The sequence below is a fragment of the Rattus norvegicus genome, chromosome X (assembly GCF_021556685.1).
Source record: "Rattus norvegicus strain SHRSP/BbbUtx chromosome X, alternate assembly SHRSP_T2T, whole genome shotgun sequence".
Classification (NCBI taxonomy): Eukaryota; Metazoa; Chordata; class Mammalia; order Rodentia; family Muridae; genus Rattus; species Rattus norvegicus.
Window position 1 is genome coordinate 13491848 of NC_141554.1, and position 72089 is coordinate 13563936.

A 72089-nucleotide genomic window follows, 5' to 3' on the forward strand; every position below is an offset into this window, starting at 1 on the left:
GGTTAGGGACGGAAATAAAAGAACAAATAAAAGACTTTTTAGAATGTGATGAAAATTTTAACTTCCATAACATACCCAAATTCATGGGACACAGCGAAATAAGTATTAAAGGGAAAACTCATAGTTCTGCCCCCAGATTGAAACTGGAGAGAACAACCTCTACCAGCTTAATAGCTCAGCTAATAGTTGAAGGCAGGACATAATCAAACTCAGGGCTGAAATCAACCAAGTTGAAACACAAAGAACTGTGCAAAGAATCAACAAAACCAGGAGCTGGTTCTTTGAGAAAATCCACAAGATAGATAAACCCTTAGCCAGAGGGTACAGAGACAGTATCCAAATCAACAAAATCAGAAATGAAAAGGGAGACATAACAACAAAAATTGAGGAAATTCAAAAAATCATCACATCCTACACAAAGGCCTCAACAATACTGGAAAATCTGGATGAAATGGACAATGTTCTAGACAGATACCAGGTACTTAAGTTAAATCAGGATCAGCTTCACTATCTAAACATTCCTAAAAGTCCTAAAGGAATAGAAGCAGTCATTAAGATTCTCCTAACCAAAAAAAGTACAAGACCAGATGTGTTAATGTAAAATTATATCAGCCTTTCAAAGACTTAATAACAATAATCTTCAAACTATTCGAAAAAGGAGAAACAGAAGGAATAGTAATAAATTTGTTCATCGATGCACAATTATGCTTATACCTAAATCACACAAAGACCCAAGAAAGAGAATTTCAGACCAATTTCCCTTATGAATATGTATGCAAAAATACCCAATAAAATTCTCATAAACTAAACCCCAGTATACATCAAAAAGTCATTCAGTTTTACCAAGTAGGCATCATACCAGTGATGTAGGGATGGTTCAATGTATGGAAATGCATAAAGGTAATACACTATAAAAACAAAATTAAACACACACACACACAAACACATCATCATCATCCTCATCATCATCATCATCATCATCTCATTAGATGCTGAGAAAGCACTTGACAAAATTCAATACCCTTCATGATAAATGTCTTGGAAAGATCAGGAATTCAGTGCCCATACATAAACATAGTAGAATACAGCAAACTTGAAAGAAATATATTCTAATGTCATCAGGACACTGGTCCGGGAAAAAAATAGATAGAATGTGGATGAAGATCCATGAGAAATGACAGAGGTAGATGAGAAATTTATAGCAGCCTTGAGAGAGTCTTAGAGAAATGTATGACTGCAGAAGAAAGGAAATGAAGTTAGCGTCAAACCTCTCACCTTACTAGCATTTCTGCAACCAGGAGAACGAGTCATTTTAGGACATTTGGACTTCTCTTGGCAAGAAACTTTATGCTTCTTCAGGCTGGATTTGGTGGCTACTCCTGCTGATGCCTCAGCACGAGGCTTGGGGACTTTATTAACCATCTGTGCCATAGCAAAGCTCTCCCATGGACTGGCCCCAGAGCTCATAGCACCCTGCTTATCTACCTGCCACACCCCTCAGTCTTTATTGGTCCTAAAAGTCCTCCCTAGTCAATGGCAGCTAAGGAGTGGCTGAGACTTCAAAAAGACCTATGTCTGACCCTTCTGAGGATATCTAACCTCTGCCAGTTTGGTTTAAGAGTTGAAATACAGAGGTTGTGTAATGTATGTCTGTTGACATGGTCCCTGAATCTATGCCCATCGATCCTCTAGTTCTTTCAAAACATAATCTTTCAATTAAATCTTATTCTTTATAAGTTGCAGTTGTCCTGGTATCTTTTGACAGCAAAGAAAATAACTAAGACACTATCAATGGGAAGTTGATATGATAGAAATATCTTATATGTGTATGCATGAAATTATCTCAGAGTGAATTTTTAGAGAAAAAGAACACTGCTAAATGATATTACACAAGATGAAAATGACAAAGAAAGAACAAGTGAACTTTGTGCACACAATAGAATTTTCCTACTTAATCTAAGAAACGATATTTTAAGTTTTATGTTATGTGTCTAGGAATAATGACATCATGCATGTCTATGCACCTCTTCATGCAGAGCTCCATGAGAGTCAAATAGGGCGATAGATCCTATGAAACTGGAATTGTAGACATCTGGGAGCTTTCAAGTCTGCTCTGCAAATCCAACCTGGTTTCAAATAGTATATTATTCATTCTAAATGTAAGCATGGAAAAGTATCAGATTACAATGAAAAAAACAAATTTTAATATTATCCCTATCTTTAGATGCAGATGAAAAAAACTATACTTCTTCAAACCTAAGAGAAAAATATAAATTGGATGATATATATATAAAGTTTATGTATGCAAATACAGAGTAAAGTTTTGTAAGTGACAGAGATCAGGTAATTTGCTGTATGATTGCATCTCTTTTTTTATATTTAATGCTAAAGCCATAAACTCTCATAAATATCAGGGCAAAACATGAGCTGAACAAGGATGGAAAAAAACAGGCCTTTGAAAGTGGAAAAACATGGCATCAATTCTACACAAAGAAATATAGGGAACTGAGAAATGCTGAGAAGAGAAATAATATTCCACAGTGAAGAACAATATTGATATGTGTAGGTATCATTATAAGAACCAATTAGGTTATGTATCAAAACCTGTATGCAATAATAATTAATAAAAAAGGCAATGATTTGAAAGACATCAAGTAGGGTTTTATTGGTATTTTTGAGGGTGGGGGAATAAAAAGAAATGTTGTATTTATATTATAATCTCAAAATATTCAAAAATAAAACAAGTAAAACAGTATTATATCCTGAAACTTTGTCTCAGAGAAATGACAATTGATAGCCTCAAAATATTTAACACATTTGTTGTACATATGGGACACACCTACAGCCTCCTCTAGACTGGAGGGTAATCACAAGATTCATGGCTATGTGGATGGACAAAAATGACCCTTTCTCAACAGTAAAATGTTTTCATCTCTTGGGAATATAGGTGAGTAGTAGAGATCTTACTCTGTAACACCAAAAGATAGTACCAAACAATGTGAAAAAATAACTTGCTGAGCAATGTTGAGTTTTACTAGATTGGACTAGATAAACCACCAAAAAGAAAACTGTGGGAGCAGATTTTTGTTTAATGTTGACTCTTCTCAATGCCTACATGGCAGAAAATTGTTTTGTATCTGTCTCCATGTTGAAACATTTCAGCTACCAAAATTACAACAGATAATAGTTTGATTCAACATCTATTCCAGTGTCCCTCTATCACATCACTTCCATGCAAATTTCTATGAAAGTTTTGGTACTTCTATTTATTTCTATCATCTCTGTCCATCTGTCCTTCTTTCCTTTTTTTCAACATTATTGATCAATTTATCTGTCTATTTTATATATATATATATATATATATATGTGTGTGTGTGTGTGTGTGTATGTATTACATGTGTATATGACATATATAGCTCCTGATCATATTTATGTATATACATATATATATATTTCTGTCTCTCACTCAATACACACACACACACACACACACACACACACACACACACACCATACACATTGCAGAACTGTGTTTCTGTGTCTTTGTACAAATGGTGTGAATGTATTTTTACATGTTGTAATCCTATCTTAAGGGGAAAGGTGGAAGATTGTGATTCTTGATTGGCATAGGATCACTAATGATTCCTGTCTCAAAGATAAAGGAGACAGCTGTATGCTCTTTCCACTTTGCAAGATTCAAGGACCATTGAGAAAGTGGTGGAGGAACAAATGTGAGATGATAGGAAGATGCACATCCAAAGCACATCTTTTTCAAGTATAGGCCACTCATTGTTGCACACTCTATAGCTATTGGTACTAGATATTCAGAACTAATTGAACTTTCAATACTATAGAGGATCAGAGAGAGGCCAATGAAACCCCAGCCCTCTACCTTGGGGACCTATTGACAGTTATAACAGTTATATTGATGGAAATCCACTGAGTCTCCAATGCTCCCTGAGGCAATTCACTGATTTAACTGTTTGAAGTGAAGAGGATGTCCTTTCTTCAATGGGGTAGCTAGAGAATTGCCCTTGCTCCCTACCCCCAAACATAAATCAACATGAAATTCTAATTAAACTCAGTGTCTCACACAAAACTAGAAAGCCCAAAACAAAGAGGGGAGGAAACTTTTTAGGAAAAGGATTTCAGCACGAAAATGGTAGATAGTGAGAAAAACAGAGTGCCTAAAGACTATATAAATATACAAACATTAAAAACAAGAGAAAAACTAGAGAAATAAATGTGTGAACAATCAAATGGTTTTACCCAAGTAAAGAGGAATACTATACATAAAGCATAAAGAAAAGCTTAATAAGCAGCTACTTTTATATAAAACTTGAATAAATCTCAGCAGTGTTTTCTTAGGAGAAGCATGTAGAGTCCTATGTGCATATGATAAAGAGTGTTTTATAGTTATCTCTCAGCAATTTTTTTCTTTTTATAACATTCTGTTCACAGCCCAGGTTATAGGGTGTATTTTTTTTGACTGTGGGATTTCTGTGTCAGGCACAAATTCCTTTCTGTGAACAGGTCATAAGACCACATTGGCTGCTAGTGTATACTTCTAAGTCAAGTGCTGCTATTACATCCTTGAGCATATCTCAACATTGTTTTAATTGATGTGGTTCATTGGGTTACACCTGGATATGACTGTTGATTACTTTTCTCACTTGAAAGCTTACAAAACATTTGTTAGAACTGAGACGGAGCTAATCTTTATAGATTAGGATTCCAGAATAGTTCCAGAACACAGTCTCCAAGTCCTATGTATATCATGTATATTGTCATCAGAAATAGTGCCTTCCCTCTACTTCTGGGAGGAAAGCAAGAGTAATGTCTTCCCTCTACTTCCCTCTATTTCTGAGAGGCTTCCCTCTAGTTCTGAGAGAAAAGCAGAGCAAGACTCACTTGTTTCTGAACACTCTTGGATCAATAAACAAAAGGTTGGGGGTAGGTTTCCAGTGCCAGGTACTGGGGGTTTTACTTGTTAGTCTATGTCTCTTAGGGAGGCATCTTTGTATATGCCAAGATACTTTAAAGATCAGAATGAATAACAACAACTTGGTGCAATGGATGCAGTGGAGATCAAGAGGACACAGTGCAATGCCCAAACATAAGTGCATGGAAGTATAAACTTCTGATATATGACAAACACCCTTTGGAGAAGAAATGTCATCTTTAACAAATGATGGTGAGAATATCAAATTGCTGCTGTTCTGGAGCTCTCTGTGTAGACCAGCCTGGTCTGAGATCAGAGATCTTCTTCTTTCTGACTTTCCAGTGCTGAGGTTAAGGGGATGTGCCTGTGCTTTTTATGATCATTTCTGTATTTCTTTGTTGAAAACTAAATATTTAGAGACAAATGAACCTCAAAAAAGTGTTTGAAATGACTCAATTCTACCCAACCAAATAATTCATAGACTAACAGTTTGGATATGGAAACAGGACCCAGCACTTTACTGCATACAGGAAATACACCTCTGTGACAAAGACAGACACTACCTCAGAGTAAAAAGCTGGAAAAAAATTTCTAAGCAAATGGTCCCAAGAACCAAACTGGAGTAGTTATTCTAATATGGGATCAAAACAACTTCCAACCAAAAGTTATGAAAAATATAAGAGAGGATAATTCATACTCATCAAAGGAAAACTCTACCAAGATGAACTCTTAATTCTGAACATGTATGCTTCAAATGCCAGAGCCATCATATTCAAAAAGAGTAGCTTTACTAGAGCTGAAAGCACACATTGCATCTCACAAAATTATAGTGTGAGACTTCAAAACCCTACCCTGTTCAATATACAGATCATGGAAACAGAAAATGAACAGAGACACAGTGAAACTAACAGAAGTTTTGAACCAAATAGATTTAACAGATATCTATATAGCATTTCATACTAAAAACTAAAGAATGTACTGGCCACATAGCACTTCATGGTACAAACTCCAAAATTGAAAATAAAATGGGTCGTAAAACAGGTCTCAGCAGATAACAGAAGATAGATATAATCTCTTGCATCATATCAGATCACTATGGACAATGCTGGTCTTTAGTAAGAATAAAACAACTGAAAGTCCACATATACCTCTAAGGAGAACAACACATTATTCAATGATAACTTGGTCAAGGATGAAATAAGGACAGAAATAAAAAGACATTTTAGAATTTGAGGAAAATGAAGGCACAACATACCCAAACGTATGGTACACAATGAGAGCAGTACTAAGAGGAAAACTCATAGCTCTGAGTGCCACAAAAAGAAACTGGAGAGAGCATACTCTAACAACTTTACAGCACAGCTAAAGTCTCTAGAACAAAAAGAAGGAAATACACCCAAGAAGAATAGTTGGCAGGACATAATAAAATTCAAAGCTGTAATCAACCAAGTAGAAACAAAAGAACTATGCAAAGAATCAACAAAACCAGGATCTGGTTCTTTGTGAAAATTAACAATATAGATAAGCCCTAAGCCAGAATAACCAGAGGGCAAACAGGGAGCATTCAAATTAACAAAATCAGAGATGAAAAGGGACACATAATAACAGAAATTGAGGAAATTGAAAAAAATCTTAGCATCCTTCTATAAAAGCCTATACTCAACAAAAGTGGAAAATCTGGAGAAAATGAATTTTTTTAAGACAGATAACAAAAGTTAATAAGGATCAAGTATTATATAAAACAAACATTATTAAGTTAATAATGTTTACATGTTTCCACCATGTAAACATTCATGTAACCCCTCAAGAAATAGAAGAATTCATTAAAAGTCTCCTACCATCAAAATCACAAGACCGGATGGGTTAATGCAGAACTGTATTATACCATCAAAGAAGACCTAATACCAACTCTTCAAACTATTCCACAAAATAGAAACAGAAGGAACACTATGCAATTCATTCTTTTTTTTCTTTTTTTTTCTTTTTTTTATTAACTTGAGTATATGCAATTCATTCTTTGAAGCCACAACTACACATATAACTATACTACACAAAGACCCCATAAATAAAGAGGAATTCAGACCAATTTCCTTCATGAATAGCAATGAGAAAATACACAATATTCCTTGAAAAAATGAATACAAGAACACATCAAAATAATCATTCAAAATGGTCAATCAAGTAAGCTTCAGCCCTGCGATGCAGAGATGGTTCAATATAAGAAAATCCAGCATCATTATCCAGTTTATAACAAACAAACAAACAAAAACCCATGCCATCATTTGATTATGTGCTGAGAAAGCATTTGACAAAATTCAATATCCCTTCATGATACCAGTCTTAGAAAAATCAGGGATACAATGCTAATAAGTAAACATACTGGAAGCAATATACAGCAAACCGGTAGCCAATATCATACTAAATGGAGAGAAACTTGAAAGTATCTCAATAAATCCGGGCCTAGACAAGGCTGATCACTCTTTCCCTATCTATTCAATATAGTTCTTGAAGTACTAGCCAAAGCGATTAGATAACAAAAAGAAGTCAAAGGGATACAAATTGGAAAGGAAAGAGTCAAAATATCACTATTTGAAGATTATATGATAGTATATTTAGGTGACCCTAGAAATTACCTGATAAATAACATCAACAATGTGGCTGGGTATAAAATTAACTCAAACAAATCAGTAGTGGACCTCTACTCAAGGGATAAAAAGGCTGAGAATGAAATGAGGGAAATGATACCATTCACAATTATCACAAATAATATAAAGTACCTTGGTGTGACTCTAACTGAGCATATGAAAGCTCTGTATGACAAGAACTTCTAGTCTCTGAAGAAAGAAATTGAAGATTTCAGAAGTTGGGAAGATCTCCCATGCTCATGGATTGGCAAGATTAATAATGATTGAAAATGGCCATCTTGTTGAAAGCAATCTACAGATTCAATACAATGCCCAATAGAATTCCCAGTCAATTCTAATATTGTTAGAGAGGGCAATTTGCAAATTCATTTGGATTAACAAAAAAACATGGATCGTGAAAACTCTCCTCAGCAATAAAAGTACTTCTGGTGGAATCAATTCGCTGACCTCAACCTGTATTACAGAGCACTAGTGAAAAAAGCTGCATGACACTGGTACCGAAAGAGGCAGCTAGATCAAAGGAATAGAATTGAAGACCCAGAAATTAACCCACACACTTAATATGTGAGAAATGCACTAAAACTATCCATTAAAAAAAAGACAGCATTTTCAACAAATATGCTGGTTCAAGTAGCGGTCAGCATGGAGAAGAAAGCAAGTTGATCAATACTTATCCCCTTCTACTAAGTTCAAGTCCAAGTGGATCAAGGGCTACACATAAACACCGATACACTGAAACTTATGGAAGATAAAGTAGGGAAGAGTCTCAAGCACATAGGCATAAGGAAAAATTTCCTGAACAGATCATTAATGGTTTATGCTCTAAGATCTAGAATCAACAAATGTGAACTCATAAAACTGTAAAGCTTCTGTGAGGCAAAGGCTAATCCAATAACACAAAATATGTTATATAACACAACATATTGAAAAATGAACTTTACCAATTAAACATCTGATAGAGAACTAATATATAACATATAAAAAGAACCCAAAAAGATAGGCCAGAAGACCAATAACCACATTAAAAATGGGGTACACAGCTAAACAAAGTATTCTCAGCTGATGAATATCAAATAGTTTAGAAGTACCATAAGAAATGTTCATCATCTTTTGTCATCAGGAAATGCAAATCCAAACAACCTTGAGATACCAACTTACACAAGTAAGAATGGATAAGATAATAACCCGGAACTGAAGGGACATGGTCAAAAACTCCCTGCACCCAAATCCCATGGGAGGGAGAACTAAACCTTCAGAGGGGCAGACACACCTGGGAAGCCAGAAGAGACTACACTCTGCCCACAATTCTGACTCCAGAGGAAAACACCTAATGCTATCTGGGAACCTAGTTCGGAGGGGGGGGAGGAGGTGCAGGCCACCCTGGTTCCCTCCCTCATGGAGAGCTCAAAAGCAGCCGCCAAGGAGCCACTTCAGCCATCGGACCACAGGTAAGACCAAGTTTTCTGCTCCAAGCAACCTGCCTGGCAGATTCAGGACACAGGCCCACAGGAACAGCTAGAGACTAATAGACAGGAAAGACTACACACCAAAAGCAGAACGCTCTGTTCCCATAACTGGCTGAAGGAAAACAGGAAAACAGGACTACAGCACTCCTGACACACAGACCTATACCATGATATAGCCACTATCAGAAATAGCAGAACAAGGTAACACCAGAGACAACCTGATGGCCAAAGGCAAGCTCAGGAACACAAACAACAGAAACCAAGATTACATGGCATCATCTGAGCCCAATTCTCCCACCAAAGCAAACACTGAATATCCAAACACACCAGAAAAGCAAGATCAGGTTTTAAAATTACATTTGATCATGATGATGGAGGATGTCAACAAGGACATAAAAAAATCCCTTAGAGAAACAGAGGAAAACATAAACAAGTAGAAGCCTATAGAAAGGAATCACAAAATCCCCGAAAGAATTCCAGGAAAACACAAACAAACAAGTGAAGGAATTATAGAAGGAAATAGAAGCAATAAAGAAAGCACAAAGGGAGAAATCCCTGGATATAGACAACCAAAGGAAGAGAAAAGGAGCCGTAGATACAAGCATCACCAACAGAATACAAGACATAGAAGAGAGAATCTCAGAAGCAGAAGATTCCATAGAAATCATTGACACAACTGTCAAAGATAATATAAAATGGTCCGAAACAAACAGGTAATCCAGGACTCAATGAGAAGATCAAACCTAAGGGTACTAGGTGTAGAAGAGAGTGAAGACTCCCAACTCAAAGGACCAGTAAATATCTTCAACAAAATCATAGAAGAAAACTTCCCTAACCTTAAGAAAGAGATGCCCATAAATATACAGGAAGCCTACAGAACTCCAAATAGATTGGACCAGAAAAAGAACTCCACCTGTCACATAATAGTCAAAAACACCAAATGCACAAAATAAAGAAAGAATATTAAAAGCAGTAAGGGAAAAAGGTCAAGTAACATATAAAGGCAGACCTATCAGAATCACACCAGACTTCTTGCCACATATTCTTACAAAAAGCATGTAGAGACCTTTGGGCATATGCTAAGGAGTGTTGCAGAGATATCTATCAGCCATTTTATTTTCTTTTAATGACATTCTGTTCTTGGCCCAGATCATACGATGTATCTATTTTTTTCCACTATGGTTTTTCTGAGACAGACACACATTCGTTCTATGAACAGGCCTTAAGACCATATTGACTGCTGGTGGATTCTTCTAAGAAAAGTGCTGCTATAATATCCTTGAGCATATCTCAACATGCTCATCATGGCAGTGGTTCATTGTGTTACAACTGGGTACAACTGATGATTGCTGTTCTCCCTTGACAGGTTACAAAGCATTTGCTAGAACTATGAGAGAATGCTAATCATCATAGGTAAGGTTTGAAGAAGAGTTCCAGATCACAGTTTCCAAATCCTATGCCTACCATGTATATTGTCATCAGGAACAGTTGTTTTCCTTTACTTTTGGGAGGCACACTGGAACAATGGAATAACCTACCTTGTTTCTGAACTGTCTTGCTTCAATAAGCAAAAGATTGAGGGTAGGCCTCCTCTGCCAGGTACTGGGGTATTTGCCTTATAGTCTATGACTCTTGAGGAGGCATATTTGCATATGACAAGCTACTTTAAAAATAAGTATGAGTAACAGGAACTTAGTGATAGCAGAAAATTATACAGGTTAGATCAATAGGACAATGTATAATACCTAAATATAAGTGCATGGATCTATAAACATCTGATATTTGACAAAGTCTCATTGAAGAAGAAACATCGTCTTAAACAAATGATGGTAACCAATCTAAATTTCTGCTGCTCTAGAGCTCATTGTACAGACCAGGCTGGCTATGAACTCAGAGATCTACCTGCTTTTGTCTTTCTAGTGCTGAGATTAAGGACATGTGGATGGACTTTGAGTGATCATTTCTGTTTCTCATTACTAAGAACTATACACCTGGAGAAAAATGAACCTCAAAAAAGGTGTTTTTATGGATTCAATCCCCCCACACCCAAGACATAGACTAACAAACAAGATACATATACAGAACCCAGCATTTTGCTGCACACAGGAAACATACATCTGTGACAATGACAGAGAGTAGCACAGAGTAAAAGGCTGAAAAACAATTTTCCAAGCAAATGGTCCCAAGAGGAAAGCTGGAGTCATCATTCTAATATCAAATAAAATCGACATTTAACCAAGAGTTAAGAGAAAATATGAGGAAGGACCCTTCATACTAACGAAAGGAAAAATCTACTAAGATGAACTCTCAACTCTGAACATCTATCTATGCTCCAAATGCATGGTTACCCACATTCATAAAAGAAACTTTACTAAAGCTCAAAGTACACATTGCACCTCACACAACTATAGTGGGAGACTTCAACACTCCACCTTAATCAATGGACAGATCATAGATACAGAAATTAACAGAGAGACTCAGAAACTCACCAAAGTTTTAAATCAGATGAATTTAACAGATATCTATAGAACACTTCATCCTAAAACAAAATCTCTACCTTCTTTTCAGTATTTCATGCTACCTTATCCAAAAATTAAACATAAAATTGGACACAAAAGAAGACTCTACAGACACAAGGACATAGAAATATTCCCATTTATCCTATTAGATCAACAAAAACTAAGGCACTAAGACATGACTAAGGACTCTTAAAAACAAAACAACAGAAAGCCCACATACACAAGGCAGCTAAACAACACTCTGCTCAATGAAAATAGGGTCAGGGAAGAAATAAAGAAAGAAATGAATAACTTTTTAGAATGTGATAAAAATCTTAATTTTCTCAACATACCCAAATTTATAGGACACAGTAAAAGAAGTGTTAAGAGGAAAAGTCATAGCTCTGAGCGTCTCTAGATTGAAACTAGAGAGAACATCCTCTAACAGCTTGATAGCAGAGCTAAAAGTAGAAGGCAGGGCATAGTCAATCTCAGGGTTGAAATCAACCAAGTTGAAACAAAAAGAACTATGCAAAAATCAACAAAACCAGAAGCTGTTTCTTTAAGGAAATCAATGAAATAGATAAACCCTCAGCCAGATTTAACCATAGGGTACTGAGACAGTATCCAAATCAATAAAATCAGAAAGGACAAGTGAGAAATAACAACAAAAACCAAGGAAATTAAAAGAAATCATCGTACTGCAAAAGCCTCAACAAAACTGGAAAATCTGGATGAAATGGACAATGTTCTAGACAGATACCAGGTACCTAAGTTAAATCAGAATCAGCTACACTATCTAAACATTCCTATAACCCCTAAAGAAATAGACACAGTCACTAAGTCTCCCAACCAAAAAGAGCCCAACACTAGATATGTTATTGCAGAATTCTATGAGGCTTTCAAAGAAGACCTAATAACAATATTCTTTAAATTATTCCAAAAAATAGAAACAGAAGGAACACTACCCAATTTAGTCATTGACACACAGTTATGCTTATATCTAAACCACACAAAGACCCAAGAAAGAAAATTTCAGACCAATTTCCCATATGAATATGTATGCAAAAATACTCAATGAAAATCTCACAAACCGAATCCAGGCATACATTAAAAAATATCATTCACTTTGATCAAGTAGGCTTCATCCTAGAGATACAGCGATGGTTCAATGTATGGAAATCAATAAATACAATACCCTATTAAAAAAAACACATGATCATCTCATTAGCTGCTGAGAAAGCATTTGACAAAATTCAATTCCCCGTTATGATAAAATCTTGGAAAAGATCAGGAATCCAATACTCATACCTAATCATAGTAGAATCAATATACAGGAAACCTGAAAGAAATATATACTAATGCCATCAGGGCAGTGGTCTGGGACAAATATTAATAGAATGTGATGGAGATTGATGAGAAAGGACAGAGATAGATGAGAAATTTCAGCAGGCCTGAGACAGACTTAGGCGAAAGTATGACTGCAGAAGGGAGGGAATGAGCTTAGCTCCAGATCTTTCACCTCACTAGCATTTCTGATACCAGAAGAAAGATTCCTCTTTGAACATTTGGACCTCGATTAGCCACAAAATCTATGCTTCTTCTTCAGGCTACTCCTGCTGATGCCTCAGCACTAGGCTTGGGGACGTTCTTAGCCACCTGCGTCATAGTGAAGCTCTCCCAGGGACTGGCCCCAGAGTTCTGAGCACCCTACTTATCTACCTGTCAGAACAACGGAGAGCCATACCCCTCAGTCTTGATTGATCCTCAAAGACCTCTCTAGTCAATGAAGGCTAAGGAGAGGCTGAGACCTCACAAAGTCCCACTTCTGACCCCTCTGAGGATATCTAACCTCTGTCAGGTTTGGTTTGAAGGCTAGAGTTATACAGGTCATGTAATGTGTTCCCACTGACATGGTCCCTGAATCTATGCTCATCTATCCTCTAACTCTTCCAAAACATAATCTCCCAATTAAATCCTTTCCTTTATACATTGCTGTGGTCATGATCTTTCCACATTAAAGAAAAATAACTAAGACTAACTAGCAATGAGAAGTTGATGTGATAGAAATATAAATCTGGGTATGCATGAAATATCACAGAGTGAATTTTTAGGGAAGAAGAACATTGCTGAATGGTATTGTGCAGAATGAAAATGACAAAGAAAGGATCAGTGGATTTTGAGAACACATCAACAGAATTTCTGCTACTTAATCTAAGAAAATGTAATCTTTATTTTAGGTTATGTGTGTAGAGACCATGTCTCCATGCATGTTAAACACCTCTTCATGCAGAGAGATCCAAGAGGGCAGAATAGGGTGTTAGATCCTATGTAACTAGAATTATAGACATCTGGCAACTTTCACCTCTGTGCCACAAATCAAAGCCAGTTTTAAAGTGAAAATTATTCATTCTAAATGCAAACATAGAAACTTGTCAGATTACAATGAAAGAAGTAACATAAATAACATCCCATTCTTACATGGAGATGAAAAACTACATTCCACGAAGAAGCTTATACTTCAGACATAGAGAAAGAGCAAAGTCTAAATTGGATGAAATATGTATGTATATATATATATATATATATACATATATATGTATATATATATATATGTGTGTGTGTGTGTGTGTGTGTGTGTGTGTGTGTATTACAGAGTTTATGTTTTCAAATACAGAGAAAAGTGTTGTTGTAAGTGACAGAGATTAAGGAATTGGCTGTAAATTTCCTCACTTTGTTATGCCAAATGCTAAACCCTTAAACTCTTACCAACATTAGTGTCCAAACATGAGCTGAACATGAATGGGAAAAACAATCATTTGAAAGTGAAAAATAAATGCCCATGTGGCCACAAGTCTACCCAAAGAACTATAGTGAACTGAGGAATGCTCAGAAGAGAGATAATCTTCCACAGTGAAGAAAACAATTGACTGTCTAATAATCATACGTGGAAGTACCATTACAAGAATTAATTAGGTTATGTTTAGAAATATATATGCAATAATAGTTAATAAAATGAGGGCGTAATTAGAAAGAGAGCAAGTATGGTTTTATTGGTAATTTTTGGGGAGGGATAAGAAAAAAAAATATATATAAATATTCATTAATAAAACAAATAAAATAATAATACATCCTTAGTCCACAGAAATGACAAATGATATTCCCAAAAAACTTTACATTTGTTATACTTATGGGACATGCACACCTTCTACTATAGACTGGAGTATATTTACAACATCCATGGTTATGTGGATGAATAAAAATGACCTTGTTTCAACATTAAAATGTCTTTTGTCTCTTGGAAATATAGGTGAGTAGTAGAGATCTTACTCTGGAACACAAAAAGAGAGTACCAAACAATGAGAAAAAATAAATTGTTGAGTTTTAGTAGATTGAACTAAAGGAACCACCAAAAAGATATCTGTGGAAGCAGATTATTGTTGTCACATTGTCTCTTCTCTATGCCTACAGGGCAGAAAATTGTTTTCTGTCTGTCTCTGTATTGGAACATTTCAGCCACAAAAACTGCATCAGACAATAATTTTACCCAACATCTTTTCCAGTGTCCCTCTATCTCATCACTTCCATGCAAATTTCTATGTAAGTATTGGTCTTTCTCACAATTTCTATCATCTCTGATGAATCTTCCCTTCCTTTTCAACATTATTGATCAATATATCTTTCTATAATATATATATGTATATGTTAATGTGATATGTATTACATATATATGACATATATATATCCTTATCATGTTATATATATATATATGAATACATAATAATCTATTTTTGTTTCTCTCTCTCTTCACACACACACACACACACACATACACACAAACACACGCACACAATATAAAAATTCTAGAACCCTCTTTCTGTGTCATTTTACAAATGATGTGAGTGTATTGGCACATGATTCTAATCCTATCTCAAAGGTGAAGGGGGAAGATTGTGATACAAGACTAGCATAGGATCAATAATGATACCTGTCTCAAAGATACACAAGACCGCTATATACTTTTTCCAAGTTGCAAGATTTAGGGAACATGAGGAATGTGGTGGATGAATGAATGTGAGATACACATCCAAAACATGACTTTCTGAAATTGTATAGGCCACTCATTCTTGAACCCTCTGCAGCTTTTGGTATTAGGATTTCAGGAAATTAAACTCTCAATATTATACAGGGTCAGAAAGGGGACACTGAAGCCACAGCCTCCTTCCCTGGGGGCCTATTGTCAGTTAAGGAATTGATAAAATTCTATTGAGTCTCCATCCCTCCCTGAGGCAATTCACTCACTTAACTGTTTGAAGGGAAGAGTGCTTCCTTTTCTTCAATAGGATAGCTAAAGAATTGCCCATGCTCCATACCCCAAAACAAAAGTTGACAGAAAGTTCTATTTAAACTCAGTGGCTCACACAAAACTAGGAAGCCCAACACAAGGATGGAAGGACACGTGTTAGGAAGAGGATTTCAGCAGGAAAATGGTAGATGATGAGAAAGACAGAGTGGCTAAAATTATATAAATGCAGGAATATGAAAAACAAGAGAAAAACTAGATAAATAAATGTGTACAATCAAATGTTTTTACCCACATAAAGAAGAATGCTGGGTCCTCAGGTAGTGGAATATACAGTGTTCTGAAGAACGTCCAGACAGATTTCCAGAGAGGTACAAATTTGCAGTCCCACCAACAGTGGAGGAGTGTTCCTCATTCCCCACATCATCACCAGCATCTGTTGTCACCTGAGTATTTTATTTTGGTCATTATGACTAATGTAAGGGTTCTTTTGGTTCTTAGGAATTCTTAGGGTTCTTTTGATTTGCATTTTCCTGGTGACTTAAGGATGTTGAACATTTCTTTAGGTGCTTCTCAACCATTCAATATTCCTCAGCTGAAATTTTTTTGTTTAGTTATCTACATCATTTTTAATAGGGTTATGTGGCTTTCTGCCTCCTGGGCATATACCCAAAAGATGCTCCAACATACAGCAAAGACACATGCTCCACTATCTTCAGGGCAGCCTTATTTATAATAGCCAGATGCTGGAAAGAACCCAGATGACCTTCAACAGAGGAATGGATTCAAAAAATGTGATACATCTACACAATAGAGTACTACTCAACAATCAAAAACAATGACTTTGGGAGATTCATAGGCAAATGGAATGAACTAGAAAGTATCATCTTGAGTCAAATAACTCAATCACAGAAAAACACACATGGTATGGACTCATTAATAAGTGGATATTATCCCCAAAGCTCAAATTACCCACGATGCAATCCACAGACCACAGGAAGCTCAAGAAGAAGAATGACCAAAATGTGGATGTTTCCACTCCTTCTTAAAAGGGGGAACAAAAGTATAACATCCATAGGAGGGGATATGGAGGATATGGAGGCAAAGTTTAGAGCAGAGACTGTAGGAAAGGCCAATCAGAGGCTGTCCCACATATGGTCCATATATACACAGCCACCAAGCTAGATAAGATTCATGAAGCTAAAAAGGGCATGCTGAAAGGGATTGGATATAGATCTCTCCTGAGAGACACAATCAGAGCATGTCAAATGCAGAGGTGAATGCTAGCAGCACAACACTGAACTGAGAATGGGACATGCTTTGGTGGAATTAGAGGAAGGATTGAAAGAGATGATGGGGCTTGCAACCCCATAAGAACAACAATGGCAACCAACCAGAGCTTCCAGGGACTAAACAACTACCCAAAGACTATACATGTACTGACTCAGGGCTCCAACTGTATATGTAGCAGAGGATGGCCTTGTTGGGGCACCAGTGGAAAGGGAAGCCCTTGCTCCTACCAAGGTTGGACCCCCAGTGCAAGGGAATGTCAGGGGATGGTAAAGGGAGGTGGATGGGGGAACACCCTTATTGGGAAGGGGGAGGGAATAGGGGATGTATGGACAGGAAACTGGGAAAGGGAATAACATTTGAAATGTAGATAAAGGAATATATCCAATAAAAATAAATAAATAATATGATTCCTTCGAAGTTGAAGTAATATACAAGAAGAATTTTTATAAAAGCTATCTAATGTTTTATTGACTTCAGAAATAAAATTATAAAGTCCACCCATCTCAAGGAAAAAAGAAAAAAGACTGATGATTTTTGGGAAAACAATCCTAATATATATATATATATATATATATATATATATATATATATATGAATGAATGCTATACATAAAGCAAAAAGAATTGCTTATTGCTTATAAGCAGCTATTTTTATATACAACTTGCATAAATCTCAGCACCATTTTCTCCTAGGAGTAGTATGTGGAGTCCTATGTGCATATGCTAAATATTGTTATATAGTTTTCTCTCACCAATTTTCTTTTCTTTCTATAACATTCTGTTCACGGCCCAGGTCATAGGGTGTAATTTTTTTTTGACTATGGGATTTCTGTGTCAGACACAAATTCCTTTCTGTGAACAGGTCATAAGGCCATATTGACTGCTGGTGGATACTTTTAAGACAAGTGCTGCTATTACATCCTTGAGTACATCTCAGCATGCTCATCATTGCTGTGGTTCACTGTGTTCCACCTGGGTATGGCTGTTGATTGCTTTTCTCCCTTAACAGCTTACAAAGCATTTGCTGGAACTATGAGACAGAGCTCATTGCTTAGGCTTCCAGAACATTTCCAGATCACAGTCTCCAAGACTTATGTCTATCATGTGTGTCACTAGGAATAGTGGCTTTCATCTTCTTCTGCGAGACAAGAAGAGCAAGACTGTCTTCTTTCTTGACACTCTTGGATCAATAAGCAAAAGGTTGGGAGTAGGCTTCCAGTACCAGGTACTGGGGGTTTTGCTTGGTAGCCTATGACTCTTGGGGAGGCATCTCTGTCTATGCCAAGATACTTTAAAGATCAGTGTGGATAACAAGAACTTGGTGCTGTGGATACAGTATAGATCAGTTGGACAAAGTAAAATGCCCAAATATAAGTGCATGGAACTATAAACTTCTGATGTTTGACAAACTCCCATTGAAGAAGAAATGTCATCTTAAAAAATGATGGTGAGAATACTAAATTGCTGCTCTTCTGGAGCTCACTGTGTAGACTAGGCTGGCCTGAACAAAGAGATCTGCTTGTCTCTGCCTTTCGAGTGCTGAGATTAAGCGGATGTGCCTGTACTTTTTGTGATTATTTCTGTATTTCTTTATTAAAAACTGAATATTTAGAGAAAAATGAACCTCAAAGATATTGTTTGAACTCAACACCACCCCCATAATCCATAGACTATCAGACTGGATATGGAAATAGGACCCAGCCTTTTGCTAAATACAGTAAATATACCTCTGTGACAAAGACAGACACTACCTCAGAGGAAAAGGCTGGAAAAAATACTCCAAGCAAATGGTCCCAAGAAAAAAGCTGGAGCAGACATTCTAAAATGAATCATAACAACTTTCAAACAAAAGTTATGAAAAATATAATGGCAGATAATTCTTACCCATCAAAGAAAACCAAGATGAGCCCACAATTCTGAATATGCATACTCCAAGAGCAAGGGCAACCATACTCAGAAATGTAGCTTTACTAAAGTTGAAAGCACATATTGCACCTCAAAAATTATATTGGGAGACTTCAAAACCCTACTCTCATCAATGGACAGATTATGGAAACAGAAATTAAACAGAGACACAGTGAAACTAACAGAAGTTTTGAATCAAATGGATTTAACAGATGTCTATAAAACATTTCATCCTAAAACTAAGGAATATACCTTCTTCATAGCCCCTCATGGTACATACTCCAAAATTGATGATAAAATTGGTCATAAAACAGGACTCATCTGATACAAGAATGTAGACATAATGCCGTGAAGCATATCAGATCACTACTGACAAAAGCTGGTCACAAAGAAAAAGAAAAAGAAAAAGAAAAAACAGAAAAACAGAAATTCCACATACACATTGAATGTGAACAATGCTCTATTCAATGATAACTTCGTCAAGGAGGAAATAAAGACAGAAATAAAAGACATTTTAGAATTTGAGGAAAATGAAGGCACAGCATATCGATGCTTATGGGACACAATGAAAGCAGTGCTAAGAGGAAAACTCATCATTCCTAATGCCACAAAAAGAAACTGGAAAGAGCATACTCTAATATCTTGACAGCACAGCTAAAATGTTTAGAATAAATAGAAGCAAATATACCCAAGAGGATTAGATGGCAGGACATAATCAAACTCAGGGCTGAAATCAACCAAGTAGAATCAAAAAGAACTATGCAAAGAATCAACAAAACCAGGATCTGCTTCTTTGTGAAAATCAACAATATAGATAAACCATAAGCCAGACTAAGCAGAAGACACACAGTGAGTACCCAAATTAACAAAATCAGAAATGTAAAGGGAGACACATCAACAGAAACTGAGGAAGTTCAAATAATCAACAGATCCTACTACAAAGGCCTATATTCAACAAAACTGGAAAATATGGATGAAATGGTAATTTTTTAGACATCTACTAGGTGCCAAAATTAATCAGGATCAGCTACACTGCATAAACATTGCCATAATACCTAAGGAAGCAGAAGCAGTCATTAAAAGTCTCCCTAACAAAAAAAAAGGCCAGGACCAGATAGGTTAATGCAGAATTATATCATACCAGCAAAGAAGACCTAGTACCAATAATCTTCAAACATTTTCATAAAATAAAAACAGAAGGAACACTATGCAATTCATTCTTTGAAGCCACAACTACACATATACCTAAACTATACAAAGAACTTATAAAGAAACAGGAATTCAGACCAATTTCCTTCATGAATATCGATGCAAAAATACATGATAAAATTCTTGAAAAATGAATCCAAAACACATTACAATGATCATTCAAAATGATTGAGTATGCTTCATTCCAATGAATGCAGGGATGGTTCAATAAATGAAAATCCATCAACATTATCTAATATATAAACAAACTCAAATAAGAAAAAACACGTGATCATCTCATCAGGTACTGAGAAAGCATTTGACAAAATTCAATACCCCTCAATGATAAAAGTCTTTGAAAGATCAGGGATTCAATGCCCATTGGTAAACATAGTAGATGCAATATACAGCAAACTAGTAGCCAACATCATCTTAAATGGAGAGAAACTTGAAGGCATCTCAATAAATCAGGGAGTAGACAAGGCTCCCTACTTATTCAGTAGAGTACTCGAAATGCTAAGCAGAGCAATCAGACAACAAATGGAGTTCAACAGGATAAAACTGGAAAGAAAGAAGTCAAAATATCACAATTTGCAGATGATATAATAGTATACCTAAGTGACCCCAAAAGTTCCACCTATGAATCCTGATAAACAACTTCAGAAAACTGGCTGAATATAAAATTAATTCAAACAAATCAGTAGCCTTCCTCTACTCAAAGGACAAACAGGCTGAGAAAGAAATGAGGGAAATAACACCCTTCACAATAGTCAGAAATAATATAAAATACCTTCGTGTGATTCTAACCAAACAAATGAAAGATCAGTATGACAAGAACTTCGAGTCTTTGAAGAAAGAAATCAAGGAAGTTCTTGAAGATGGAAAGATCTCCCATGATCATGGATGGGAAAGATTAATATTGAAAAAATGGCCATCTTGCTGAAATCAATCTATAGATTCCATGCATTTCCCCTTAAAATTACAACTCAATTCTTCATAGTGTTAGAAAGAGCAATTTGCAAATATATTTTCTTAACAAAAAACCATGGATAGTGAAAAACATTCTCAGCAAGAAAAGAACTTCTCACCCAAACACACAAGCAAGAAGAACATTGAGAGAAAGATCTCTTATAATAGCAAGGAAGCAGAACATAGAGGGAAGCAGACTGGAGAACCGATTTGAAGCAGAACACAGCAGGTCCTATGGGAGAGAGACCTGGATTTTCAGAAGTGAGGACAATCCTGAGAGCTCAGGAGAGGCAACCACTTTTGCCCCCATTCCTGACCCCAGAGGAACCTGTTTACAGCACTCTGGACAAAGGAAAGTAGGATCAATCACAGACATGATCCTGCTGGTCTCCATCAGCACCTTGAGCTGAAAGCCAGTCCCCAGGAGTGCTGACACACTTGAGAGCAGAAGTAAGACCACCACTTCTGCTCAAATGGACAGGTCTGGAGCCCTCAGGACACAATAACTCAGTAGCAGTCTGTGACAGGATCCTTCTGGTTTCAGCCCATGACTGGAGCTTACCGGGTCCCACAGGTGTCTGTACCCAGATACCCTGAGGAAAGAGCGGAACTCTCAGAAGTGCTGACAATCATGAGAGTACAGGAGAGACTAACACTACTCATACTCCTGCCCCAAGAGGAACCTGCCTGGAGCCTGTGGACACAGGAACAGAGGAATAGTCTGGGACAGGTTCTTTCTGGTTGGTCAGTGCCAGAGCTGACCTTGTGACAAAACTCTCTGTTACCAAATCCCACTGGGAGAAAGCCAGCCTCCAGTAATGCTGAAACACAGGCTTATAGGAGGGTCAAGCCACTGCCAGAGACAGCAAGACCAGCTAACCAGATGGCAAGAGGCAAGCACAGGAACCTAAGCAACAGAAAACAAGACTACTTGATATCATCAAAACCCATTGCTACCAAAGCTAATACTGGATATCTAAACACACTGGAAAGGCAAGATTTGTATTTAAAAATCACATCTAATGATGATGATAAAGGACTTTAAGAAGGAAAAAAATAACTCCCTTAAAGAAATTCAGGACAGCACAGATAAACAAGTAGAAGGGCTTAAATAGAAAACACAAATGTACCTTAAAATTATAAGAAAACACAACTAAACAGGTGAAAGAATTGAACAAAACCATCCATGATCAAAAAATGGAAATAGAAACAATAACGAAATCACAAAGGGAAACAAACCTAGAGACAGAAAACTTAAGAAGGAGATCAGGAGTCATAAATGAAAGCATCACCAACAGAATACAAGAGAGAGAAGAGAGAATTTCAGGTGGAAAAGATACCATACAGAATATTGGCACAAAGTCAAAAAAAATGTAAACCACAAAAAGCTCCTAACCCAAGACATTCAGGAAATTCAGGACACTATGAGGAGGTCAAACCTAAGGATAATAGGTATAGAAGAGAGTGAAGATTCCCAACATATAAAGCCAGTAAATTTCTTCAACAAAATCATAGAATAAAAGTTCCCAAACCTAAAGAAAGAGATGCCCATAAACATCTAAGGAGTCTACACAACTCCAAATAGATTGGACCAGAAAAGAAAGTCCTCGTATCATATAATAGTCAAAACACCAAATGCACAAAATAAAGAAAGTATATTTAAAGCAATAAGGGAGACCTATCACAATTATACCATTCTTCTCAACAGAGACTATGAAAGCAAGAAGATCCTGGACAGATGTTCCACAGAACCTAAGAGAACACAAATGACAGCTTAGGCTACTATAAACAGCAAAACTCTCAATTAACATAGATGGAGAAACCAAGGTATTCCATGACAAAACCAAATTTACACAATATTTTTTGACAAATACAGCCCTACAAAGGATAATAGATGAAAAACTCCAACACAAGGAGGGAAAATATTCCCTGGAAAAACCAAGAAAGTAATATTCTTTCAACAAATGCAAAAGAAGATAACCACACAAACATAATTCGTGCTGTAACAAAAAAAATAACAGGAAGCAACAATCATCATTCCTTATTATCTCTTAATATCAATAGGTTGAGTGCCACAACTAAAAGGAGTAGAGTCACAGACTTTACACATAAAAAGGAGCCACCATTTTCCTACATACAGGAAACAATCCTCAATGACAAAGACATTGAGTACCTAAGAGTAAAAAGCTGGGAAAAAAATTTTCCAAGCAAACCGTCCCAAGAAACAAGACTGAGTAACCATTGTAATATCAAATAAAATCAAATTTCAACCAAAAGTTATCAAAAAATAAGGAAAGATGCTTCATATTCATCAAAGGAAAAATTTAGCAAGATAAACTCTCAATTCTGAACATATATGCTCCAAATTCAAAGGCAACCACATTCATAAAAGCAACTTTGCTAAAATGTAAGGCATACATTTTAACACACACCATAATAATGGGAGACTTCAAGACCCCTATCTCAGCAATAGACTGATCACGGAAACAAAAACTAAACAGAGACATATAGAAACTAACAGAAATTATGAACCGAATGGATTTAAGTGATATCTGTACAACATTTCATCTTAAAACAAAATAATATACCTTTTTCTCATCCCTTCCTGCTACCTTCTCCAGAATTGACCATATAATTGGTCACACAACAGGCCTCAACAGATACAGGGCAATTGAAATAATCCCATGCACCTTATCAGACCACCATGGATTACAACTGATCTATAATAAAATGACAGAAAGCCCACATACACATGGGAGATGAACACTGCTCTACATAATGAGAACTGGGTCAAGAAAAAAAATAAGAAAGGAATTGAAGACTTTTTATGATTTAATGAAAATGAAGATACAACATACCCAAATGTAAGGGGTACAATGAAAGCAGTGCAAAGAAAAGAATCTCATGGCTCTGAGTGTCCCAAAAAAGAAATTAGAGAGAGCATTCACTAGCAGATTGACAGCACACCTGTAAGCTCTAGAACAAAAATAAGCAAATTCACTCAAGAAGAATAGACAGCAGGAAATAATCAAACTCAGTGCTGAAATAAACCAAGTACAAACAAAAAGAATTATACGAAGAATCATCATTACCAAGAGCTGTTTTTTGTGAAATTCAACAAGATAGATATACTATTAGCCAGGTTCAATCATTCAACCAGAGTGCAGACAGACATCATCCAAATCAACAAAATAAAAAATGAAAAGGGAGCCCTAAAAGAAACTGAGGAAATTTTAAAAATCAGCAGAACATAGTCCAAAAGTCATCACTCAGCAAAACTGGAAACTCTGGAAGAAACAGTCAATTTTCTTGACATATACCATGTACCAAAGTTAAATCAGGATCAGAGAAACAATATAAACAGTCCCATAGCCCCTAAATAAATAGTAGCATTCGCATATGTAGAGGAGGATGGCCTTGTTAGGCACCAATGGGAAGAGAAGCCCTTGGTCCTACATAGGCTGGACCCCCTATTGTAGGGGAATGTCAAGGTGGGGAGTCAGAAAGGGAAGGGTTGGAGAGGGAGAACAAAAGAAAAAAGAAAAAAAATAAATAGTAGCATTCAATAATAGCTCACAAACAACAGCAACAGAAAAATCCTAGGTCCAGATGGGTTAATGCTGAATTGTACCAGACCTTCAAAGAAGACCTAATGCCAATACTCTTCAAACTTTTCCAGAAAATAAAAACAGAAGGAACACTACGCAACTCATTTTTGAAGCCACAATTACACTTATACCTAAACCACACAAAGCCCATATAAAGAAAGAGAAATTCAGAACAAATTCCTTCTTGAATGTAGATGCAAAAATACTCAATAAAATTCTCACAAATTGAATTCAGGAACACATCAAAAGGATCATCAATCATGATTATGTAAGCTTCCTCCCAGGGATGCAGGGATGTTTCAGTATACAGAAATTCATGAATGCAAGCTACTATATAAACAAACTCAAAGAAATAAAACACAAGATCATTTCACTAGATGCTGAGAAAGTATTGGAAAAAATTCACTACCCCTTCATGATCTTCTTGGGAAGATCAGGAATTCAAGGTCCATACCTAAACACAGTAGAAGCAATATACACCAAACCAGTAGCCAGCACCAAACTATATGGAGAGAAACATGAAGCAATCCCACTAAAATAATGGACCAGACAATGCTGCACACTCTTTCCCTACCTATTCAATATAGTACTCAAAATCCTACCCAGAACAATTAGACTACAAAAAGAGGTCAAAGAGATACAAAGTGTAAAGAAACTAGTCTAAATAACAGTAAGTCCAGATAATATGATAGAATACTTAAGTGACCCCCAAAATTCCAATAGAGGACCCCTAAACTTGATATACAAATTCGGCAAAGAGCTGGATATAAAATTAATTCCAACAGATCAATAGACTTCTTCTACTCAAAGGATAAACAGGCTAAGAAAGAAATGAGGGAAGTGACACAATTCACAATAGTAAGAAATAATATAAAATAACTTTCAGCAACTCTAACCAAGCATGTGAAAGTTCTGTATGACAAGAACTTCAAGTCACTGAAGAAAGAAATTGAAGATCTCAGAAATTGTAAAGATTTCCCATGCTCATGGATTGACAAGATTAATATTTTCAAAACGGACATCTCACTGAAAGCAATCTACAGATTCCATGTAATCCACATTAAACTTCCAACTCAATTCTTCATAGAGTTAGAAAGAGCAATTTGCAAATTCATTTGGATTAACAAAAAACATAAATAGCAAAGACTATTTTCAGCAGTAAAAGTACTTCTTGGGGAATCACCATCCCTGACCTCAAGCTGTGTAACAGAGCAATAGTAAAAAGAACTGCCTGGTATTCATACATAGATAGGCAGGTTAATCAATGGAATAAGATTGAAGTCCCAGAAAAAAACCAGCACACCTATGGACACCTGATCTTTGATAAAGTTGTGAAAAGCATCAAGTGAAAAAAGGGCAGCATTTTCAACAAATGTGCTTGTTCAACTGGTAGTCAGCATGTAGAAGACTGAAAATCAATCCATTCTTATCTCCTTCTAAAAAGCCCAAGTTTACATGGATTAAGGAAATTCACCTAAAACCTGATACATTGAAACTAATAAAAGAGAATGTGGGAAAAGCCTCGAGCACGTAGGCAGAGGGGAAATTGTCCTGAACACAACACCAATGGCTTATGCTTTATGATCTAGAATTGACAAATATGAACTCAGAAAATTGTAAAGCTTCTGTGAGGCAAAGGATACTTTAATAGGATCAAATGATAACCAAAATTTTGAGAAGCAATCTTTAACAATTCAATATCTGACAGAGTACTAACATATAATATGTACAAAGAACTCAAGAAAGTAGACTCCAGAGAACCAAATGACCTTATTTAAAATGGGGTACAGAGCTAAACAAAGAATTCTTAACTGAGGAATATAGAATGGCTGAGAATCACCTAAAGAAATGTTCAACATCCTTAGTCATCAGGGAAATGCAAATAAAAACAACCCTGAGATTCTACCTCACACCAGTCAAAATGGCTAACAAAAATATTCAGGTGACAACAGATTCTGATGAGGATATTGAGAAAGAAGACCATTACTCCATTATAGGTGGAATTGGGAGCTGGTACAACCACTCTAAAAATCAGTCTGTTGGTTCTTCAGAAAATTTGACATAGTACTTACCTGAAGACCCAGCTACACTACTCCTTGGCATATACCCAAAAGATGCTCCAAAATATAGCAAAGACACACGCTCTACTATATTCATAGCGGCCCTATTTATAATAACCAGACTGGAAAGAATCCAGATGTCCTTCCTTAGAAGAATGGAGGCATAAAATGTGGTACATTTACACAGTGAAGAATGACTAAGTTATTTAAAACAAAGATTTCATGAAGTTCTTAGGCAAATAGAAGGAACTAGAAAATACCACCCTGACTAAACTTACCCAGTCCAAAGGATCACACTGAATAGTACTTCAGAAGCTCAGAGTACCCGAGATACAATTCCCAGGCCATAAGATGCTCAAGAAGAGAGAAGGACAAAGTGTGGATGCTTCAGTCCTTCAAAGGGGGAAAATATTCCCAGTAGTTAGATGCTTGGAGGGATTTGGGAGGAAGAGAGAAGGGGATAAGAAAAGGGGTGTCAAGAATAGATATGAGAGGAAACAATGATGATATACAGAAGACAGGAATTTCAACAGAGGTTTCAACAGAAACGATGGGGAATGGGGAACTGGTTGTATCCATGAGCAAATCACTAATGCCAGGAAAGGAAGAGGCTCCTAGGACCCATAAAGGATGAGAATAGCTATAATCCCTAATAAAGCAGAGGGAGAACCTGTAGAGACTAGGTCCAGAGGTTAGGCAATGCCCCCAGTTGTGGAAAGGGGCCACCTATACTTTTCAAAATTTTAACCCAGATTGTTCCTGTCTAAAAAAAAATAGAGGGACAAAGACGGGAGCAGATACTGAAGGAAAAGCCATTTAGAGACTTCCCCACCTCAGGTTATATGCAGTCACCAAACCCAGTCACTATTGCTGATGCAAAGAGGTACTTCCTGACAGCAATAGTGACTGGATTCTGCTCAGTCTGGGAGCCTGATATGCATGTCCCCTAAGAGGCTCTTCCAGAGCCTTACTGATACTGATGAGATTGCTTGCATCTAAACTTTGGACTGAACACAGGAACTCCAATGAAGGAATTAGAGAAAGAAATGAAGATGAAGGGTTTGCAACCACATAGGAAGAACAACAATATCAAAATCAATATCAACCACCCAGAAACCCAAAACCCCCCAGAGACTAAACCATTAACCAAGAAGTACACATGGAGGAGCTCCAGCCACATATGTAGCCAAGGATGGCATTGAGGAGAAGCTCTTGGTCATGTAAAGTCCATAATTTTCAGTGAAGAGGAATGCCAGGTCACGGAGCAGGGCTTGAGTGCGTGGGAGGGAGCATCAACATAGAAGCAGGGATAGGGGGAATGGAAGATGGTTGAACCGTGAAAGGGGATAACATATGAAATATAAATACGTGAAATATCCAACAAAAATGAAATTTCTAAGGAAAAAATTATAAAAAGAAGTATACTGAAATATACACTGAATTAACGATTTAATAAAATGTCTAACCATGCAATTGATAGAAAACTGTCATTTGAATTTGAACAATAAAAATATAAAGGACATACTTTCAGCAAAAAGATATAATTCACTTTCAGAACAGGTATTTGTTGAAAAATTTAAATGTGTCTAGAGACATAGCTCAGTGTTGAAAATCACTGACACATGCTCTTGGTCTATGTGGGTATAACATACACACACACACACACACACACACACACACACACACACACACACAAACACACATTGTAGAGACATACCTGTAGGCAAACACAAACACATTAAATTCTCAAAAATTCAAGTACAGTATATATATTTTCCATATTCTCCTGAAGGGACTAATAAAGTCTTGGAAAATACACAGTAAAGCTATATGGAACGGCACAGCTCTGTTAAAAATACATAGTAGTCATTACTTCCCTGATCTTTCTTTGGAGTACTGGTTGACAGACTACTCTTTACTCTCCTACACCTCCCCAATGTCTGAGGAGGTAGGTTAAGTAAGTGCTGCACTTGCAGCTTCCAGACAAGATTTCTGTCTGTGCTATAAACTGTCACCTTTGATGGGGTTGTTCAACCCTCTCCCAACCTTGTAGAAACCAATGTTCCTTCTTATCATTATCTTACCCAGTCTTTCCTTCCTTCAACTCCCTGCATTTCTGATCCTCTTTAAAGACTGAGAGTGATATATATATATATATATATATATATATATATATATATATATATATATATATATATATTCACATCTGATTGATTTTATTATCACCATTCTACAAACTAAGAGTGGTGAATGTTGTCCCCGATATAGTGACCATGGGTCATCACCCAGACCTGTTCACAGACCTTTGTTACAGTTTTGGAACCACTTGAGATCTAGGAGGTAGTTAGTTCTTCATTAAAAAACCACAGAGCTAGTAAGCTATTGTGAATCCTCCCCTGGTGAGACTAACTTAGCATTCTCATTCCTTGGCTCAGGTATGAGCAGTGCCACAGTTGGCTCTCCATTCTCTTCATGAATCCTAGTGCTGACGGATATCTTGTTCTGAGTCCCAGCTGTTCTTTGATGACATCTCTCCCGCTTCATTTTTACCTGGAAGAACAATATAGAAATGTCATCGGGGCATAGATCTGGGATAAAGATAGATAGAATGTGTATGGAGATTTATAAGAAAGGACAACAGTAGATAAGAAGTTTATAGCAGGCCTGTGAAAGTCTTAAGGGGAGGAATGACTGGGTAGAAACTCTAGGTTTCTTTTTTTCTGGGTGGGTTTTGTGGCTGCTCCTTCTGAGACCTCAGTACTAGGCTTGGGGGCTTTTTTAGCTACCTATCCTGTAGTGGATCTCTTTCATGGACTTGCCCCAGGGCTCTGAATACCCTGCTTATCTACCTATCAGAACAATGGTGGGCCACACCCCTCTGTCTTGATTGATCCTCAAAATCATCCCTAGCCAGTGGTAACTAAGGCAAGGCTGAGACCTCACAAAACCCTACCTCTGACTCCTCCGAGTATATCTAACCTATGCCAGGTTTGGTTTGAACACTAGAAGTATATAGGTCCTGTAATGTGTGCCTACTGACATTGTCCCTGAATCTATGCTCATTGATACTCTAACTCTTTCAAAACATAATCTCCCAATTAAATGCTTACCTTCATAAATTGCAGTGGTCATTTTATCTCTTCACAGCAAAGAAAAATAACTAACTAGCAATGGGAAGTTGATGTGATAGAAATATATCTTATCTGTATGTGCATTAAATTATCACAGTGAATTTTAAGGGAAAAAGAACATTGCTGAAAATGTTACTATGCAGAATGAAAATGACAAAGACTGAACCAGTGAACTTTGAGGAAACACCATAATTTTCCTACTTAATCTAAGAAAAGGTATATTAAATTTTATGTTGTGTGTGTAGGGACCTTTTCTGCATGCATGTCTATGCATCTCTTCATGCAGAGACCCATGAGAATCGAATACGTGTTAGCATCTATGGAACTGGGATTATAGATATCTGGAAGCTTTCAAGTGTGCTCTGCAAATCAAACACACTTTCAAAGAAAAATTATTCATGCTAATTGCATACATGGAAAGTTAACAGATTACAATGAAAAAACTAAATTTAATAATATCCCTACCTTAGTGATGGGAAACTATGCACTAAAAACATATAGTTCAGAATTAAGAGAAAGAGCAAAATCTAAATTGGATTACACACACACACGCACGCACACACACACACACACACACACACACACACACACACACATATATATATATATATATACTTTATTATGCAAATACTGAGTAAAAGGTTGTAAGTGACAGAGATCAGGTAATTTGCTGTATGATTACATCACTTTGTTATGGTGAATGCTAAATCCATAAATGCTCACCAACATCAGGGCCCACACATGAGCTGAACAACATTGGAAAAAACAGGCATTTAAAGTGTATAAAAATGCCCATGTTGCCTAAGTTCTACACACATAACAATGGAGTACGGGGGAATGCTGAGAAAAGAAATAATCTTCTACAGTGAAGAACACAATTGACTGTCTAGTGACAACATATTACAATCTCAAACATTCAGTAATAAAACAACTAAAACAGCCCAGTAGTGTGGACACTCCAGAGAACACAGAGGAAAGAAATACTTTCTGCCCACATTCCTGACACAAGAGGAAATTGTCTAGTGCCATCTCTGCCCCCTGGGCACAGGGACCTAGGAGCAGGCAGGAGCAGGAACCTTCAAGTTTCTGCTTGCACCTAGAGCAGAAAGCCAGTCACTAGAGCGCCTACACACCTGAGAGCAAAGGTAAGACCAAATTTCTGCTCCAAGAGAACACCCTGGTGGACTCACAGCAGATAGATAGGAGTCCTCTGGGACAGGACACTTCCAGTTTCTGGCTGTGCCGGGAACTGAACTGAACTTATCCCACAGCTTCTTGTACTCAATCCCATAGGGGAGAGAGTGGAACTCCCAGAAATGCAGACAATCCTGAAACCTCAGGACAGACTGCCACTTCTGCCTACTGCTGCCCACTTCAGCCCATATTCCCAGTCCAAGAAGAAACTGTATAGTGCCTCTGGACACAGGAATATAGGAGCAGTAAGCTGCAGGAACCTGCTGGGTTGTGTCTGCTCCTGGAACTAAACTGAACCAATAACACAATTCCTTGAACCCAAATACCATGGGGGAGAGACCACTACACTCAATTTTATGGACACTCCAGAGTACTCAGGGGAGACAAATACTTTCTGTCCACATTCCTGATGCAAGAGGAAATCCCTTAGTGCCATCTGTGCCCTCTAGGCACAGAGACCTAGTAGCAGTCAGGGGCAGGACCCTTTGGGTTTCTGCCTGCATCTAAATTTGAAAACCTGTCTCCAGGATCGCCTCCAACCGTGAAATCAGATCTCTCTCTTCCAACATCTGGCTAAAATAAAACAGGTCTATGGAAGTGGAGTAGGGCCAAGCCACTTTCAGAGACAGCAAGACAAGCTAACACCAGAGGTAACTTGATGGCAAGAGGCAAGCACAGGAACCTAAGCAACAGAAACCAAGACTACTTTGTATCATCAGAGCACAGTTCTCCCACCAAAGCAAATGCTGGATATCCAAACACACCAGAAAAGCAAGAATTAAAATCACATTTGATGATAATGATAGGGGACTATAAGAAGGAAATAAATGACTCCCTTAGGGAAATGCAGGACAACACAAATAAATAGAAAGAAGCCCTTAAAGAGGAAACACAAAATTCCTATAAATAGTACCTTAAAGAATTTCAGGAACAGACAACCGAATAGGTGAAGGAAATGGACAAAACCATCCAGGATTTAAAAATGGAAATAGAGACAATAAAGAAAGCACAAATGGACAAAACCCTGGTGACAGAACACCTAGAGAAGGGATCAGGAGTCATAGATTCAAGCATCATCAACAGAATACAAAAGATAGAATAGAGAATCTCAGGGGCAGAAGATACCATAGAAAACATATACACAACCATCAAAGACAATGTAAAATGCAAAAAGCTTCTAGTACAAAACATCCAGGAAATCCAGCACACAAAGAGAAGATCAAACCTAAGGATAATAGGTATAGAAAGAGTGAAGACCCCTAATTTAAAGGGCCAGTAAATATCTTTGACAAAACTATAGAAGAAAACTTACCTAACCTGAAGAAAGAGTTGCCCATAAATATACAAAAAGCCTACAGAACTCAAAATAGATTGGATCAGAAAAGAAACTCCTCCCATCACATAATAGTCAATACACCAAATGCACAAAACAAAGAAAGAATTTTAAAAGCAGTAAGGGAAAAAGGTCAAGTAACATATAAAGGCAGACCTATCAGAATTACACCAGACTTCTCACCAGAGACTATGAAAGCCAGAAGAACCTGGGCAGATGTCATACAGACCTTAAGAGAAGACAATTGCCAGCCCAGGCACCATATCTGGCAAAACTCTCAATTAACATAAATGGAGAAACCAAGATATTCTATGACAAAACCAAATTTACACAATATCTTTCTATAAACCCAGCCCTACAATGGATAATAGAAGGAAAACTACAGCATGATAAGAGAAACTATATCCTAGAAAAAGGAAGAAAGTTCTTCTTACAAGAACACCAAAAGAAGTGGGACACCCAAACATAATTCCAGCTCTAACAACAAAAATAACATGAAGCAACCTCACTATGACTTAATATCTGTCACCATCAGTGGACTCAGTTCCCCCAAAAAAAAAACAAAACAAAACTAACAGACTGGATACGTAAAGAGGACCCAGCATTTTGCAGCGTGCAGGAAATATTCCTCACAGACAAAGACAGACACTACCTGAGAGTAAAAGGCTGGAAAACATATTTGCAAGCAAATGGTCTTCAGAAATAAGCTGAAGTACCCATTCTAATATCAAATAAAATTGACTTTCAACTAAAAGTCATCAAAAAGGATATGAAAGGACACTTCATATTCATCAAAGGAAAAATCCACCAAGATGAAGTCTCAATCCTAAATATCTATGATCCAATGCAAGGGCACCTCATAAAAGAAAGCTTATTAAAGCTCAAATCACACATTGAACTTCACACAGTAATGGTAGGATATTTCAACACCCCAATCTTATCAATGGACTGATTATAGAAACACAATTTAAACAGAGACATAGCGAAACTAGCAGATGTTTTGAAACAAATGGACTTAACAGATATTTGTAGGATGTTTCATTCTAAAATAAAAGAATATACATTTTTGTCAACATTCTTCTCCAAAATTGATCATATAATATGTCACAATACAGGCTTCAACAGGTACAAGAAGAATGAAATAATCCCTTGCATCCTATCAGATCAAGACAGACTAAGGCTGGTCTTCAATAACGAGATAAATGATAGAAAGCCCACATATACATCAAAGTGGAACAATGCTCTGTTCAATGATAACTTGGTCAAGGAAGAAATAAGGAAAGAAATTAAAGGCTTTAAAATTTAATGAAAATGAAGGCACTGCATACCCAAACTTATGGGACACAATGAAAGCCGTGCTAAGAGGAAAAATCATACTTCTGAGTGCATAAAAAAAAATCAGAAGGGAGCATACCTTAGCAGTTTGAAAGCAAAACTAAAAGCTTTATAACAAAAAGAAGCAAATATACAGAAGAAGGCAGTAAATAATCAAACTCCAACCAAGTAACAACCAATAAAACAACCAAGTAGAAATAAAAAGGACTATACAAAGAATCAACAAAACCAGAAGCTGATTCTTTGAGAAAATCAATAACCTAGATAAACCCTTAGCCAGACTAATAGACAGATCTCCCATTATCCTGCATTGGCAGGATTAATATAGTGAAAATGGCATTTTTTGAAAAGCAATCAACAGATTCTATGCAATCCTTATCAAAGTTCTAAGAAAAATTTTCATAGAGTTAGAAAGAGCAATTTGCAAATATATTTGGAATAACAAAAAAACCCAGGAGATCAATAACTATATTCAACAACAAGTGAACTTCCAGAGGAATCACCATCCTTGACCTCAAGCAGTAGTACAGAGCAATAAAGATAAAAGCTGTATGGTATTGGTACAGAGAAAGGCAAGAAGAGCAGTGGAATAGAATTGAAGACCCAGAAATGAACCATCAAACTTATGGTCATTTGATCTTTTGATAAAACAGATAAAACTATCAAATGGAAAAAAGATAGCATGTTAAACCAATGGTGCTGATTCAACTAGAAGTCAGCATGTATAATAATGAAACTGGATCCATGCTTATCACCCTGTACAAAGCTTAAGTCCAAGTAGATCAAAAACCTACACATAATACCAGATACACTCAAACTAACGGAAGAAAAAGTGGGGAAGAGTCTCGAGCACATGGCCATTAGGGAAAATTTCCTGAACAAAACACCAATAGCTTATGCTCTATGATCAAGAATTGACAAATGGTTCCTCATAAAAGTGCAAAGCTTCTGTAATGCAAAAGACACTGTCAATAGGGGAAAATGGCAACCAACACATTGGGAAAATATCTTTAACAATTCTTCATCTGGTAAAGGACTAATATCCAAAATATAAAGAACTTATGAAGTTAGATTCCAGAGAGCCAAAAACCCTTTTAAAAATGGGGTACAGAGCTAAACAGAGAATTCTCAGCTGAGGAATATCAAATGACTGAGAAGTACCTAAAGAAATGCTCAACATCCTAGGTCATGAGGGAAATGCAAATAAACAACTCTGAGATTGTACCTCACACCAGTCAGAATGGCTAAGATAAAAAAAAAGCAGGTGATAACAGATGCTGGCAAGGATTTGGAGAAAGAGGATCACTCCTCCCTTGTTGGTGGGATTGTAAACTGGTACAACCTCTCTGGAAATCAGTCTTGAAGTTCCTCAGAAAACTGATATGCACTACCTGAGAACCCAGCTATCCTTCCTCGGGGCGTATACCCAAAAGATACTCCAACGTACAACAAAGACACATGATCCACTATGTTCGTAGAAACCTTATTTATAATAGCCAGAAACTGGAAAGGACCCAGATGCCCTTCAACAGAGGAATGGATTCCAAAAATGAAAAACATTCACATAATGGAGTACTACTCAGCTATCAAAAACAATGAGTTCATGAAATTCATAGGCAAATGGACTGAACTAGAAAACATTATCCTTAGTGAGGTAACCCAATCACAGAAAAACACACATGGCATGTACTCATCGATAAGTGGATATTAGCCCAAAAGCTCAAATTACCCAAGATTCAATCTAGAAAACTCATGAAGGTCAAGAAGGATGACCAAAGTGTAGATGCTTCAGTCCTTCCTGAAAGGGGAAACAAAAATTGTCATAGAAGGGGATATGGAGGGAAAGTTTATAGCAGAGACTGAAGGAATGGCCATTCAGAGCCCGGTCCACAAAAACTACATAAGATTGATGAAACTAAGAAGTACATGTTGGCAGGACCCAGATATAGATTTCTTCTGAGAGACACAGCCAGAACATGTCATATACAGAGGAGAATGATAGCAGTAAACCATTGAACTAAAAATGGGACTCCAATTGGAGGAATTAGAGAAAGGATTGAAAGAGCTGAAGAGGCTTTCAACCCCATAAGAACAACAATACCAACAAACCAGAGTTCCTGGGGACTAAACTACTACCCAAAGAGTACACATGAACTGACTCATGGATCCAGCTGCATATGTAGCAGAGGGTGGCATTGTTGGGCACCAAAGGAAGGAGAAGCTCTTGGCCCTGCCAGGGTTGATCCTGTGGTATAAGGGAATGTCAGGGGGCAGTAAGGAAGTAGATGGGGAGGTGAACACCCTTATAGAAGAAGAGAACAGGATGGGATTCGGGGCTTATAGATGGGAAACCAGGAATGGGAATAACATTTGAATTTTAAATAAAAATATCCAATAAAAAGGAAATTTTAAAAAACAACTAAAATAGTATTACATCCTTAACCTTTGTCCCAGAGAAATGACAATTAGTATTCCCAAAAAAACTTAACACATTTGTTGGAAATATGGGATTGCCTACTTTCTCCTCTAGACTGGAGGATAATCACAAGATCAATGGATATGTGGATAAATAAAAATGAGCCTGTCTCAATATTACAATGTTTTGTAATACAATGTTTTAGTAGAGATTTTGCTCTGGAACATAAAAAGACAGTACCAAACAATGAGAAAAAATAACTTGCTGAGCAATGTTGTGTTTTACTAGATTGAACTAAATGAACCACCAAAAAGGTAAATGTGGAAGCAGATTATTATTTTCCTGTTGTCTCTTCTCAATGCCTACATGGCCAAAAATTGTTTTGTATCTGTCCATGTATCGGAACATTGGAGCCACTCAAATTATATCCAACATCAATTTTATTTGACATTCTTTCCAATGTCCCTCTATCATATCACTTCCATGCAAATTTCTATGTAAATATTGGTGCATCTTCATAATAGCCAAAAATTAAATAAAATTCCTTTGTGTGACTCTAACCAAGCAAGTAAAAGATCTGTATGAGAAGAACATCAAATCTCTGAAAAAAGAAGTCAAAAAAGTTATCATAAGATGGTAAGATTTCCCATGCTCATGTATTGGCAGGATTTATATAGTAAAAATGGCCATCTTGCTGAAAGCAATCTATAGATTCAATGCAATACCCATCAAATTTCCAACTTAATTATTCATAAAATTAGAGAGAGCAATTTTCAAATACATTTGGAAAAACAAAAATCCCAGGATATCTAGACATATAGTCAATAATAAAAGCCCTTCTGGGGTAATCACCACCCTTGATTTCATGCATTTTATCATGAGCAATCATGATAAAAACTGCATGGTATTGATACAGAGACAGGCAGGTATATCAGTTGAATAGAAATGAAGATTCAGAAATGAGGGCAAATAACTATGGTCACTTGATCTTTGACAAAGAAGCTGAAATTTTCCAACAGAAAAAAGGCAGCATTTTCAACAAATGGTGCTGGTATAACTGGAGGTCTACATGTAGAAGAATTCAAATTGACACATTCTTATTTCCTTGTACAAAGCTGAAGTCCAAGTGGATCAAAGACCTACATATAAAACCATATGCACTGAAATAAACAGAAGAGACCATTGGAAAGAGCCTTGAACACATAGGCACTGAGGAAAATTTCATGAACAGAACACCAATGGTTTATGCTCTAAGATCAAGAATCAAAAAATGGGATCTCATAAAATTGCAAAGCTTCTGTAAAACAAGGGAGATTATACATAGGACAAAAGGGCAACCAACTGATTAGGGAAAGATCTTTACCATTCCTGCATCCAATTGAGGGATAATATCTAGTATATACAAAGAACTCAAGAAGTTACACTTAGAGAATCAACTAATCCTTTCAAAAATGCAGTAAAGAGATAAACCAAGAATTCTCAACTGAGGAATATCAAATGGCTGCAAAACACCTAGAGAACTATTCAACATCCTTAGTTATCAGGGAAATGCAAGTATAAACAACCCTGAGATTCTACCTTTCCTCAGACAGAATAGCTAAGATCATAAACTCATGTGACAACAGATGCTGGCAAGAATGTGGAGAAATAGGAACACTCCTCCATTGCTGTTGTGATTGCAAGCTGGTACAACCACTTTGGAAATCTGCCTGGAGGTTCCTCAGAAATTTTGACATAGTACTATCTGAGAAACCAGCTATACCACTCCTGGGCATATACCCAATAGAAACATCAATATATAAAATGGGTGCATGTTCCACTATGTTCATAGCAGTCTTACTTATAATAGCCAGAAACTGGAAAGAACATAGATGGCCCCCCAACAGAGGAAAGCATAAATAAAATGTGGTATATTTGCACAATGGAGCTATTAAAAACAGTGACTACATGAAATTTTTAGGCAAATACATGGAAATAGAAAATATCATCCTGAGTAAGGTAGCCCAATCACAAACAAACACAAGTGGTATCTACTCACTGATAAATGGATATTAGCCCAAAACTTCATAATACCCAAGATAAAATCCACAGACCACATGAAGCTCAAGAAGAAGGAAGACCACAGTGCAGATGCTTCAGCCCTCCTTAAAAGGGGAACAAAAATATTCATAGGAGGCGTTATAGAGACAAAGTATGGAGCCTTCAGGAATGGCCATTCAGAGAATCCTCCACCTGAGGAACTATCTCATATGCAGCCACCAAACCCAGTCACTATTGCTGATGTCAAGAAGTGAGTGCAGGCCGACAGGAGCCGGATGTAGATAACTCCTGAGAGACACAGCCAGAATACAGCAAATACAGAGGCGAATGCCAGCAGCAAACCACTGAACTGCGAATAGGACCCCTGTTGAAGGAATCAGAGAAAGAACTGGAAGAGCTTGAAGGGGCTCGAGACCCCATATGTACAACAATGCCAAGCAACCAGAGCTTCCAGGGACTAAGCCACTACCTAAAGACTATACATGGACTGACCCTGGACTCTGACCTCATAGGTAGCAATGAATATTCTAGTAAGATCAATAGTGGAAGGGGAAGCCCTTGGTCCTGCTAAGACTGAACCCCCAGTGAACGTGATTGTTGGGGGGAGGGCAGCAATGGGGGGAGGATGGGGAGGGGAACACCCATAAAGAAGGGGAGGGGGAGGGATTAGGGGGATGTTTGCCCGGAAACCGGGAAAGGGAATAACACTCGAAATGTAAATAAGAAACACTCAAGGTAATAATAATAAAAAAAAAAAAAAAGAAAGAAAGAAAGCCACAACCAATCTTGCTATTTTAAATGTATGTGGTGTTTTGGACTCTATCTCTAAGAACTATTAGTGTGTTATTTTGAGTAAATATGAATTTAAATATCATGGTTGCTTTACTGTGCAATAAACATAAAAATTGTAGCTTAGGAAAACAAAGAATTGTGGCTGTCAATACTAAGATATATATATATATATATATATATATATATATATATATATATATATATATATATATATATATATATGTCTCCTGACAGGCTCTGCCAAAGTCCTGCTGATACAGATGAGGATGTTGGCATCTATTCATTGGACTAAGCAAGGGAACCCCAATGGAGGAGTTAGAGAAAAGACTGGAGGACCTTAAGGGATTTGCAACATCATAGGAAGAACAACATTATCAACCAACCAGACCCCACCAGATATCCGAGGGACAAAACCACCTACCAATGAATATACATGGATGGACACAGGACTCCAGCTGCATATGTAGCAGAGGAGGGCATTGTTGAGCATCAATAGGAGGTAAAGCCCTTGATCCTGTGAAGGCTTATTTCTCCATTGATGGGTAATGCCAGCGTGTTGAGGTTATATTGGGTGGCTGAGAATGAGAGTATTCTCATAGAAGCCGGGGGGGGGGGGGCGGTATGAGAGAGGTTGGGAAACTGGATAACATTTGAAATGTAAATACATAAAATATCCAAGAAAAATAAAATTAAAAAATATCACATGAACAATTTAAACAAATTTATACCTCCTAAGGAAATAGAAGCATCCATCAAAATTCTACCAATCAATCAAAAAGGGGAAGAATGGCCAGATGTTTTTAGTACAGAGTTTAGCCAAATTCTCAACATAGAACTAATGCCAATACTCCTCAGATTATTTCATAAAATAGAAACAGAAGTATCATCAACAAATTTATGTGATAAAGTCAAAATCACTCATACACAAACCAGAGGAAGACTCAACAGAGAAAGAAAATTACAAATCAATTTCCTTCATGAACATTGATGTTTAATCAATAAAATACTCAAAAAAATTCAAGAACATATTAAAGGATCACCCACCATGATCAAGTAAGCCTCAACCCAAGAATGAAGGGATGATTCAGCTCATGAAATTCTGTCAATGTAATTCACCATATAAACAAACTGAAAGAAAATAAACGATATGATCATCTCATTCGATATAGAAAAGTCTTCAGCATCCCTTCTTGATAAAAGTCTTGGCTGGATATAAGTGATACAGCTGATAAAAAGTGCCTGGATAAAACATCAACCACAAAACAAAACAAACAAAAAGTCTAGGCCTTCTCTATACAAATGACAAATGGGCTGATAAAGAAATTTTAAAAACAATACCCTTCATAATAGCCACAACAAATATGAAATATTTTGGGGTAGCTCAAAGGAAGCAAAACCTGAGTGTTAAAAATTTTAAAATCTTTAAAGTGGAAATTGAAGAAGATAGACCTCATATGCTCATGGATTTTTCAGGATTAACAATAAAAATGGCTATCCTAAAAAATAAATAAATAAATAAAAACTAATCTACTGATTCAATGTAATCCCCATAATAATTCTAACACAATTCTTTACAGATCTTGAAAGAACAATACTCAACTTCATATGGAAGAAAAATTTCTGGATAGCTAAAACAAACATTTACAACAAAAGAACTTCCAGATCCCTGATCTCAATCTGTACTACAGAGCAATAGTGATAAATACTGCATGCGATTGGACAGAAACACACGAGTTGATCAATGGAATAGAATTGAGTATCCAGAAATAAAACCACACACTTATGTATACTTGGTCTTTAATAAAAAAAAAGCCAAAATCAGATAACAAAAAAAGAAAGAAAGCATCTAAAATAAATGGTGCTAGTCTAACTGGCAGTCAGGATGTTGAATAATGAAAATAAATCTATATTTGGCACCATGCGCAAAGTTCAAGTCCAGGTTGATCAAGGGCCTCCACATAAAACTAGATATACTGAGTCTAATAGAAGAGAAAGTGGAAAAGAGCCTCAAACTCATTGGCACAAGAGACAAATTCCTGAATATTATATCAGTGTCTCAGGCTCTAAGATCAACTATTGATAAATGGGACATCATGAAACTGACAAGATTCTGTAAGGCAAAGGACAACACCATCAATAATGTAAAACAGAATGGAAAAAGCTCTTCACCAACTCCACATTTGACAGAGGGCTAATATCTAAAATACAGAAAGAACTCAAGAAACTAGATATCAACAAACGCTATAATCCAATTACCAAATGAGGTACTAATCTAAATAGACAATTTTCATCAAAGTAATCTCAAATGAGATTCAATGTCCTTAGGCATTAGAGAAATGTAATTCAAAACTACATTTAGATTTCATTTTATACCTGCCAAAATGGATACATTCAACAACACAAGTGATACCACATGTTGCTGGGGATGTGGAACAAGGGTAAATCTTCTCCACTGCTGGTGGGAGTGTGAATTTTTATAGCCACTTTGGAAGACAATGTGACAGTGGGATGATTTGAATATGCTGGGCCCATAGGAAGTGGCATCATTAAGAGACATGGCCTTTTTGTTTGTCTCTTTTCTTTTATTGGAAACTTTCTTATTTGCATTCAAAGTTATCCCCCTTCCAGTTTTCCCCTCCAGAAATGCCCCATACCATCCTTCCAACGACTGCCTCCTTGAGGGTGCTCACTCACCCAACCACTCCCTCCTGCCTCCCTGCCCTGGCATTCCCCTACCCTGGGGCATCAAGCCTTCATAGGACTAAGGAGCTCTGCTCCCATTGATTCCTTAGAAGAGCCATCCTCTGCTACATATGCAGATGGAGCCAAGGGTCCATCCATGTGTACTCTTTGGTTGGTGCTTTAGTCCCTGGGAGCTCTGGGTGCCTGTTTAGTGGATATTTTTGTTCTTCCTATCAGGTTGCAAACCCCTCACCTGCCTCAGTCCTTTCTCCAACTTCTCCACTGCAGACCCAGTTCTCAGTCTAATGGTTGGCTGCCAGTATCCACCTATTTTATTTGTCAGGCTCTGGCAGAGCTTCTCAGTAGAGAGCTATATCAGGCTCCTGTCAGCATGCACCTTTTGGCATCCACAATAGTGACTGGGTTTGGTGACCTCATGTGGTTTGTATCCTCAGGTGGGGCAGTTTCTAGATGCATTTACCCTTCAGTCTCTGCTCCAGACTTTGTCTCCATATTTCCTCCTGTGAGTATTTTGTTTGCCCTTCTAAGAACTACTGAAACATCCACAATTTTGTCTTTCTTTTCCTTGAGGTTCATGTGGTCTGTAAATTGTAACTTGGGTATTCTGAGCTTTCGATCTAATATCCACTGCAGTGCATAAATATCAAGTGTGTTCTTTTGTGATGGGTTACCTCACTCAGGATATATTTTCTAGTTCCATCTATTTGTCTAAGAATTTCATGAAATCATTATTTTTGATAGCTGAGTAGTATTCCATTGTGTAAATGCAGAATACTTTCTGTGTCCACTCCACTGTTGAAGGACATCTGGGTTTTTTCCAGCTCCTGAATACAATAAATAAGGCAGCTATGAATATAGTGGAGTATGTGTCCTTGTTATCTCTTGGAACATCTTTTGGCGTATATGCTCAGGAATGGTATAGCTGGGTCTTCAGGTAATACTATGTCCAACTTTTTGAGGAAACTCTAGGCTGATTTCTAGAGTAGCTGTACCACCTTGCAATCTCAGAAACAATAGGAGTGCTCCTCTTTCTCCACATCCTCACCAGGGTCTGCTGTCACCTGAGTTTTTGATCCTAGCCATTCTGACTGGTGTGACATAGAATTTTGATTTGCATTTCCCTGATGACTAAGGATGTTGAACATTTCTTCAGGTGTTTTGCAGTCATTTGATATTCCTCCATTGAGAATCCTTTGTTTAGCTCTGTACCCCATTTTTTAAGAGGATTATTTGATTCGCTGGAGTGTAACTTCTTGAGTTCTTGGTATATATTGGATATTAGCCCTCTATCAGATGTAGGATTGGTAAAGATATTTTCCCAACATGTTGGTTGCTGTCTTGTCAAATTGTCAGTGTCCTTTTCCTGTCAGAAACTTTGCAGTTTTATGATGTTCCATTTGTTGATTCTTGATCTCAGAGCATAAGCCATTGGTGTTCTGTTCAGGAAAATTTCCCCTGTGCCCCTGTGTTCAAGGCATTCCCTACCTTAAAAGATGTAGTCTTTTTGAAGAAGTTATGTTCTTGTTAAAGAAAGTGTGTCACTGTGGAGGCAGTACCATGAGGTCATATATACATATATATGATATAGATTATAGATAGATATAGATATATACATAACATAGACATAGACAGACATAGACATAGATATATAGGTCCTGAGGCTGCAGAGCAGAAAAGACCACCAACACTGCCCACCCCTGCCCACAGCCCTGGCCCAAGAGAAAACTGCATACGGCATCTGGGTTCCCATAGAGGAGGGCCCAGGAGCAGCAGGACTGCTGAATCTGAGACACCACCAGAACCTGAAGAGACCTACCAGATAAACAGTTCTCTGGACCCAAATCCCGTGGGAGGGAGAGCTAAACCTTCAGAGAGGCAGACACGCGTGGGAAACCAGAAGAGACTGCACTCTGCACACATCTCTGAAGCCAGAGGAAAACACCACATTCCATCTGGAACCCTGGTGCACTGAAGCTCCCGGGAAGGGCGGCGCAGATCTTCCTGGTTGGTGCCACTGAGGAGAGCTCTTTATTTTTATTATTATTATTATTTTATTTTATTTTTTTTATTAACTTGAGTATTTCTTATATACATTTCGAGTGTTATTCCCTTTCCCAATTTCCAGGCAAACATTCCCCTCCCCCTCCCCTTCCTTATGGGTGTTCCCCTCCCAACCCTCCCCCCATTGCCGCCCTCCCCCCAACAGTCTAGTTCACTGGGGGTTCAGTCTTAGCAGGACCCAGGGCTTCCCCTTCCACTGGTGCTCTTACTAGGATATTCATTGCTACCTATGAGGTCAGAGGCCAGGGTCAGTCCATGTATAGTCTTTAGGTAGTGGCTTAGTCCCTGGAAGCTCTGGTTGCTTGGCATTGTTGTACATATGGGGTCTCGAGCCCCTTCAAGCTCTTCCAGTTCTTTCTCTGATTCCTTCAACGGGGGTCCTATTCTCAGTTCAGTGGTTTGCTGCTGGCATTCGCCTCTGTATTTGCTGTATTCTGGCTGTGTCTCCAGGAGCGATCTACATCCGGCTCCTGTTGGTCTGCACTTCTTTGCTTCATCCATCTTGTCTAATTGGGTGGCTGTATTGTATTGGCCACATGTGGGGCAGGCTCTGAATGGGTGTTCCTTCTGTGTCTGTTTTAATCTTTGCCTCTCTATTCCCTGCAAAGGGTATTCTTGTTCCCCTTTTAAAGAAGGAGTGAAGCATTCACATTTTGATCATTCGTCTTGAGTTTCATTTGTTCTAGGCATCTATTGTAATTCAAGCATTTGGGCTAATAGCAACTTATCAATGAGTGCATACCATGTATGTCTTTCTGTGATTGGGTTAGCTCACTCAGGATGATATTTTCCAGTTCCAACCATTTGCCTACGAATTTCATAAAGTCATTGTTTTTGATAGCTGAGTAATATTCCATTGTGTAGATGTACCACATTTTCTGTATCCATTCCTCTGTTGAAGGGCATCTGAGTTCTTTCCAGCTTCTGGCTATTATAAATAAGGCTGCAATGAACATAGTGGAGCATGTGTCTCTTTTATATGTTGAGGAATCTTTTGGGTATATGCCCAAGAGAGGTATAGCTGGATCCTCAGGCAGTTCAATGTCCAATTTTCTGAGGAACCTCCAGACTGATTTCCAGAATGGTTTTACCAGTCTGCAATCCCACCAACAATGGAGGAGTGTTCCTCTTTCTCCACATCCTCGCCAGCATCTACTGTCACCTGAGTTTTTGGTCTTAGCCATTCTCACTGGTGTGAGGTGAAATCTGAGGGTTGTTTTGATTTGCATTTCCCTTATGACTAAAGATGTTGAACATTTCTTTAGGTGTTTCTCAGCCATTCGGCATTCCTCAGCTGTGAATTCTTTGTTTAGCTCTGAAACCCATTTTTTTAATAGGGTTATTTGTCTCCCTGCGGTCTAACTTCTTGAACTCTTTGTATATTTTGGATATAAGGCCTCTATCTGTTGTAGAATTGGTAAAGATCTTTTCCCAATATGTTTGTTGCCGTTTTGTCCTAACTACAGTGTCCTTTGCCTTACAGAAGCTTTGCAGTTTTATGAGATCCCATTTGTCGATTCTTGATCTTAGAGCTTAAGCAATTGGTGTTTTGTTCAGGAAATTTTTTCCAGTGCCCATGTGTTCCAGATGCTGCCCTAGTTTTTCTTCTATTAGTTTGAGTGTGTCTGGTTTGATGTGGAGGTCCTTGATGCACTTGGACTGAAGCTTTGTACAGGGTGATAAGCATGGATCGATTTGCATTCTCTACATGTTGACCTCCAGTTGAAACAGCACCATTTGCTGAAAATGCTATCTTTTTTCCATTGGATGGTTTTGGCTCCTTTGTCAAAAATCAAGTGCCCATAGGTGTGTGGGTTCATTTCTGGGTCTTCAATTCTGTTCCAATGATCTATCTGTCTGTCTCTGTACCAATACCATGCAGTTTTTATCAAAATTGCTCTGTAATACTGCTTGAGTTCAGGGATAGTGATTCCCCCTAAAGTACTTTTATTGTTGAGGATAGTTTTAGCTATCCTGGGTTTTTTAGTATTCCAGATGAATTTGCAAATTGTTCTGTCTAACTCTTTGTAGAATTGGATTGGTATTTTGATGGGGATTGCATTGAATCTGTACTTCACTTTTGGTAAAATGATCCTTTTTACTATATTCCTTCCAATCCATGAGCATGGGAGATCTTTCCATCTTCTGAGGTCTTCTTCAATTTCTTTCTTCAGAGTCTTGAAGTTCTTATTGTACACATCTTTTACTTGCTTGGTTAAAGTCACACCGAGGTACTTTATATTATTTGGGTCTATTATGAAGGGTGTCATTTCCCTAATTTCTTTCTCAGTTTGTTTCTCTTTTGTGTAGAGGAAGGCTACTGATTTATTTGAGTTAATTTTATACCCAGCCACTTTGCTGAAGTTGTTTATCAGCTTTAGTAGTTCTCTGGTGGAACTTTTGGGATCACTTAAATATACTATCATATCATCTGCAAATAGTGATATTTTGACTTCTTCTTTTCCGATCTGTATCCCCTTGACCTCCTTTTGTTGTCTGTTTGCTCTGGCTAGAACTTCAAGAACTATATTGAATAAGTAGGGAGAGAGTGGGCAGCCTTGCCTAGTCCCTGATTTTAGTGGAATTGCTTCAAGTTTCTCTCCATTTAGCTTAATGTTATCAACTGGTTTGCTGAATATGGCTTTTACTATGTTTAGGTATGGGCCTTGAATTCCTATTCTTTCCAGGATTTTTATCATGAATGGGTGTTGAATTTTGTCAAATGCTTTCTCAGCATCTAATGAAATGATCATGTGTGTTTTTTCTTTCAGTTTGTTTATATACTGGATCACGTTGATGGTTTTCCCTATATTAAACCATCCCTGCATGCCTGGGATGAAGCCTACTTGATCATGTTGGATGATTGTTTTGATGTGATCTTGGATTCGGTTTGCCAGAATTTTATTGAGTATTTTTGCATCGATATTCATAAGGGAAATTGGTGTGAAGTTCTCTTTCTTTGTTGGGTCATGTGTGGTTTAGGTATAAGAGTAATTGTGGCTTCATAGAAGGAATTCGGTAGTGCTCCATCTGTTTCAATTTTGTGGATTAGCTTGGATAATATTTCTATGAGGTCTTCTATGAAGGTCTGATAGAATTCTGCATTAAACCCGTCCGGATCTGGGATTTTTTTGGTTGGGAGACCTTTAATGACCTCTTCTATTTCCTTACGAGTTATGGGGTTGTTTAACTGGTTTATCTGTTCCTGATTTAACTTCGGTACCTGGTATCTGTTTAGGAAATTGTCCATTTCCTGAAGATTTTCAAGTTTTGTTGAATATAGGCTTTTATAGTAAGATCTGATGATTTTTTGAATTTCCTCTGAATCTGTAGTTATTTCTCCCTTTTCATTTCTGATTTTGTTAATTTGAACACAGTCTCTGTGTCCTCTCGTTAGTCTGGCTAAGGGTTTATCTATCTTGTTGATTTTCTCAAAGAACCAACTTTTGGTTCTGTTGATTCTTTCTATGGTCCTTTTTGTTGCTACTTGGTTGATTTCAGCTCTGAGTTTGATTATTTCCTGCCTTCTACTCTTCCTGGCTGTATTTGCACTACACCTTTTAGGTGTGCTGTCAAGCTGGTGACATATGCTCTTTCCTGTTTCTTTCTGCAGGCACTCAGCACTATGAGTTTTCTTCTTAGCAGAGCTTTCATTCTGTCCCATAAGTTTGGGTATGTTGTACCTTCATTCTTCCCTTATTGTTATTGAAACCAGTTTTAGGCCGTGGTGGTCTGATAGCACACATGGGATTATTTCTATCTTTCTGTACCTGTTGAGGTCCGTTTTTTGACCTATTATATGGTCAATTTTGGAGAAAGTACCATGAGGGGCTGAGAAGAAGGTATATCCTTTTGCTTTAGGATAGATTGTTCTATAAATATCTGTTAAGTCCATTTGGTCCATGACTTCTCTTAGTCTGTCTATGTCTCTGTTTAATTCCTGTTTCCATGATCTGTCCATTGATGAGAGTGGGGTGTTGAAATCTCCTACTATTATTGTGTGAGGTGCAATGTGTGTTTTGAGCTTCCGTAAGGTTTCTTTTACGTATGTAGGTGCCCTTGTATTTGGGGCATAGATATTTAGGATTGAGAGTTCATCTTGGTGGATTTTTCCTTTGATGAATATGAAGTGTCCTTCCTTATCTTTTTTGATGACTTTTAGTTGAAAATTGATTATATTTGATATTAGAATGGCTGTTCCAGCTTGCTTCTTCCCTAACCCTAAAAACTTCCCTAACCTAAAAAAAGAGATACCCATAGACATACAAGAAGCCTACAGAGCTCCAAATAGATTGGACCAGAAAAGAAACACCTCCCGTCACATAATTGTCAAAACACCAAACGCACAAAATAAAGAAAGAATATTAAAAGCAGTAAGGGAAAAAGGTCAAGTAACATATAAAGGCAGACCTATCAGAATCACACCAGACTTCTCGCCAGAAACTATGAAGGCCAGAAGATCCTGGACTGATGTCATAGAGAATCTAAGAGAACACAAATGCCAGCCCAGGTTACTGTATCCTGCAAAACTCTCAATTAACATAGATGGAGAAACCAAGATATTCCATGACAAAACCAAATTTACACAATATCTTTCTACAAATCCAGCACTACAAAGGATAATGAATGGTAAGGCCCAACATAAGGAGGCAAGCTATACCCTAGAAGAAGCAAGAAACTAATCGTCTTGGCAACAAAACAAAGAAAGAAAAGCACACAAACATAACCTCATATCCAAATAAGAATATAACAGGAAGCAATAATCACTATTCCTTAATATCTCTCAACATCAATGGCCTCAAATCCCCATAAAAAGACATAGATTAACAAACTGCATACACAACGAGGACCCTGCATTCTGCTGCCTACAGGAAACATACCTCAGAGACAAAGAAAGACACTACCACAGAGTGACAGGCTGGAAAACAACTTTCCAAGCAAATGGTCGGAAGAAGCAAGCTGGAACAGCCATTCTAATATCAAATATAATCAATTTTCAACTAAAAGTCATCAAAAAAGATAAGGAAGGACACTTCATATTCATCAAAGGAAAAATCCACCAAGATGAACTCTCAATCCTAAATATCTATGCCCCAAATACAAGGGCACCTACATACGTAAAAGAAACCTTACGGAAGCTCAAAACACACATTGCACCTCACACAATAATAGTAGGAGATTTCAACACCCCACTCTCATCAATGGACAGATCATGGAAACAGGAATTAAACAGAGACATAGACAGACTAAGAGAAGTCATGGACCAAATGGACTTAACAGATATTTATAGAACAATCTATCCTAAAGCAAAAGGATATACCTTCTTCTCAGCCCCTCATGGTACTTTCTCCAAAATTGACCATATAATAGGTCAAAAAACGGACCTCAACAGGTACAGAAAGATAGAAATAATCCCATGTGTGCTATCAGACCACCACGGCCTAAAACTGGTTTCAATAACAATAAGGGAAGAATGAAGGTACAACATACCCAAACTTATGGGACAGAATGAAAGCTCTGCTAAGAAGAAAACTCATAGTGCTGAGTGCCTGCAGAAAGAAACAGGAAAGAGCATATGTCACCAGCTTGACAGCACACCTAAAAGGTGTAGTGCAAATACAGCCAGGAAGAGTAGAAGGCAGGAAATAATCAAACTCAGAGCTGAAATCAACCAAGTAGCAACAAAAAGGACCATAGAAAGAATCAACAGAACCAAAAGTTGGTTCTTTGAGAAAATCAACAAGATAGATAAACCCTTAGCCAGACTAACGAGAGGACACAGAGACTGTGTTCAAATTAACAAAATCAGAAATGAAAAGGGAGAAATAACTACAGATTCAGAGGAAATTCAAAAAATCATCAGATCTTACTATAAAAGCCTATATTCAACAAAACTTGAAAATCTTCAGGAAATGGACAATTTCCTAAACAGATACCAGGTACCGAAGTTAAATCAGGAACAGATAAACCAGTTAAACAACCCCATAACTCGTAAGGAAATAGAAGAGGTCATTAAAGGTCTCCCAACCAAAAAAATCCCAGATCCGGACGGGTTTAATGCAGAATTCTATCAGACCTTCATAGAAGACCTCATAGAAATATTATCCAAGCTAATCCACAAAATTGAAACAGATGGAGCACTACCGAATTCCTTCTATGAAGCCACAATTACTCTTATACCTAAACCACACATGACCCAACAAAGAAAGAGAACTTCACACCAATTTCCCTTATGAATATCGATGCAAAAATACTCAATAAAATTCTGGCAAACCGAATCCAAGATCACATCAAAACAATCATCCAACATGATCAAGTAGGCTTCATCCCAGGCATGCAGGGATGGTTTAATATAGGGAAAACCATCAACGTGATCCAGTATATAAACAAACTGAAAGAAAAAACACACATGATCATTTCATTAGATGCTGAGAAAGCATTTGACAAAATTCAACACCCATTCATGATAAAAATCCTGGAAAGAATAGGAATTCAAGGCCCATACCTAAACATAGTAAAAGCCATATTCAGCAAACCAGTTGATAACATTAAGCTAAATGGAGAGAAACTTGAAGCAATTCCACTAAAATCAGGGACTAGGCAAGGCTGCCCACTCTCTCCCTACTTATTCAATATAGTTCTTGAAGTTCTAGCCAGAGCAAACAGACAACAAAAGGAGGTCAAGGGGATACAGATCGGAAAAGAAGAAGTCAAAATATCACTATTTGCAGATGATATGATAGTATATTTAAGTGATCCCAAAAGTTCCACCAGAGAACTACTAAAGCTGATAAACAACTTCAGCAAAGTGGCTGGGTATAAAATTAACTCAAATAAATCAGTAGCCTTCCTCTACACAAAAGAGAAACAAACTGAGAAAGAAATTAGGGAAATGACACCCTTCATAATAGACCCAAATAATATAAAGTACCTCGGTGTGACTTTAACCAAGCAAGTAAAAGATGTGTACAATAAGAACTTCAAGACTCTGAAGAAAGAAATTGAAGAAGACCTCAGAAGATGGAAAGATCTCCCATGCTCATGGATTGGAAGGAATATAGTAAAAAGGATCATTTTACCAAAAGTGAAGTACAGATTCAATGCAATCCCCATCAAAATACCAATCCAATTCTACAAAGAGTTAGACAGAACAATTTGCAAATTCATCTGGAATACTAAAAAACCCAGGATAGCTAAAACTATCCTCAACAATAAAAGTACTTTAGGGGGAATCACTATCCCTGAACTCAAGCAGTATTACAGAGCAATTTTGATAAAAACTGCATGGTATTGGTACAGAGACAGACAGATAGATCATTGGAACAGAATTGAAGACCCAGAAATGAACCCACACACCTATGGGCACTTGATTTTTGACAAAGGAGCCAAAACCATCCAATGGAAAAAAGATAGCATTTTCAGCAAATGGTGCTGTTTCAACTGGAGGTCAACATGTAGAGAATGCAAATCGATCCATGCTTATCACCCTGTACAAAGCTTCAGTCCAAGTGCATCAAGGACCTCCACATCAAACCAGACACACTCAAACTAATAGAAGAAAAACTAGGGCAGCATCTGGAACACATGGGCACTGGAAAAAATTTCCTGAACAAAACACCAATTGCTTAAGCTCTAAGATCAAGAATCGACAAATGGGATCTCATAAAACTGCAAAGCTTCTGTAAGGCAAAGGACACTGTAGTTAGGACAAAACGGCAACAAACATATTGGGAAAAGATCTTTACCAATTCTACAACAGATAGAGGCCTTATATCCAAAATATACAAAGAGTTCAAGAAGTTAGACCGCAGGGAGACAAATAACCCTATTAAAAAAATGGGTTTCAGAGCTAAACAAAGAATTCACAGCTGAGGAATGCCGAATGGCTGAGAAACACCTAAAGAAATGTTCAACATCTTTAGTCATAAGGGAAATGCAAATCAAAACAACCCTCAGATTTCACCTGACACCAGTGAGAATGGCTAAGATCAAAAACTCAGGTGACAGCAGATGCTGGCGAGGATGTGGAGAAAGAGGAACACTCCTCCATTGTTGGTGGGATTGCAGACTGGTACAACCATTCTGGAAATCAGTCTGGAGTTTCCTCAGAAAATTGGACATTGAACTGCCTGAGGATCCAGCTATACCTCTCTTGGGCATATGCCCAAATGATTCCCCAACATATAAAAGAGACACGTGCTCCACTATGTTCATCGCAGCCTTATTTATAATAGCCAGAAAATGGAAAGAACCCAGATGCCCTTCAACCGAAGAATGGATACAGAAAATGTGGTAAATCTCCACAATGGAATATTACTCAGCTATCAAAAACAATGACTTTATGAAATTCGTAGGCAAATGGTTGGGACTGGAAAATATCATCCTGAGTGAGCTAACCCAATCACAGAAAAACACACATGGTATGCACTCATTGATAAGTGGCTATCAGCCCAAATGCTTGAATTACCCTAGATGCCTAGAACAAATGAAACTCAAGATGGATGGTCAAAATGTGAATGCTTCACTCCTTCTTTAAAAGGGGAACAAGAATACCCTTGGCAGGGAATAGATTTGCAAAGATTAAAACAAACACAGAAGGAACATCCATTCATGTGGCCCATACATATACAGCCATCCAATTAGACAAGATGGATGAAGCAAAGAAGTGCAGGCCGACAGGAGCCGGATGTAGATCCCTCCTGAGAGACACAGCCAGAATACAGCAAAGACAGAGGCAAATGCCAGCAGCAAACCACTGAACTGAGAATAGGACCCCCGTTGAAGGAATCAGAGAAAGAACTGGAAGAGTTTGAAGGGGTTCGAGACCCCATATGTACAACAATGCTAAGCAATCAGAGCTTCCAGGGACTAAGCCACTACCTAAAGACTATACATGGACTGACCCTGGACTCTGACCTCATAGGTAGCAGTGAATATCCTAGTAAGAACACCAATGGAAGGGGAAGCCCTGGGTCCTGCTCAGACTAAACCCCCAGTGAACTAGATTGTTGGGGGGAGGGGGGCAATGGGTGGTTGATGGGGAGGGGAACACCCATAAAGAAGGGGACGGGGGGAGGGGGATGTTTGCCCGGGAAAGGGAATAACACTCGAAATGTATATAAGAAATACTCAAGTTAATAAAAAAAAAAAGACACAGCTATACCATTCCTGGACATAAATCCAAGGGACATACCACCATACCACAGGGACCCTTGTCGAACTACGGTTATAGCAACTTTATTAATGATATCTAGAAACTTGAAAGAGTCTACATGCCCCTCTACAAAATAATAAGGAAAACTGGCATTCAAGTAATGGAGTATCACTTGGCTACTAAAAACAACAACCTGGTACAATTTGCAGACCAATGAATGGAACTAGAGAAATTCATCTTGAGTGAAAGACAAACATACTATGTTATCACTTTCATGTGGATATTAGCTGTAAAGTAAAAGAGAATCCTGCTATAGTCTACAGACCCAGAGATACTAAGCAATGAATGGGTTTGGGGCACATAAGGATCTCCCTGGGAGGGGGACATAGCATAGATATAGGAAGTAGACCTGAGTCTGGTGGGGTTGGGAAAAGGAGATATCTGGGGATAAGGAGAACTGAGAAAATACTAGGAGAAATGACTAGTACTAGGGAGCATTTTGAGAGCTAGGTGGAAACTTAGAACAGTGGAAACTGAGTGGAATGTGGTGGTTATGGAGCCTAAACTAGCAATCTTATGTAACCAGTCAAGGCATCAAATACCAGGATTAGGACACCAACCAATTCCCAAACCTTCAACCCACAGTTTGCCCTACCTGCAGAATATTCTGGGGCTTGAGGTTAGCAGTATAATCATCAGAAAGACCAGAGACACTTCCTATAGCAACTATTGAAAGAGAATGCAAAGGTCCACACCCAAACATTAGGCAAGTTTGGGGAGTCCTATGGCGGAGGGAGGAACCAGAGGTGTCAGGGATACCATAATTGCATGGCTCACAGAATCAACTGATTGGGACTCATGGGGGATTGAAGAAATCAGGGAGTCTGGAAGGGCTTAATCTAGGTCCTCTACATATATAGTATGGCTCAATAGCTTGGTGTTCTTATTGGACTCCTAACAGTGGAAGCAAGGCATGTTTCTGACTCCTTTGCCTGCTTGTGGGACCCTACTCTTCTGTCCAGTCTAGTAAATGTCTGATCTCATTTAGCTCTTATTTAGCTTAAATTTTCCCTGTTTGGTTGATGTACTGGGGGGGATGGAGTTACTGATCTTTTCTGATAGAAGGAAGAGAAGGAATTGATCTGGGGAAGGGGGTGAGTAACTAAAGAAATAAAGGAAGGGGGAACTGCAGACAGGATATAATACATGACAGATTAATTAAATAAATAAATAAATACAAATACAACTGTTCAAGATAATTTGGGGGTTTATATTAATTAATTAATCCACTATTTATTCACTTTACATGGTGGTCACACTCCACTCCTCCTACTCCCCCTTCACAAAACCTGTTCCCTATCCCTTCTTTTCTCCTATAGGAAGGGTGAGCCTCCTCTCAGGTTTCAGTCCACCCTGTTACACCAAGTCACTGCAAGAGTAGGCACATCCTCTCTGACTGGGGTCAGACAAGGCAGCCCCATTAGAGCAACAGGCTACACTGGCAGATAACAGAGTTTGGAATTCCTCCTGCTCCACTTTTTGGAAGAACAGCATGAAGACCAAGTTATATGTCTGCTTCATATACATGTATAATCTTAAGACAGCCCTTTATTTGGTGGTTCAGTTTGATATATTATTCACCTATCAAAAGCAAGGACATCATGAAAATTGCAGGCAAATAGATACAAGTAAAAATATCATCCTGAGTGAGGTAACCCAGACTCCAAAGGACATGCATAGTATGTACTCACTTATAAGTGAATATTAACCATAAAGTAAAAAGATACCCATGCTACAATACACAGACCCAAAGAAGATAAATAATGAGGACACAAGGGAGGATAATTGAACCTCACTCAAAAGGGGGAGTACAATAATCACTGGAGGTGGATGGAAGGAGAGAATTTGGTAGGAGATGGAATGGAGAGGGAAGGAGATTACGAGTAGGAAAAGCTATGGAGAGAGGGCCATGAAAGTGAATTGGTACAAGCAACAGGTGGTATATCTCTAGGATGTTCCAGAGACTTAGGATATGTGAGGTTCTAGGGGACTTATGAAGATGATTCTGGCTGAGACTCCTTGTAGAGGGAGAAATGGAGCCTGAAGTGGTCACCTCCTGTAGCCAGGCTGGATACCCAGTAGAGGTATAAGGACACCAACTAACCCAGAAAACCTTTGGCCCAAATTTTTTCCTGACTAAAAGAAGTGCGGGGGCAAAGACAAAGCATAGACTGAGCGAATGGTCAACAGTAATTGGCCTAACTTGATATCTATTCCATGGGCAAGAAAAAAAAATCTCTGATACTATTAATGATTCTCTACCATGCTTGCAGACAGGAACTTAGCATAAGTGTTTTCTGAGAGCCTCTACCCAGGAGCTGGCTGAAACAGATGCATAAACACACAGACAAACATTAGAAGGAGCTCAGGGAGTCTTGTAGAAGAGTTGGGGGAAGGATTGAGGACAAAGTACAGGGACTCCACGAGACCAACAGAATCAACTAACCTGGACCCTAGGAGCTCCACTCACTAGCCATCAGTTTAATGAAGCTTCCGACTCCTTCTTAAATACGTGCTAGGGTATTTTTCAACATCCAAAGCTTTACTAACAGTAAGATCCAGGGTTAGTTTTTATAACCACATCTGGCCCTTCCATATCTGACAGATTTGAAATTTGTACCCTTGGGGTTCAGTGTGGCTGTGTGTGGTTCCTGGGGCCTTGCCAAATGACTGGTATAACTCTCTCCCTTTAGAAGTACCAGAGAGGGAGTTGGGGATTTAGCTCAGTGGTAGAGCGCTTACCTAGGAAGCTCAAGGCCCTGGGTTCGGTCCCCAGCTCCGAAAAAAAAAAAAAAAAAAAAAGAAGTACCAGAGAGGAACATAGTGCTGCAGCCCTTGGGAGACTACAAGACTAGTTTTTGAAGGATAGGATCTTACCCTCAGCCTTGAGGGTGTGACTTTAGGCCCAGGTGCTCACCCCTAGTGCACATACCTTCAGTTTCGGACACTTGCAAAATCTGCACATTATCTGTGACTGTCTCCACATCCCCAGCTGTTTGGTTCACCTGGGCAGGAATCCTCATCTTGCAGATCATCCAGGACAGGATGGAGATGGCTAGTTAATGTAGCTCATCAATAACATTTCCAGCACAACCGGATTGAAAATGAACTTGGTTCATTTGGCCTGAAAAACTGAACAAGTAGATGTCCTGGTCTTGAGTTCCTTGTGTTGAACCTTTTGGTCCTTGTGGTGAATGCTGATACCATTACAATGTGTCCTGCTCGGTCATGTCAGGATTTCACAGTACTCCTCTCTATCCTCTGGTTCTAATATCCTTTCCATCCATTTTCTCCAATATCCTTTGGGCCTTGGGGCAGTGGCTAATATGGTTGCTCCAAATACTGCTGAGTGCTCACAGTCATGTATTCTCTGGAATTTGAACAGTAATGCATCTCTGTATTAATCTAACCATTTCAACATGAAGTGTCTATGACCTACATTCGATGTGACACAGATCTCTAAATATAAGCATACATTTTATTTAGAAGGTAGTTTTACAGCATAACCATTTAGAAAAAAAAGATTGACAGCTTCTCCCTAGGGATTATGACTTGAGGAGCCACAAGTTTGGTCTTGTTTACTGTACCAGGCATAACTCCTCTCCAGTGGAGCAAGAGAGTGGTTGGTTTGATCTCTACCATAAAGTGCAATCCATGAACAATAAATAGAATTTGGCTATTAATTGGATATAATTATTTTTCCCTAACTCTTTTACCTCAAATTCTCAATAAAATTGACTTGGCATTTGGATGGTCTCTATAATCAGGTGTATATTGAGATGAAGTCATTTATTATGATTCATATCCTCTAGGAATAAAAATATTCACTCAACATACCATGTAACGTTTTCTCCAGTCTCCTTGTGAATAGCTGAAATTCTTTCACTTCCTGGTGAGTGTGTAACCAAGCATATAATCTCTCTTGCTTTCTGATGGGACCATCTTCTTAGAAAATACAAATGAAGAGATAAAGCCATCATCTAAGGAAAAAAAGGAATATGTTATAATCTACCCCGTGTGAGACAATATTCCCTTTCTTTTTTAAATCGGGTTACTCCAGAAATACAATCCTGATTGTAACACACTGTGAAAGACCTATTCTTTACCAGACACCTCACACCTCACACCCAATTTGCTTTTCTTTATATCTGAGAAGACTTTAATAACAGCATTTTAGAGTTGCAGCTTTCCAGATATTGTACTTGCAAAGATACCCAATCATATGAAATAGGAAGAAAGCAAATTATTCTGCTTTCCCATTGTTCTTGTCCCTAAAGCTATTTATAATTTTGTTCAAAAGTAACTTTGATCAAACTTTGTACTAGGGTGAACTATTCTAGGCATATTGAAGCACTAGGTCTGTCTAAGAGTGTCAGACCATTTGATGTGGCCAGAAGTCATCCCCACAGACTAGAACAGATAGTAATGAGAGGAAGGAGCAAAGGTCAAAAGAGTCACTTGCTGAAACCCACTGGGGACAGTGGCAGAACATCCTTTCCCACTACTTTCTGAGAGAGGAGGAATCTGAGGACTATCCAACATCTGGCAATTATTCACCTGGGTGCTAGCTAATGATTGCTGTAATGAGATGGAACAAGGCCAATATTCTTCCTGCTGTGCTCTTATTAGTGCGAAATAGTATCTACCTGTCATATTTCTATTTTTAACCCACCAGGTAATCTGAGAAAGAAAGAAACCATGGGGCATCTCTGAGACAGCAAAATAGAGAAGCAAGAAATATTCTGAGGAAAGTGTGCTGTGATAGGACATCTGGCCACTTACAGGAAAAGGTATCTGGGGTGAGAAAAGAGAGAGTAGAATAGAGTTTTAACAGAAAAGTGCAAACAGCTCAAACTATAGTAACCCTTCTCTATTGTTCAACTGCTATTACTTAGTCACATTTCCCCACATAATATTTAACCCCTGAAAAACTCCATAGTTCATTAAAGCCTGATTAAAAGTATAATTTCTGCATATACTATGCCTCATCAGTTCAGTGGAAATTGGTTTCTCCCTTCTTCAAACTGCTTTTACTAGAACTCATATGTGGTTGTAATCACATGATGCTTATTGGAATTGGTCTTCATGGGAACATTGTTAAATATGTCTAGATTCCTAAAACTACACCTTTACAGTGAACTCATCATGTGACATTTTTGTTAAGCTACAGTGTCTTTTGATTTCAGTGGATGATGCTGTAAGAGCTGATCATGCTCATGGGAATGGAGTCTTCCACTGGGATATAGGGAAATAGCAGTGGCCACAGTTCTAAGGAAAAGTGATTCTATTTTATTGATGCCATGCTACCGATATCACTGAAGAATTGACTGTCTTACAGAAGTATTTTAAAGTATTTCCAGTCATCTGAAGTGTGACTGGCTTTCTATTTTTTATCTCTGAAAAGTGGGATGTTAAAATCCAAGTTTTCCATATATATTTGTATTGCTGCTATTATTTTTCTGGTTTTGATGGTTTTGATCAAGTGTCTACAGCATTAGTGGTTGCCGTTGTCATCATCGTCATCTTTGTCGTCGTAATCATCGTCATCATCGTGGTCACTGTAGTCAGTGTTGAGATGGGGTTAGATGGCCTCTAACTCTTAATTTAACTGAGAATGACTTGAGTTACTGATCTTCCTGCATTCGCCACTTGACTGTAAGGATTACAGGTATTTGCCGCCACACCAATTTACACAGTGCTGGGGATCAAAAAAATGTCTGCATGCCAGACAGACACTCTACAAACAAAACTACATCCTCAGACTGTTATCAATGTTTGGAAAAAAAGTTTTGAAATACTGAAAATTATTATGTGTTCATTTTAAGAAGGTAAATGTGTTTGTATGACTCAAGGTTTTAATGTACTTTAATGACAATATGTTTTCCATTCCTTTTATTATGCTTGGGATTAAAACTACATTGCTATAGATGTAAAAGCAAGTACTTTATAAAAAAAATTGATGTCTCTAACTCTTGGTGGCTGTTTTTTCTTTATTAAATTCTACTACATTTTAAAAGATTCATATTTTAATACAATATTTTAATTTTAATTTTTTCTATATTATGTAAGTCAGTTCTAGGATGTTCAACAATTTATGTGGATGTGTTTCTTTGGCAGCAGCTCTAGATTGTTGATAATTATGTATCCAGAAGCTGGAAAGATGGCTAAGCAATTAACAGAGGTTATTACATTTGTAGATAAACCAGCCAGGTTCAGTTTTCAACACGTACATGGTGGCTTATGACCACTTGTAACTCCAATAAAGGGGATTCTGAACTGCATGTTTTTTTTTCTTTTTTTTAAATGAGAACACAAAGCTGAATGAATATGCAATGAAGAGTGGATTTGTGAGGAGTTGGAAAAGGATGAATTTAATCAAACTACATTATATGAAACTCTGAATTACTTAAAATATTTTAGAAATAACTTTTTAAAAATATTTAGCCAATATTATCATCTATTCAATTATCAAAGCTTTCCTCACTATGAATAAAATTTTACTCTTTTAGTGCTTTTTATACTATGCTCTTTTTATCCTTGTTATATTATAATCCTGAAATGTTCCAAAAAGTAGATGATGGAAGCTACTCCAGTAACCCATATCCTATCAATTTGAACTTTCCTCCAGAGGAATTTTATCAGCTTTGTATTCATCTTTCCTGCTTCTATGCAGTTTAGGACAGATATAGAGATGTAAGGTATATAGTTTCATTATGCAGGAGGTAATTTGTTATCTATGCATGAAGATCATTCTTTGACAGCCACTTTACTCTTTTTTAATAGTTTTAGAGCATCTTATTGTATAAAACTACTTAGTTCATAACTTTCACAAAACAAGTATTTAATTACATGAAATTTTTCACTGACATAAATATATTTCAAAAATCTTTACATATATCTTTATGTTCCAGTATGCTGTATGGGGATATTGAGAAAGTATGATCTAATGGCAATTGTGTATGTGTGTGTGTGTGTGTGTGTGTGTGTGTGTGTGTGTGTGTGTGTGTTCTGAATGTGCATGTTTATATAGATATAAAGATGTTATCAATATGCATCTCTTCTGACACTGTAGGACGATCAACACATATTACCAAATTCGAGGAAACTACTAATTTGTAAACTTTTCTGCTTTTATTGTAATCATAAATAAGTTATCTGATATCTACCTATTCCATTTAGAGAATATGTAGTATTTTTATACTCTCTCTTGGTGTATAGATTTGACTAGTCTTGAATTTGTCATCTTTTGACTTAATCCTCCCAAGTGGGATTACATGTATCCACAACCATGATCAGCTATGTTACATTGTTACACTATTATATTATTATTGTATTATTAGTTATATATATATGTATATATATATATATGTGTGTGTAAATAATAATCATTTGATTTCTTTAATTATAAGCAGTGCATATGGGAAAGAAAAAAACAGAAGTCATTTCATTTCCCTAGTTCTTCCTTTAAGAGATTTTGATTTTACAATGTGTTATTTCACATTTTTGAATTAGATGATTATTGAATATTTAATTTATAGCATATCTGTCTAAGTTGTTTGTTATATTTTTATAGTCTTTTATAGGCATACTTTCAACAATAGCTGCATGATTAAGTAGTTTTAGTACTTAAATCAAGAGTATTACACCACTAAATTTTCCTTCTGTAGGTGTTCATTATTTTCATTCCTTACTTTGTACTGGAATATGTCTTTTGCTTTGGCTTAATGAAATGTGTCTTACAGCAGTTTCCCTGGAAACAGAGGTTGCAGCAAAGATATATATGCAGAAAGCTGATATGTCTAGAAGTGTGGCAACAAATAACTATAAAAAAAAAAACAGGACACTATATGGGGCCACGCAACTGTGGCTTCAGTCAGTTGAATGGAAAGTTCTAGACACAGGTTGCAGCTTTACTAGCCTTTTAGGATTTCTCTAAAACTCTGAATTATGGCTAATACAATGTTCATGTTTGCCTTTTAGGATTTCTCTAAAACTCTGAATTACGGCTAATACAATGATCACGTTTGCCGAGGGTTCCCATTTGCTCCTTACCCAACAGCCTTCAGCAGACAGGAACACCTTTTTCTTACAATAGAAAAAAAGATATATAACATCTTTTAAAAGTAGTAATTTTCACTGAAAAAAGAAGCTTTAGCCATGGAATCATTTTACCATCAAAATTATATGGGGATGTTAATTGTTGTCTAGAATCTAAGGGTGCAGAGTAAATATGATGTGGGGCTTATTATAAAGGTTAATATCATTTTTTTCTAAGATAACTATTTTAATCTGTCCAGGTATGGGTCTGCATTTTGCTTCAAGGCTGGAGTGTTGGAACACTGCTTGGGTGGGCAAAACACAAAGGCACTAGGCTACGTTCCTTTCTTGCCGCTGGGGTGCCAGACTCAAGGGACTCTGGAACACTGCTCAGAGGAGGCAGTCCTTGAGGAAAGAAAATGGGGGTGAGGGAGTGTAATAGGAGAAAGGGATCAGGGAAGAAAGAATCAGAGAAAGAGAAGTGGTAGAGAAAGAGAATAGGGGCCAAGTAGTCTCTTTATAGACAGACAGGATTACCTGGATGGTAAGAGATAACTGTTGTGTAGAGCGTGTAAGGAATGCTAACAGAGAATAACTTACTTGTTCATTAATAGTAACACCCTAAAATTTCATGGATTTAAACATTTCATATGTGCATTTAAATGTATTTTTTTCCTAAATTGCTGCAAAGATCCTCTTATAGTTTAGTTGCTACTACACCTCTGATATGTTAAGGTTTTAAAATATAATTTACTATTTTGGTATTTTAGCATATGTAATATTACATTTCAAGAAACTTTATGCTTTCAAAAGATCGTTCTTGGCTATGCTTTTTCTATTCAAGTTAGAGTCCCACTATGAAACCTTGGCTAGCCTAGGCTTAACTCTCTAGACTATGTCAGCCTTGAACTCACAGATATTCACCTACTGTTTCTTTCTGAGTGCTATAATTACAGGTATTTGCCCTCATGCCCAGTCTGTGGAATATTTTTTTAAAAGAGACTCTATACAGATTGAAGCAATATCTCCACATCATGTCTGTCCATGTAAGCTACTACATGTCTGAGTTTTTTTAACTGAGATACAATGGTTGGACACACAATGGAAATTAGTAGATTCCCTGCTCTCTTTACTTTCTCTTTATATGTTTAATATTTAGAATCACAACTTAGAGTCTATCTATGTCTCCATTAATATGCTGCTTATTTTCCTGTCTTCTTCAGACTGTTGTTTTCACTCTACCATACTCTGCTTTATATTGTAGAAATAGACCCTGAAAAGCCAGTTTTCTGCACTTCTATGTTATTTGGCTTTTCCCTAAGAGAAACATTAATGATTGTCTGAGTTAGTGTTCTGTTGTTGTGAAGACACATCATGACCAAGGTAACGCTTATACAGAAAAAAGCCATTTAATAGGGGGCTTTCTTAGAGTTTCAGAAGTTTAGTCCATTATCATCTTGACAGGGAGCATGGCAGCAGGCAGAAAGACAATGGAAGGGTATCTGAGATCTTTATCCTGATCCATAGGTAGAGTAATACTCTAGGCTTAGCATGAGATTTTGAAATCTCAAAGCCTACCCCCAGTGACATACTTCCTCCAACAAGGTCACAGCTCCTAATCTTTCTTATACTAACAAACAGTTCCACTCCACAGTGACTACGTATTTAAATGTATGATGCTATGGGGGACATTCTTAATCAAACTACCACAGTGATCTGTTAGAATATAAGAACAAATAAGCCAGTATTTCTTACTCTATTTCTGTTTTTGAAGAGGTCCCCTAGTAGGGACTTTGGTTCCTTTACAGCCCACTTCATTCAAGACTCCTGCCATCAACAAATAGCTAAATATCCCTATTCCCTTTCAGACCTTTTCCAGATTCTAGCTATTGCCAAATGGATATACATAGGGTAGAAAGTAGCACCTTGATATTTGATTGCCAACCTTTGAGTTACTCTACTCTTTTGTATTTTGCTTGTCTTTTCATCACCTAGGTAACCAATTTTCTATTTAAATAGCTCCTTTTAGAAAACCTATGGATGATTCTGTTTCCTTGACTCCCTGGCTTAGATCTGACTAACCTGTTTAATTTCTCAAACCGATTCTTATATTTAGAAGAAATATCTTTAGGAATCCAAGAGTTTTTATTTTTCAGTGTGGCCTCCAACTTTCCTGCCTCTCTGTTTTTTCTTTGTCAATATTTCAATGGAAAAAGCATAGGGACACAAATAAGATGATATTAACCAGGGACTAGTACAATACATCTTGTCCCTGGATATATAAACAAGTGTAACTTAGTCGTGTCCTGAGGCCACTGTTCTTTGTAGGGCCATCCTCAATTACATGGTAAAATCATTCAGAAAGCAAAGTTGAAGAGACAGTTTATATGAAAGCTAATTTATGTAATATTACTTTGAGATCCTGAATACATGGCTGTGACAAATTAGTGACAGAAAAGGAAAAGAAATTTTCGGGATATAAAATAAGATTTTGCTAGAAAAATTTCCCATTTATGACATAAAATACTTAATTTGCTTTGTTATTTCTGGAGACATTTGTCATGGTGTCCACTGAGTCCAGAAATCCCCATTTCACCTGAAACCAGTTACAAATATAAAGCCATTAAGAACATTTATGTGTTCAATAATTTGTTAAAAGAGCCTAGTGGAAGCTACTAGACTCAGAGTTTACTACACATTAAAATCAGCAAAGGGAGGAGATACAAGACAAAATTCAAGATATCCTAATTATAAAGTTTCCACTTTTCCTCTGCTAGTGGAATCACAAATTGTGCTAATATTTTTTTAATTATTTCCAACTCATGTGTATGGGTGTTTTTTTTTTCATGTATATATGCACATCTGTGTGCCTGGTGGCCAAAGAGGCCAGAGGTGGACAATGGTTTCCCCTAAACTGCAGTTACAAGTGGTTCTGAGTTACTCTATAGGTGCAGGGATTCAAACCTGGGTCTTCTCCAAGAGCAGCCAGCGCTCTTAACTGCTGTGCCATCTGTTCAGCCCAGCAGTGTTAAATTTACTGACAACATTGTGTGGTCATGCATGCAAAATATTGCTAATAAGAGAAATTCATCCGATCCTTGAGTTTATTTTTTTTTTGCACCTCAGTCACATAGATATGTTTGATCTTTAGGTTCCACCTTTTCTTGTGACCAAGCTGATATTACATAGCCCAAGTCTCTACATTATTAGACTAGCCACTATGCTTAAAAGCCTCAAGTAAACAAAATCTTTCTTCTCTGGCAGGAAATTTTAAAGATTTCAAGATAACATGTATGGGGATGGTATCAAGGGTAGATTTCTATCCCGTAGTAAGATTGATTCTTTAATTCACAGTGCCCAAATCTCGAAAACTAAGCATAAATTTAGACATTTTATAGAAATCGTGGGAATCGCTTACTTAGTTTCAGTTAGGAAAAAAATCAGTGGACTCTAAATTATTAGGTAAGAACGATGGGGGCCCTACAGTTGACAGAGGCAGCCAACATTGTATGGTAAATTTTCATGTGCTTTGCTGTCCCATCAATTATAGCTGCTGATCCTTAAGTGATTTCTGATTGGAATCTCTTCTTTAACACTTTAACACTTGTAGGCTGCTTTTTATTTTGTCCTTTCAGAAGGGTAACATAAACACTGGAAAACTGAAGTAGATTGGATGATTCGACTATGGACTCATAAAAATTAATTGAAGAATAAATTATAGGTAATTGATATGTACTTGAATTTTTATATTGATTGAAAAGAAATTATAGAAAACACTGGTCTACATCCACAGAAAAAGCTGCCAAGCAATTTGATTAAGAGCTGACTAGCTCTATGGTGACAGTGCCATTTCATTTTTGTAAACATTAACAGGAACATTGTGGAAGGGATTCACTTCTGTTTTCCATGGTTGAACATAAGAGATGGCCCTGATATTGTTAGATGCTCTAGATCAATATCCATTTCTAAATTTATCCTTAACTACATACATCTCTTCACAATGTATGGGTAGAGATGTCTCAAAGTACAATATGTAGTAAATGTTGCCTTATAAAAACAAAAAGACATAAGTAATTAAATGATTGATTTAAAAGAATATAATTTCAGTTTAGATTTAATTTCTCTGTGTCATATGTATTTTACTTCACAAGATAAGCACATTACAATGAACAAATGGAGGATGTCTGATGTTATGTGACTTGGGAAAAGATAAAAGAATATAATAGTATCCCCAGTATTCATATTTAACTCAGTTTGTTCTTTTATTATCTACTGCTACAATTTCTTTTAATAGTATTATTCTGTCTGTATAATTATATGATGTTGTCAATGAGAATTACCATTTCTAGGGTAGAGAGATTGCTCAGCAGAGAACATGGGATCCAGTCTCAGTGCTCACATGGCAGCTCACAGTCATCTGTAAGTCAAGTGCCAGGAGATGGACAAATAATGTACACTCTATATCCCAGGATGTCAGGACATTAATTGAAGCAGGGTAGAGGTGGGACTCTGTGCCTCAACTCTGCATATAATATATTCTTTTGGACTCCCCTTCTGTCATAGCAGTGAGAGGGAGACTGCATTGTCACAAAAGATGATGGCAGCAGCTAGCTCAGGTAATTTTGAATTCACAAAATGTTAAGAAAATATCACATTTGATTATCCTTAACTCACATTGTAGCACAGTGTAAAAGATGAGGAGACATGTTTTCTTCACATGCTTATTAAATAGTCTGGCTACTTTCACTTTTTAATGTTTTATTATAATTTTATCATATCTAATATGTAGCCTAAAAGCGTTCTACAGTAGGAGAAGAAAGCAAAATAAAAATCTCATGACCAGGCCTCAATCTGTCCCACATTTTTCTACATATTTTTAATCAGCAGAAGCATTCTACTGAAGGAAGGAAGAATGTATATATGCTGGCAAGTTTTTGACAACTTGACACAAGGAATCACTAGAGAGGAAAGAAATTGAGAAACTGAGATCAGGCTGCATGTAAGCTTGTAGAATATTTTATTACTTAATATCTTATTGGAAAAGACCACATTCATTGTGGATGATGCTAGCCCTGAATAAAAAAAGCAGGCTATGCAAGATATTGAGGAACAAGTCAGTAAACAGCACACGTCCATGGCCTCTGTATCAAGGATCCTGCCTTGCTTAGTTCCCATGCTGACTGCCTTCACTGATGAACAGCAAGTTGGAAATGTAAGCCAAATAACCCCTTTACTTCCCAAGTTGCTTTGGTCATGATGTTTCATCACAGAAATAGTAACCCTAAAATAAGTTAGGTACCATGATAGTGGAAGTATTGCTGTGACAGATGTGACCATGTCGTTCTGTGGAGGATTGTGGAAGGACTTTGGAACTTTGGACTAGAAAGGCAATTGAGTGAGTATTGAGAGCTTAATGAGTTGTTACATAGGAGCTTGGGAAATAAGAATGATGAAGGTAGTTCAGACAATGGAGGTCTGGCTTGTGGAGTTTCAGAGGGAAGCAAAGATTTTACTGTACCTTATGTGTGAAGAACTTGTCCTGTCACCTGGAACTGCAATATTAGCTGTGATTAGCCAGAGACAAGAGCCACTAAAATGACTTTGCGGGAATTACGGATTCGGTCAGCTAAGGTTGAAAATCAGCTTGATCAAGAAGAGACCAATATCACCGGAAGTCCCACACCCGCGGATCCCGGCCCGCAGCAGCTCTCTGCTCCCAGACCCGGTGAGAGAGAGACCCAACCGCCTGGTCAGGTGGGCACTCCTGAGGCTGCAGAGCGGAAGAGACCACCAACACTGCTCACCCCTGCCCACATCCCTGGCCCAAGAGGAAACTGTATAAGGCCTCTGGGCTCCCGTGGGGGAGGGCCCAGGAGCGGCAGGACACCTGCCTGAGACACCGCCGGAACCTGAAAGAAACAGACCGGATGAACAGTTCTCTGCACCCAAATCCCGTGGGAGGGAGAGCTAAACCTTCAGAGAGGCAGACAAGCCTGGGAAACCAGAAGAGACTGCTCCCTGCACACACATCTCGGACACCAGAGGAAAAAGCCAAAGACCATCTGGAACCCTGGTGCACTGAAGCTCCCGGAAGGGGCGGCACAGGTCTTCCTGGTTGCTGCCGCTGCAGAGAGCCCCTGGGCAGCACCCCACGAGCGAACTTGAGCCTCAGGACCACAGGTAAGACCAAATTTTCTGCTGCAAGAAAGCTGCCTGGTGAACTCAAGACACAGGCCCACAGGAACAGCTGAAGACCTGTAGAGAGAAAAAACTACACGCCCTAAAGCAGAACACTCTGTCCCCATAACTGACTGAAAGAGAGGAAAACAGGTCTACAGCACTCCTGACACACAGGCTTATAGGACAGTCTAGTCACTGTCAGAAATAGCAGAACAAAGTAACACTAGAGATAATCTGATGGCGAGAGGCAAGCGCAGGAACCCAAGCAACAGAAACCAAGACTACATGCCATCATCGGAGCCCAATTCTCCCACCAAAACAAACATGGAATATCCAAACACACCAGAAAAGCAAGATCTAGTTTCAAAATCATATTTGATCATGAGGCTGGAGGTCTTCAAGAAAGACATGAACACACTTAGGAAAACACAGGAAAACATTAATAAACAAGTAGAAGCCTACAGAGAGGAATCGCAAAAATCCCTGAAAGAATTCCAGGAAAACACAATCAAACAGTTGAAGGAATTAAAAATGGAAATAGAAGCAATCAAGAAAGAACACATGGAAACAACCCTGGATATAGAAAACCAAAAGAAGAGACAAGGAGCTGTAGATATAAGCTTCACCAACAGAATACAAGAGATGGAAGAGAGAATCTCAGGAGCAGAAGATTCCATAGAACACATTGACTCAACTGTCAAAGATAATGTAAAGCGGAAAAAGCTACTGGTCCAAAACATACAGGAAATCCAGGACTCAATGAGAAGATCAAACCTAAGGATAATAGTTATAGAAGAGAGTGAAGACTCCCAGCTCAAAGGACCAGTAAATATCTTCAACAAAATCATAGAAGAAAACTTCCCTAACCTAAAAAAAGAGATACCCATAGACATACAAGAAGCCTACAGAACTCCAAATAGATTGGACCAGAAAAGAAACACCTCCCGTCACATAATTGTCAAAACACCAAACGCACAAAATAAAGAAAGAATATTAAAAGTAGTAAGGGAAAAAGGTCAAGTAACATATAAAGGGAGACCTATCAGAATCACACCAGACTTCTCGCCAGAAACTATGAAGGCCAGATGATCCTGGACTGATGTCATACAGACCCTAAAAGAACACAAATGCCAGCCCAGGTTACTGTATCCAGCAAAACTCTCAATTAACATTGATGGAGAAACCAAGATATTCCATGACAAAACCAAATTTACACAATATCTTTCTACAAATCCAGCACTACAAAGGATAATAAATGGTAAAGCCCAACATAAGGAGGCAAGCTATACCCTAGAAGAAGCAAGAAACTAATCGTCTTGGCAACAAAACAAAGAGAATGAAAGCACACAAACATAACCTCACATCCAAATATGAATATAAAGGGAAACAATAATCACTATTCCTTAATATCTCTCAACATTAGTGGCCTGAACTCCCCAATAAAAAGACATAGATTAACAAACTGGATACGCAACGAGGACCCTGCATTCTGCTGCCTACAGGAAACACACCTCAGAGACAAAGACAGACACTACCTCAGAGTGAAAGGCTGGAAAACAACTTTCCAAGCAAATGGTCAGAAGAAGCAAGCTGGAGTAGCCATTCAAATATCAAATAAAATCAATTTCCAACTAAAAGTCATCAAAATATAAGGAAGGACACTTCATATTCATTAAAGGAAAAATCCACCAAGATGAACTCTCAATCCTAAATATCTATGCCCCAAATACAAGGGCACCTACATACGTAAAAGAAACCTTACTAAAGCTCAAAACACACATTGTACCTCACACAATAATAGTGGGAGATTTCAACACCCCACTCTCATCAATAGACAGATCATGGAAACAGAAATTAAACAGTGATGTCGACAGACTAAGAGAAGTCATGAGCCAAATGGACTTAACGGATATTTATAGAACATTCTATCCTAAAGCAAAAGGATATACCTTCTTCTCAGCTCCTCATGGTACTTTCGCCAAAACTGACCATATAATTGGTCAAAAAACGGGCCTCAACAGGTACAGAAAGATAGAAATAATCCCATGCGTGCTATCGGACCACCACGGCCTAAAACTGGTCTTCAATAACAATAAGGGAAGAATGCCCACATATACGTGGAAATTGAACAATGCTCTACTCAATGATAACCTGGTCAAGGAAGAAATAAAGAAAGAAATTAAAAACTTTTTAGAATTTAATGAAAATGAAGATACAACATACTCAAACTTATGGGACACAATGAAAGCTGTGCTAAGAGGAAAACTCATAGCGCTGAGTGCCTGCAGAAAGAAACAGGAAAGAGCATATGTCAGCAGCTTGACAGCACACCTAAAAGCTCTAGAACAAAAAGAAGCAAATACACCCAGGAGGAGCAGAAGGCAGGAAATAATCAAACTCAGAGCTGAAATCAACCAACTAGAAACAAAAAGGACCATAGAAAGAATCAACAGAACCAAAAGTTGGTTCTTTGAGAAAATCAACAAGATAGATAAACCCTTAGCCAGATTAACGAGAGGACACAGAGAGTGCGTCCAAATTAACAAAATCAGAAATGAAAAGGGAGACATAACTACAGATTCAGAGGAAATTCAAAAAATCATCAGATCTTACTATAAAAACCTATATTCAACAAAACTTGAAAATCTTCAGGAAATGGACAATTTCCTAGACAGATAACAGGTATCGAAGTTAAATCAGGAACAGATAAACCAGTTAAACAACCCCATAACTCCTAAGGAAATAGAAGCAGTCATTAAAGGTCTCCCAACCAAAAAGAGTCCAGGTCCAGACAGGTTTAGTGCAGAATTCTATCAAACCTTCATAGAAGACCTCATACCAATATTATCCAAACTATTCCACAAAATTGAAACAGATGGATCACTCCCGAATTCCTTCTACGAAGCCACAATTACTCTTATACCTAAACCACACAAAGACACAACAAAGTAAGAGAACTTAAGACCAATTTCCCTTATGAATATCGACGCAAAAATACTCAATAAAATTCTGGCAAACCGAATTCAAGAGCACATCAAAACAATCATCCACCATGATCAAGTAGGCTTCATCCCAGGCATGCAGGGATGGTTTAATATAGGGAAAACCATCAACGTGATCCATTATATAAACAAACTGAAAGAACAGAACCACATGATCATCTGATTAGATGCTGAGAAAGCATTTGACAAAATTCAACACCCCTTCATGATAAAAATCCTGGAAAGAATAGGAATTCAAGGCCCATACCTAAACATAGTAAAAGCCATATACAGCAAACCAGTTGCTAACATTAAACTAAATGGAGACAAACTTGAAGCAATCCCACTAAAATCAGGGACTAGACAAGGCTGCCCACTCTCTCCCTACTTATTCAATATAGTTCTTGAAGTTCTAGCCAGAGCAATCAGACAACAAAAGGAGATCAAAGGGATACAGATCGGAAAAGAAGAGGTCAAAATATCACTATTTGCAGATGACATGATAGTATATTTAAGTGATCCCAAAAGTTCCACCAGAGAACTACTAAAGCTGATAAACAACTACAGCAAAGTGGCTGGGTATAAAATTAACTCAAATAAATCAGTTGCCTTCCTCTATACAAAAGAGAAACAAGCCGAGAAAGAAATTAGGAAAACGACACCCTTCATAATAGACCCAAATAATATAAAGTACCTCGGTGTGACTTTAACCAAGCAAGTAAAAGATCTATACAATAAGAACTTCAAGACACTGAGGAAAGAAATTGAAGAAGACCTCAGAAGATGGAAAGATCTCCCATGCTCATGGATTGGCAGGATTAATATAGTAAAAATGGCCATTTTACCAAAAGCAATCTACAGATTCAATGCAATCCCCATCAAAATACCAATCCAATTCTTCAAAGAGTTAGACAGAACAACTTGCAAATTCATCTGGAATAACAAAAAACCCAGGATAGCTAAAGCTATCCTCAACAATAAAAGGACTTCAGGGGGAATCACTATCCCTGAACTCAAGCAGTATTACAGAGCAATAGTGATAAAAACTTCATGGTATTGGTACAGAGACAGACAGATAGACCAATGGAATAGAATTGAAGACCGAGAAATGAACCCACACACCTATGGTCACTTGATTTTTGACAAAGGAACCAAAACCATCCAATGGAAAAAAGATAGCATTTTCAGCAAATGGTGCTGGTTCAACTGGAGGTCAACATGTAGAAGAATGCAGATCGATCCATGCTTATCACCCTGTACAAAGCTTAAGTCCAAGTGGATCAAGGACCTCCACATCAAACCAGACACACTCAAACTAATAGAAGAAAAACTAGGGAAGCATCTGGAACACATGGGCACTGGAAAAAATTTCCTGAACAAAACACCAATGGCTTAAGCTCTAAGATCAAGAATCGACAAATGGGATCTCATAAAACTTCAAAGCTTCTGTAAGGCAAAGGACACTGTTGTTAGGACAAAACGGCAACCAACAGATTGGGAAAAGATCTTTACCAATCCTACAACGGATAGAGGCCTTATATCCAAAATATAAAAAGAACTCAAGAAGTTAGACCGCAGGGAAACAAATAACCCTATTAAAAAATGGGGTTCAGAGCTAAACAAAGAATTCACAGCTGAGGAATGCCGAATGGCTGAGAAACACCTAAAGAAATGTTCAACATCTTTAGTCATAAGGGAAATGCAAATCAAAACAACCCTGAGATTTCACCTCACACCAGTGCGATTGGCTAAGATCAAAAACTCAGGTGACAGCAGATGCTGGCGAGGATGTGGAG

General features: G+C 37.7%; 1 long non-coding RNA gene across 1 annotated transcript; it reads right to left on the reverse strand.

The window, feature by feature from the left end:
* Positions 1–29128: 29128 nt before the first annotated feature.
* LOC147998142 (uncharacterized) lies at positions 29129–57618 on the reverse strand. Its single transcript, XR_015647047.1, has 3 exons — positions 56933–57618; positions 56028–56465; positions 29129–29426 (listed from the first exon to the last, which is right to left on the reverse strand). It is a non-coding gene; the product is annotated as an uncharacterized LOC147998142 (long non-coding RNA).
* Between the last annotated feature and the right edge of the window lie 14471 nt (positions 57619–72089).